Source organism: Lactuca virosa, chromosome 6 (assembly GCF_052849685.1).
Source record: "Lactuca virosa cultivar CGN04683 chromosome 6, Lactuca_virosa_CGN04683_v6, whole genome shotgun sequence".
Lineage (NCBI taxonomy): Eukaryota > Viridiplantae > Streptophyta > Magnoliopsida > Asterales > Asteraceae > Lactuca > Lactuca virosa.
In genome coordinates, this window is record NC_136431.1 from 76,603,050 (window position 1) to 76,675,138 (window position 72,089).

At 34.9% G+C, this 72,089-nt stretch overlaps 3 protein-coding genes and 1 long non-coding RNA gene across 10 annotated transcripts; 3 read left to right on the forward strand and 1 right to left on the reverse strand.

The window, feature by feature from the left end:
• The first annotated feature begins 1,295 nt into the window (after window positions 1-1,295).
• LOC145120072 (uncharacterized) lies at window positions 1,296-5,543 on the forward strand. 7 transcript variants are annotated; one of them, XR_013714112.1, is made up of 7 exons: window positions 1,296-1,621; window positions 1,726-2,100; window positions 2,747-2,786; window positions 3,045-3,105; window positions 3,191-3,250; window positions 3,385-3,521; window positions 3,808-5,543. It is a non-coding gene; the product is annotated as an uncharacterized LOC145120072 (long non-coding RNA). The 7 variants fall into 7 exon arrangements; XR_013714111.1 differs by having other exon boundaries at window positions 1,296-1,617; XR_013714115.1 differs by lacking the exon at window positions 1,296-1,621 and adding an exon at window positions 3,616-3,665 and having other exon boundaries at window positions 1,644-2,100.
• Window positions 5,544-15,464: 9,921 nt separating this feature from the next.
• Window positions 15,465-17,783, forward strand: LOC145121665 (uncharacterized). The gene has a single exon (XM_079057380.1). The coding sequence runs from the start codon at window positions 15,465-15,467 to the stop codon at window positions 17,781-17,783; it is 2,319 nt and encodes a 772-aa protein (XP_078913506.1).
• A 13,383-nt stretch (window positions 17,784-31,166) lies between these two features.
• On the forward strand, window positions 31,167-33,744 carry LOC145120660 (uncharacterized). The gene has a single exon (XM_079056461.1). It carries the CDS (start codon window positions 31,242-31,244, stop codon window positions 33,537-33,539), a length of 2,298 nt encoding a protein of 765 aa, XP_078912587.1. The 5' UTR covers window positions 31,167-31,241; the 3' UTR covers window positions 33,540-33,744.
• Window positions 33,745-38,227: 4,483 nt separating this feature from the next.
• On the reverse strand, window positions 38,228-50,592 carry LOC145119395 (DNA polymerase epsilon catalytic subunit A-like). The gene is made up of 47 exons (XM_079055049.1): window positions 50,286-50,592; window positions 50,131-50,196; window positions 49,993-50,052; window positions 49,776-49,871; window positions 49,452-49,612; window positions 49,266-49,354; window positions 48,948-49,165; window positions 48,784-48,870; window positions 48,562-48,696; window positions 48,333-48,455; window positions 48,160-48,243; window positions 47,890-48,054; window positions 47,436-47,612; window positions 47,228-47,341; window positions 47,045-47,149; window positions 46,803-46,921; window positions 46,583-46,721; window positions 46,395-46,489; window positions 46,202-46,307; window positions 46,029-46,108; window positions 45,765-45,941; window positions 45,583-45,670; window positions 45,399-45,479; window positions 45,176-45,319; window positions 44,978-45,073; window positions 44,588-44,788; window positions 43,848-43,902; window positions 43,613-43,755; window positions 42,898-43,476; window positions 42,612-42,809; window positions 42,345-42,419; window positions 42,045-42,235; window positions 41,776-41,959; window positions 41,638-41,702; window positions 41,323-41,557; window positions 41,139-41,222; window positions 40,829-40,903; window positions 40,667-40,726; window positions 40,316-40,578; window positions 40,184-40,232; window positions 39,929-40,089; window positions 39,758-39,824; window positions 39,552-39,671; window positions 39,291-39,461; window positions 39,012-39,194; window positions 38,824-38,930; window positions 38,228-38,737 (listed from the first exon to the last, which is right to left on the reverse strand). The coding sequence occupies exons 1-47, from the start codon at window positions 50,445-50,447 to the stop codon at window positions 38,371-38,373; spliced, it is 6,600 nt and encodes a 2,199-aa protein (XP_078911175.1). The 5' UTR covers window positions 50,448-50,592; the 3' UTR covers window positions 38,228-38,370.
• Between the last annotated feature and the right edge of the window lie 21,497 nt (window positions 50,593-72,089).

A 72,089-nucleotide genomic window follows, 5' to 3' on the forward strand; every position in this document is an offset into this window, starting at 1 on the left:
TATACAACAACGGATCAAAACAGTTTTTCATCTTTCAAGAATGACAAATTAGACCTTTTACTTGTATTATAACTATAACATTATTCTTGAAACACTTGTTAAGTCCATTACACTAAAGTATATTTGGTGATAAAATCACCAACAATAGATACCAAAGGAAACGTGCTTCCTAATTACTGACAACTAAGACCTTAACTATGACCAGGTCTTTCTCCTGGTATTATGCAAATACAAAGACCTATACTTCATTCCTTGTAACGGGCTGGAATCTTCTTTTCCCTCCTGGGCCGATCCATAAGTGCGTTAGATGAAAGGGGAAAGGCCTACAGGTATCATCGATCCATACACCAAACTCATCGAACCCAAACTAGACCCAACAACGACTCCACTAAAAGATACATAATTCATAGCAGCCTAAGAACTCTCATCCAATAAATACTCGAGTACGCCAAAATGGGATCAGAGAAATCAAAGCTAAGTCATAAATTTACCGGAGATTGGGAGTTCCCAAAACGCAATCGTTTGACGAGATTTCCGAACATACTCTTCCAACAATGCCCCAACCCGCTTGCGATCAACAACCCTCTAGTGGTTTCCTCCCGATTTGAAACCTAATCATAGTTGCCTGTGGTTCCCAAATATGGAAAAGGAGGGAGCGAGAGGTCTGATAAACAGAAACATAGTCAATGACTAAATTACAAAATTGGCCTATGCAAATAAATCATTTATTGATTTTGCTTGTTTATAGCGTTTTTTCTCTTTCTTTTCATATAAAATGAATATTTTCTATTACAAGTTCTATTTATTTAATAACAAGGAATAGGCAATCATTGATGATGCTTACCCAAAGTGAAGTTGGCTATGTTGGAGATGTAGAAATTCTGAGGTTAGGTCAGATTGACCGTTTGTGAAATGTCAACCTGTACAGCCGCACAAACTAACGCATACATACATACCAAAACTAAATTCATGCATATCCTTACCCAGGCGTAGCAGAAGTGATATTACATACGTTGCCCATTTTTGTAAAGTGAAGTAGAGCACATGGACTCAACTTGGTCATGATTCCTTTTTTTAATGATCAGGCATATCAGGTCATTGACATTACCAACCCCGTAGTCAACAACAGCCAGGACTATTAGCTAGACGAGATATTAATCCCATAGATAAAGGAATGTTTGTTTGTCATATAAAATATAAAATATTATATATTCAATGTATATCCATAAATAGTGAGGGTCAGGTCTTGTGTATATATTTGGTGATTATCATAATAAAATACAAGAGAGATTGCATACCATTAACATGGCATCACAGCTACCAAATCTCTGATTTCCGATTAAGCGCCGCTTTTTTCAACCTTATATTCGATACCTCACCTTCTATATTCCGATGGATCCTAAAACCCATCCCGTCATCACAGTCACCAACATCAGAAATTTCATACCATTTACCCTCAAGATGGAGAGTGGCCAATACACCTCCTGGGCAGAATTGTTCTGTATTCACTGTCGGGCCTTTCAGGTCGGAAACCACATTGACCCCACTACTGGAAAATTGGTAATACAATACACTGTAATCTAATACGGTTGTAGTAAAATCCGTATTAAAAAAGATGTAGGTACACAATTCATATATACCAATAAACATATTTTATTAGGTTTTTTTTAAATATTTTAATTTCGTTGTCCGTTTTTTTTTGGTGTAATCAAACGGGCGCAAAAGGAAAAAGCCCTGGTCTTTTCGTCTCAACTTCATATATCTCTGCAAAGCAACCACTCCTCTCCTCCTCCCGACGACCCCCACACCACCATCTCACCCCCTCCCGACGTTCACCGGAGCACCGCCTCTTTCCTAATATCGAGGCTTTCATTTTTCGGATATCAGATCTGATCTGATATATGATAGATTATTGTAATACGATCGAATATATAAGGGCAAAAGGATCATATGTACAACATAAGGACCGAGGCTACTCTCACTCAATGTTGATCGACACAGGTGCGGTTGTTACGTGATCACTAAACTGTCAATCACTTTTGATTCCTCTTATCTTTTGCACCGGTGTATCGCCATTGCTGAACCACTAGCTTCTTGAAGGTATTTTGTTCATATGCTCTTAATCGATTCTCAGTTTTTATTATCAATTTATACTTTATAGTCATGTTTGCTCTTATCGATTCTCAATTTTATGCTTTTAATTGATTCTCAACTAGTATGCTATCTGATTATTTTATTTTGTGTATTTTGTCTGCTTCTGATTTCTTAGAAATCGACTCTTAGTTTTCTAATACCACTAGTTTAACACTCTATCTATACAAACATGTTCTAGTTTAGAAATCACTGTCTTTTCTTTGTGAAAGTTGTCGTTTATATGTAGCAATAGATTCTTGAGACATGTATCTCACAGTACAGCAATTCCAGTTTTTTGATGCTCTGTCATCCTCGTTCTTTTAATCAGTAGAACTTAGTATATCAGAGTACATTGATTCTCAGTTTTTTGTATGTTGTAGCAGTAGTACTTGTATTTTTTATGCTTTATCATTCTTAACTTCTAATTTGTATTATCTATTCTTAGCTTTTGATTTAAATTATTTAATTAGTAAAAGAGTAGAACTTATATTTCTTAGTATATCCAAGTACATTGATTCTAATTTTTTTTATCTGTAACAGTAGTAATTGTTTTTTTATGCTTTATTAATTATTAGTCTTAGCTTCTAATTTGTATTATCTACTCCACTAGCAGTTCACGGATCTTCCTCCCTAGCTTCACAGACTTTATTAAGGTAAAAAAATACAGTTACTTTTATGTGGTTAAAATATATTGTTTCCTTATATGTTTCATCGTTGATGGTTTTTAGTGTGAGTTTCTGTGAAATAAACGATGGACAATATGTGTTTGACATACCAAGTGTAGCATCAAACACTGGAGTTCAAGTTTATACCATTTCTAATAAGTTGCAGACTTTGAAGGTTTTTTTTGTTCATTTTTTCACCGATTTATGAACTTTTAGATTTATGTTTAGTCAATGCGTTTCTTTTAGGCGAAAGGAGAAATTACATATTCCAAGTGGTGGATTCTGCAGAACTTTCACATCCTGACAGGTTTTTTCCTTTTCATTAACCTGATTACATGTTGGATTCATTGTTTTTTCTCTTTGTTCTTGATGATATTTGAGTTATAATGCAGGGATTTAGTTGATGAGGCATTGAAGGCCTCAATAAGGGTTAACGGATATCTACATGTGAGGTGACAAGTTACATAATTGGTTTTGCTCTATTTACAAGATCATAACTTTCTTTCAATTCTGTTTGATGTCATATCTTTCAAATTATTGACCACTTGCAATGATGATTATGGTGTTCCTGATCATTGGCATGCAGTATCTAAATACAAATCTTACTCTGTACAATGCGGTACTGAAAGCTGATCAAGATCAGACTCTAACAAGCAATGAAGCTAAAAGTTGCACGAGATCTTCGCATTGATTTTGAAAAGGGTGGAATTCATCTATCTGCAGGTTATTTTCTTCACTATGATCTATAAGTACTACTGTTCTTAGCAAGTGTATTCACTAACTACATATTGTTATATGACTTGACTTCACAAAAAAGAAAGATCAAGTGAGTCAACTTAATATTGAAATCGCCAAATGCTTTGCACAGTAAGTAAATGTGATTTATATGATGATATACTTTTATATTCTAATGAACCACATATAATTTTTTGTCAGGTTTAATGAAAATATAGCCAAGGATCCATGCTATATATTGTGTTTTTTTATAATGGAAGTTTGCAATTTTCAGGGGTCCTCGTGGAGGTGGCTAGTCATATAATAGAGGTGGAATGTAATCATAAATGGGCTGGAATGGAATGCAATATGGAATGGCTGGAAAGGGAATAGGAATGGAGATAATCAAGTACGGTTGTATGAGTAATCTAGTACAGATGTATGGTGTATTAGATGGGTGTATGCGATAGTTGTATGCTTGATAGGATTCATATAGAGTACGGTTAAATAGCCGTACTCTATTAGGAAATGGAATCTAATACACCCCTCTATTAATACGGTTCAATATATGTATTGTATTTATACTTTCAACCGTACTAGATTAGCATTTTTCTAGTAGTGCCCTAACACAAAACCTCCTTCCTCACGTGCTTCCACAGCAACTGAACCCGATAAGACCAAGGCTGCCTCTGAATAGGAATCCTGGTCTCGTCTTGATGCTATTTGTCTTCAATGGATATATTATCGCACCAGGACCTTCTTCATACTATTCTTAAAATGTTGGCGGACCAACTTGCCAATGTGGGTAATCCGGTTTCAAACCAGCACCTTGTTTTACAACAGATTGCTGGTCTCAATGAAAGCTATGAAGGTGTGGCCATGCTCATCCAACAAACCACGCCCCTACTTGATTTCTATGATGTTCGTTCAAAATTAATCATGGAAGAAGCCCGGAAAGCACATCAAGCAGCTACCTCTCCCTCTTCGGGTGCCTCAGCTAACGCCCTAACAGTATCAACACCGAACACAGCCAAAAACCAGTGACAACAGTCGCTACAACCAACAACAATCAGAATACTCCAACTCTAGAGGGCGACGTGTCCATGGTCGTGGACGATCCTTGAACAGACGAGAACGTGGATCAAACAGCAGCCATCATCAGTCGTCATACGGGTCAGGTTCTCATCCCTATCAACCTTGGTCCACGCCGCCTCCATGGGCTTTGATCGCGAGCTTACCCGTACCCGACTCAACTTTATGCATCCTCTAAGCCTCCTCCTAATGTCCCCGGTATCCTTGGCAGTCGACCTCAATCTCAATTCTCAACAACCTCAACAGGCCTACACCCCCTCGGAGGCAAGCTACACACCTACCATCTTGAGCAAGCATTCCATACGATGACCCTCCACCCACCTGATCAAACTAGGTATGCTGACACTTGGGCAACATCTCCTATGACTCATACTCAGGTAACTTTACGTATTATATCGATAATGGTCTTTATCATAACCTGATTGTAGGTAATTGCTCAACTATTCGAATCCAAGGTACAGGCCATCAAACCCTCCCATATCCATTCCCTTCTTTACTTCTTAAAAATGTTCTTCACACACTTAATGTAATCAAAAAACCGTTTATCTATTTGTTGGTTTACTGTTGACAATAATATTTCAGTTGAATTTGACCCGTTAGGTTTTGATGTGAAGGACTTCCGGACGCACAACTCCCGTCATCTGTTGCAATAGTATCGGCGATCTTTACCCATTCACATTCAGATCATCTTCCCAAGTTACGCCTCCTTCAACCTTTGCTGCAATTACTAGAGACCTGTGGCACCATCGGCTTGGTCATCCTGGCATGAATACTTTATTTTCTTTAAATCGTGTTTGCATTTTGATTCCAGTTCTAAACATTTATCTACAATTTTCTCTTCATGTGTGTTTGGAAAACAATCAAAGTTTCCTTTCTCTATTTCTAATTCTAGTACACATTTGCCTTTCGATATAATCTATACATAAATTTTTGGCAGCACCTGTGTGAGCTCTAATAGTTATCGTTATTATTTATTATTCTTAGATGATAAAACTAATTTTTTGTGGACATATCCTCTTGCCAAAAAATCTAAGGTCTTTCCAACCTTCATACAGTTCTTTTCTTTAATCAAAACTCAATTTCATTACACCATTAAAAGTGTACATTGCGATAATGCCCGCGAATACGATAATCAACATTTTCATGATTTTTGCTCCAAAAAAGGTATTCAATTCCATTGTTTATGTCCACATACCTCTCCCCAAAACGGCAAAGCCGAACGAAAAATACGTCCCATCAATAACATTATTCGAACCTTACTAGCTCATTCCTTCATGCCATTGAATTTTTGGCATCATGCTTTACAACACACCATCTACATTCTAAATATTCTTCCTAGTAAACTTCTAAATAACTTCACTTCCACTTATCTTCTCTACAACCTCTAACCGACATCTTCCCATCTTAGGACCTTTGGATGCTTATGTTATCCCCTAACTCCCTCTACCACCATCCATAAGTTAAATAAACGATCTACACCTTGTACTTTTTTGGGGCATCCAACAAACCATCGGGGGTACAAATGCTCCAATCCACAAACCCGAACCATCACACTTTCCCGTCCCATTGTATTCGATGAAACTATTTTCCCCTTCTAAAAAATCTCCCCAGCTACACCTTCCACGACCGTAGCAAACAACAACTCTTCGGATCCCCATCCTCTCATATGGTTTGATCCTAACCCCTCCACAAACAACTATGTACTGTCACCAACTCACATCCCCCTCCTCTACAAACTTACTCATGCAGGCCTAGGACCGCAACCCCCACCCTATTCCAACCATCATGATCAACCCAGGTCCGGTCAGAACCAATCATAGTCCCTACCTCCACTGCCTCCCAGCCAGCTCATCCACCTCATGTTCATACGATTCACACGCGAAGCATGTCATGCATTTCTAAGACCAAACAACATTTCAACCTTCACATCACAATATCTATCTCTCCTTTACCCTGTACCCTTCAAAATGCTCTTCAAAACCCGGATTGGAATAAGGCCATGTCAGACAAGTTCTGGGCCCTTATTGACAATAACATGTGGGAGTTAGTCCAGCAAAACAATAACATGAATGTTGTGTGTGGTATGCAGATTTATCGTCATAAAACTTAATCTGACGGTTCTTTAGAGCGATATAAAGCTCGTTTGGTACGTATGTGATGGCAGGTCCCAAAAAAAGGCATCGATTGTGGTGAAACTTCCAGTCCCATGGTGAAACTGGCAACAATATGTACGGTTCTTTCCATAGCTTTATCGCATGCATGGAAAATTCATCAACTCGACGTAAAGAATGCATTTTTACACGAACGTCTTGATGAAACAGTATACATGCATCAACCACCCGGTTTTCGTGATATTTGCTATCCTAACGTTGTTTGCTTGCTAAAAAAATCGTTATATAGCCTCAAAGAAGCGCCATGGGCTTGGTATCAACGATTTGCTAGCTATGTGTCTGCATTGGGTTTTAAACATAGCAAATGCGACCACTCTCTTTTTTTGTACAAACAAGGTACTCAAACCGCTTTTATACTACTTTATATGGACGGCATTTTGCTTGTTACCTCGTCGGATCATCTACGCCTCGGAGTTATGAAGTTGTTGGCTCAAGAATTTGCAATGAAGATCTTGGCCCCCTTAGCTATTTTCTTGGGATTTCGGTGACGCGCTACAAAGATTCATTTTCCTATAACAACAACAGTACGCTACCGAAATTTTAGAAAAGGCTAGGATGAGCTTGTGCCACCCATCTTCCACACCGGTCGATACCAAGTCCAAATTAAGTTCCACGGATGACACTTTACTACCCGATGGGGGTACACAATATCGTCAACTTGCGGGTGCTCTCTGTAACTTCAAGTCCCATGACATGGGGAAGAAGCAGCCATGTCGTGGTAACTAGAAAACATGGGATTTAATTAAATTAATACTTAGGTTTTCGGTAGAGGACCATGGTGGGGTAAAGAAGCGACCTTGGCGTGGCGACGACGACAGTCGCGATCCATGTAGATACCACAATGTGGTAGAGGACCAGCCACATCGTGGCGGAGAGGCAGATCGACCAAAAAGGTCGTTTTTCGTAGAAAACATATTCAATTTGTAACATTCCATTTGAAATTAAATAAATAAAATAAGTAAATAAATAATTAACCCTAAACCTCGAGATGTATATTATATTTTATTGTCACCCTAAATCCGTAATATCTTAGCAGGGTGTTGGTCTTCGGGGAGTTAAATGTCATAATTGAGATTTTGGGGGTTAAAATGTAATTTCCGGATTGGTTTTGCAAAGAATTCTGAAGGTTGAGCGTTGTTTGGTAAATTATGGATCTAAGTTGAAAAGAATTGAGGGGGAGGGGCTGTAAGAGTAATTATGAGTTAAAATTGAATATCGGCGGGCGTAACCCGTCACCCTCATCTTAGCCCCCACATATAAGGCAACAAGTAACCCTAACCCCAACCCTGTGCATCAGTCGGCACCACCTATATACCCTAACCTCCGGTCGTCGCCTCCTTGCCTGTTGAAGCCAGAAACCACCAAAGCCAAGCCGTCGGTGAAGCTGCCAACAGCGATGAAGTGCAGCACGTTGACGCCAGCAGTGGGCCGCCACTGTCATTCTCCGGTGAAGGCGCGACCTTCGTTCCCCGCTGCGACCACCCCCTTCGCCTTCCGTTTTCACTCCGTTGCACAGTCGGTTGCATGTTACTGGCCGTTGTACGCCACCAGTTTGGTGGTTGTGTTCATATTTCGAACAAGGGCGTGTGTGTGCATGTCGTGTGTGTATTTGTTTGCCAGAACATCGCAAGAAATCCACCACCAAAAGATGGTGGCTGTCATCTCGGACCACCGCCTGCCGCCACAAGGGAGGTTATGTCGTGTATGTTTTGAATGTGGGTGTGTGTACGTGTGCGTGTTGCAGTATATGTCATCGTGCGGGTGTTGCTTGGCCGGAAAACCGAAGAAACCCACCACCACCACCGTAAGGTGGTGGCTGCCGCCACCAGCCGCCGTGTTGGGTGGTTGTGTGCTAAATTAATGTGTGTATGTGTTTTCTACATAATAATGTATTGGGTGTTTGTTGCCGGATTTTTGACTCGCAAACCACCACCACCGCCGCGAGGTGGTGGCTGCCGCCGTCAACCACCACCGCCCGAGCTGGCAGTGGGTGGTGTCCGGCCTAGTGAAACCCTAATCAGCCTAAAACTTAACCATTGGACTAATTGGCATGTGTTTGGGTTGGAAACTCTAATTAGGGTTTAGAAAACCCTAATTTTGGAGATGTTAGTTTTGGATTTGTCGGGACCCGCGTTTGAACCGTTGGATTGAAATTATGAATTATGCCTGGCTATATTGTAGGATTGACCTAGTGGAGTGATGGACTTAGTAGATTAAGTCCTTAATGGGATAAGTGTTTTTACTTAACCCTAATTGTCATTTTATGTGAAAACCCTAATTATGTTGGACTCGAGTTGGGCCTTTTCTTTTGGGCTTAGGTGTTTAGGTTCTTAATGGACCATTTAAAGAACAAGTGTATGGACAAGGATATATGGATGGGCTTTAGGTTAACGTCCATGTAAGGGGTTTGGGCCCAATTTGGAAAATTAGGCCATAGTTGGGCCATGGTTGATTATTTGACTTTTGGGCCTTCAGAGTGTGAATTTGGGCCTTGGTCTTGGACTAATCTAGGTTAGGGGTAAAATGGTCTTTTTACCCCAAGTGTGGATTTATGGTTATGCATCGAAACCCAAATTGTTAATTGGGTTTTGTTTTAATGTTGACAGTTCGGGGATCTATCAGCCAGCAGTCGAGGATTTGTTCGCCGGACTTTAGCAGTGTGAGGTGAGTCTCCTCACTGTATTTAGCGAGTCGAAGGCACCAATGTCGGCCCATAGTATGTTATGCTTAGTATGCTTGTTGTCTACGTGACTCTTGCATGTGTTATGTATTTTATGTTTACCGAGTAGGGCTCGATGCCAGGCGTGGCCTGATGAGTATCTTGTATGCTAGTTATCGGTATGTGTTTTTATGATTACCGGGTACGACTCGATGTCGGGCGACACTCGATGACCGGTATGTATGCTATTTATCTTTGTGATTTTTAGCATGTGTTGTGTGTTATACGTTTGTGTGTTTACATGTTTACATGATTATTTATTTATATGTATACCGGGCAGGGCCTGATGACTTACAGATCTATATACCGAGTGGGGATGCCGGACGAGGTCCGAAGCCGGGCGGGGGCCACTATATGTAATTATATGTTTGGTATGTGGTATGTTGGGGAAACTCACTAAGCTTTGTGTTTACGGTTTTTAGTTTATGTTTTAGGTACTTCGGTTTTCAAATGGAAGAGCACGAGGTGATTGCAAGGTACACGCCACATGTTTTCGCATTTCGTGAATTACTCTGATTTAATGATGTTTTGATAAATCTTGATTAACTTGGTCTATATGAATGATATGTATTAACGATTTATTAATTTAAAAACGAAAATTTTACGTCATTATTTTTGGGACGTTACACAATTTCAAACAAGTAAAATTTCTAGACTTTTTATAACAATTTAAAACGAAAACCCTACACATACAAACCCTAACATACTCAAATGACAAAGTCTAATTGCAATAGACTTGAGTTCGTCACGCTCTAACACCACTGTTGTTGGGTTTCGAGTCTCAGTAGATAAAACAAATGGCAGCGGAACAGAAACAAATTTGATCTAAACTTGAAACATACAAATCTGAACTCAAACAATCTACGCAACTTGTACAACTCAATAGATAGGAAACATACATTAGATTTCTTTGTGGTTTTCTTTGGACGAGTCAGTTGATTAGACTATAGAACCCAAAGGATATTTCCTCTTCTGTAATCGGACCCAAGATGCAAACAAGAAACAAATCCAAGCAATCCTCGAATAATAAACTCCAAACATAAACGAGATCTCGATTTTGTTCTTCGGCCACGACATGGGAATCAAAAGGCCACAACGTGGGAATGTCAGATCTGCTAAGGTCAATGTCCGGAAGTTTGTTACGAAGAGAAGCTAAGGCACAAACATAATCAGAATCCATACCATAAATCCTTAGTAGAAAATTTGTTGAACTAAAAGAGTTTTTAAAATTCTCATTTTTCTTGGAAAATAAAAACGTCTCATTTTCCGTAACTAAAATTGCACCTAAGCTCCATTAGTCTTGTCTTTTCTCCTCGTATTGTAAGCTGCTTTTCTATAAAGTTTATGCGTGACTAAAAAAGTTGTGGCTAAAGTTACACCACCACAGTTTCGAGTGTCGTCTATGTGTTATTTTGCACTAGTGCGCTAATTAATTCACCACTAGTGTGCTAAATTCGCCGCTAATTGAAAAAAAGCAGTTATCTGAACATCGATGAAATATTTTGCAATGGAACAAATCCACTGTGAATTCGTCGCAAAAGTCAGTTTTCTAATAGTGAAGACAAGGATTTTATTCGCTAGACCGGGTCACATGCGTAGAAATGAAATTGCAAGTAGCATTTTTGGATTTTGTGTTCATAGTCATGGGTTATCCTCCTGTATCTTAGAAGTGTTTTCTCACATCCTTAGCTTCTTTGACCAGTTTCTGGGATGTATGATGGAAGTTCCTTGTGGGGACCAAGCTATATCTTTTCTATAAGTTTTAACAATCGTACTAATAAATTGTAGCTAAAATCCTTTGGAGTTTGTTTAAAATCTACATTTTAGCATATTTGATATTCGTTTATACTTCAATTATAGATAATGCATATTATTGATCCGGCCAGTCTGTATATTAAGATTATTTGTCGTTCCAAAAGTCAGTTAATTAATGTTCAAAATTTCATCTAGGAGTTTCAAATCGGAGTGTTTATCATGTACAATTAATCTAAATCCTATTTCGTTCGTAGCAAAATGGAAAAAATTCCAATCCAGCTAACGTACAAAAACAAAGATCTGAATTCACCGTGTAAGATTTTAGTTTATCAATTTGTAGATATAGAACCTATTTTGATTTATTTCCTCTGCAGACGACGTTAAAAGAGTGAGGGTGCTCGTGTGCCCAAGAATATACACCACATATATGTGACGATGGTGGAAAGGTATTATGAGGCTTGTTATGGGTCAATGAAAGAGTTTTAATGACATATATATGTAGTGTAAAAAACATTAAATGTTTAGGGACCTATTTCATAATTTCAACTTGTCCCTAATTAACTAGATTAATTTTTATGTTTTCGTTTGAGTCTGTTTTAAAAGTGGAATGTATAAGAATTTGATATTTTTTTCTATTAATCATTAAGGCTTCAATTAGTATAAACATAATTTTGAATTTCTAAAAGTTTTGTAGAATATGCCACAGATCACATGCTTCTCGTTATATATGCCTAGAGGAATTATTTTAAACAAATATATATAATAACTAGGTTAATACCCGTGGAAACCACGGTTTAAGAAAAAAAAACATTATTTATAATTGGAAAATACTAAGTTGTAATAGTTAAAAAAAGGAAGCACACTAAATTATTTAATTTCAAACAAAAAAAAAGGGAATACAAAAGCATAGATTACATTAAAGTTACTTGAAGATAAAGTATGTGAACATAACAGTCATACAAGTATAAAAATGGTAAAACAAATGTTAAAGAAAAGTTTATTTCATGATTTTGACATGACAAATATGTATATATCTATTATCTACATCATTTTAATAAACATTTAAAATTAAAAGTTACTTTGTGGTTTCATTAGAACAATAACCATATTTTAAAGTTCTAATGAAAATCTGTCAAAATTAAGTTGCCAAGGAAGAGCTACTTGTGCTCATTTTAGAGAAAAGTATGGTTACAGAATTCTGGCATTATGTATGTACTTTTCATGTATTGAACATTCTTCATATTTATCTTTGTGATATTTTCTCATTATTTTTATATGTTACAGGTCATTGTATAGTAGGCTAAAAGAAGAGATATACAAATATAGAAAGGTAATAGTTATAATTACGTGGTTTTAATTATGAGTCTCTTGATATAATTTATAACCGCACATAGATGGTCCCTGTGAAAAAAGTTAAAAGAAAATGTCTTTGAAATATGAAAACATAAATGTTCCATGTTTAAAATAATCAACATAAATATTATAAATAATAGACAATAAGAACACAACACATAGAAGTTGGTTTCTATTAAATGTAATTATTCAAATCTTGTATCTAGCTTACATAAATGGTCACTACATTTTAAAATTTGAAGGAATGCTCAATACAAATATTCAAACTTTAGTGAATTACACAAAGTATTTGATAATATATTTTCAAAATTGGTCCATATAAAGATAAATACTCATAAATAGACCCTATTAAAATAAATTTACACCATGATTCTGTGTGATATCTCTTATAAAGAGGAATGTTCCTTTTCAAAAAATATCATATTTATGATATTTAGAGGTTATATAGAAACCAATGAAAGTACATTGTCATTAAAGGAATGTTCCATTAATAAAAAAATTAACCAGAATAATTAAATTTATGTAAGGACATTGGTATTAAGAATAAAACCAATAAACTATATGTTAAAAGTTCTGATCCATGTTTAAAAAAATTAACAAAAATGGCCCCTATGTGAAAAAAAACACATAAATATACTGTGTATAAAAATTAACAGAAATAGTCAAAAAAAATTTGATAAAATAGCAATGAATGGTCTGTGTTTAAAAATATTAACTTTTAAAAGTAATTCTTAAAGAAAGTTTACTGATGTATTAGTTGGTACTTGTTTGAAGCAACTAATTCACATGTTGTAGAAAAGTCCCTAGAAAAAAAAATACACGAATAGTCAATATATAAAAAATATATTTAATTAGCATAATAGAAATGTAATTACATTTCGTTGTGTATAATAAAGATGCATTAATAAATTAATATAAAAAATGTTTGAAAAGATAAACCGAAGTAGTCTCAAAATTTAAAAATAAAAATTAATTGTCTTTGTTTAGAAAAATGATTTAATGGTCGTTGTATGCACAAAATCAACATAAATGGTCCATGTATACAAAAATTAACAAAAAATGGTCCCTTTATAAAAAAAATTGTTGAGAAATAGTTTCATTCATACAAGGAAATTGACTGAATGGTCTTTGTGTAATCTATTAAACAAAAAAACATTTTAAAGTACAATGGTATAATCATAGATTTAAATGGTTTAAAATGAAAGAAAGTAGGATTCATCAATATGATGAAAAAATTATCAAGTAAACAGAAAAAAAGTTTTAAAGTATATTGCCATTAAAGGGAATGTTCCCTTCTAAAAAATAACATAATGATGATATTTACTGGTTACAGGGAAACCAATGAAAGTAAAATGTTGTAATATTAAGTAGTTTTTTTTAGTTTAAGAGGAATACGAACAAAGTTTTCATTTTTTTAATACGAATTAGATAAAGCACAAATATGAACCGATTTAAAGACTATAGAGTAAATAATAACTAACCTTCAATAACTTTGATGTTTTTTTATTTGGAGTACAGGATGATATAGTGGAGGGGAACTTTTTCTCGAGATGTAAACGGTGTATACAAAGAGAACGACAATTATATTTATAAGAGATAGAGTATGTAAAAGGTAATGATTAAGGATTTCAAAATTTAAATCCCTAATTCCATGATATAAAAATCCCTAAAATTGTGTTATAATAAGTTGAAATAATTGACAAATTTCCGAAAATACTGTTATCAACTGCCGAATGTATAGAGATTTTAAATTAATAATGGTTGGGGGTTTCAATGACTCATCGATCGATTTTTAATATTGAACAGGTATAGAATGGTAAATACCATTTGACAGGATATATGAAGGTAAATATTCTGGTAAAGTTGAAATAATTAGTCTTCACGTCTTTGTAAGCGATTTTTAATTTTAAACCATTTAAATCATTATATTGTGTTAAATTTAGTAATAAGTTGAATTATTTTTTTTTCCATAATTATAGCAGGAGGTATAGATCAATAGATTTAGTTTATGATTACGTACTATTTTTATTTAGATAAAGATCTTAAATTTTAAAAACACAACATGATAATGGTAATAATTTAAATGTTTGTTGCATTAAGTCAGGAAGTAGGAAATGTATGGAATGGCATATGGACGTTTTATGTATCAAAGGGCATTTATGGAAATCTAAGATTGGGCGGGAAAAAAGCTTGAGGGAGCCAGCATAAGAAGCCATGTGGCAAAAGGAGTACTCTTTTATTAGAGTAGGGATTTTCTTTTCAATGCATGTATTCCTATAAGAAGAGGCAGCATGCATTCGTTCTATGTTAATTTGTTTTACTAAAAAGAACGTGCTCACTCACACTTGTATCAAGGTTGAGTTGTGTACGGCGGATCCAGAACACAAAAACTTAGACGGTTCCATTATACATACAAAGTATTTAAAAATATAAAATTCAGAAATTCAGAGTATTGTAAAAGTGGATGGGATCCACTTCCAAGTGGAGTTCATGCGCCCCACTTCTAAATTTTAAACTTTGTGTTCAGAGTAATCAGAGTCATAGGATTAAGAAGTGATCCTTCAGTCCACTGAGCAGTGAAGGAAGCGATATGTGGCTTACATGCTTTAAGGAAAGTCATTGGCAGTTTCTTCCCTATCTTCCATCACATCCTTAACTTCTTTGACCCGTTGATTGTATGTATGATGAAAATTTCATGGGTGTGATCAAGCGATAGATCATCAAAAACATGAAAGTTTCATTCTTATTTAAAGACATTCATAGAATTGGAAGAAACATACCTACATTCTAATTCATTCTCAAGACAAACCTTCTGCATTTCCTTAATTACACCCCCTTCATTTCCCTTGGAGGAACATGATCATGAATCCCAACGTCCTAAATGATTATTATCAATTCGACCTGCTTAAGAGATTTTGCAACAGTATTGACCCAGAATACCTCTCTCGATTGTGGAAATTAGTATACAACTCAAATCAACAAAATCTGTACAGCAAACCTATGCCGTGGATTGGGATCTATGTCGCCTTAGCATCTCTGTTTTGCATCCTTCCAATGGTGGCTGATTTATTCCATGGTTTGAGGAACAGAAAGCTCTGGTTTCCGTGTAAATATTTCACTCTGAATGCTGCTTCTCTCACTGTGATAGCTGTTGCAATGAAGCTGCCCATGGATCTAAGTAATCTAATGCCAGGTGATGTGGACAAGGTTGCAAAGATTGGAAGCACGTGCTTTATGTGCACCATGCTGGCTAATCTATTGCCTTCTCTAGCAACCATGGACAGCAAGGAACTTGTCTCAAACATCATAGCTTTAGCTGTTCTTGTAATCACCTTGGCTGTGAATGTTTGCATTCAAATATACACCGGAATTTTCTTCTACAGTTCATATGATGCTGAGTACCATGATCCTGAGTACTTTTATCCTGAAGTAGGGTTCTTTGAGAGAGTTATTGTTGTGGCCATCTGTGTGGTTCCGATGCTCATGTTGCTGATAATATATGCATGTTCATCTTTAGCAATTCTCAAGTCCAAAGAGATTCTAGAATCCAAATACCAATCGGCTCATCAGACAACATTAATGGATCAAGAGCTTCAACAACCAGGAAAATTATTAACTGTTGAGAAGCTAAAGCAACATGTGAGCAACTACTGGATCATGGCAGGAACTGGAAGCCCCCAATTCATGTCAGCTTGCTCTGCTACCACCTCTGCTTCAGGGGTAATATGCGCTGCAAGCACTGGCTTCTTTACTTTTCTTGTGATTTTCAATATCCGATATCTAGGGAACCCTCAGTCGGATTATAAGTGGTCAATGTTAGTGATTTTCATAATACAGTTTATCGGAGTCATATTGGGTACAATTGCCCCACTTGCCAGATGTTTTGCAGCCTTAAGCTTTAAGTTGTCACTAAAATGGATTTGGAAGCACGTCAAGGTCTCTAAAGTAGAGAGCTTTTGGGCTCAGAAGTTGTATGATTGGAAAAAGAGTAGCATACCATTCCCTTCCAGTAGCCGCAAATGCAAGATCGTCATCCAGCTTTTGAAAATCCTAAGTCTTAGCATTTGTATTGGATTTCAGAAGACAGTCGTGGTGGCATGCAAGATGATAGCAGTGATTCCAATTTTGATAGCAGTGATTCCAATTTTCTTTGTGATATGTTTCTTGTATTGTCTCCGTTGTTGGAAGTGGTTAAAGGCCATGTTTAGTGCCTCAAGCATTGTTTTGGGACAAAATCCTGCCCAGATAGGAAAAAACAAGGATCTAAGAGGGTATGTTTTGCAACTTGAAGACGACATAGAGTTTGCTGATAGAACATTGAAAGGCATGTTAAAATCGGTAAACCGTTTGATCCAAAAGGCTGAAAAACAACAACCTAACAATCTTATGAAGCTTCTTGCGGAATCTAGAGGCTTTGAAGGGGTTGAAAAGTTTGAAAGCCATCGTGTCCCTCCTTTAGTTTCAGAAGAATATATCAATTGTTGGAGTTTGCCATTGGTTACTCTAACATCCATCGCCATGTCTCTTCCAAACACCCAAAAGAACTTAGTCGATTGCTTGGTGAGTGGTGTGAGTGAAGGTCTTGTATATGTCAAACTTGTGGAAGAAAGCCTCAATGCTACTGATAATCATGTAAGAATTCAAAAGGCAGCTAAAACTTTGTGGGTAGAAGTTGAAGTATACCACAAATGGTTAGGAAACAAGCTTCCAAAATCTAAGCCTAGAATGAATACACCAGGACATATTCTTCAATGGTTAAGGAATACAGCTAAGAACATGGTCATCAAGGTGGAAAGTATGGATATCCGAGGCCTAAACGATAATTCCAAATACAGTTCTATTTGTGCCAATTCAATGTATCGTATCACTGAAACAATATTGCTCTCCTACTCCGAGAACATTGACGAGGTTAGCCAAGAGGAACTATTTGCACAGTTATCTTCAATGATCGGAGATATATTAGCTGCTTGTCTCACCAACTTACCCCAAGTCATTACAATGAAATGCCACACAAGTGCCATAGAGAAAAGGGAGGCGAGTGTCCGAGCTGCTGCCCAACTTCTTGGTGAGACTACACAGATAATCAACAGCCTTCGAGATCGTGAACTTCCAAGCTTGAATCCAGAGGACTTGGCTTTTATTGACAAGTGGCATGCTTACTTAAAGCACCCTTTTCCTTGACAAGCATTTATGCTCTGCAAATAACCAGCTGGCAAGTTCATAAAGATTTGTCATAATATTTAGTCGTTAAATAAGTAGATTTTGTCGATGTTTGTTTGCTTTCCTATGTTTGTTAGTTTAATTATGAGCCTCCTTTCATACTTGTTTTGAGACTGTGTTTATCATGGGGTTTCAAATGGAACCCTTGCTAAAACAAATTTTAAAGCCGGTGTTATAAAATGTTAATAACTTATTTCACATTAAATTAAATTCATATAAGTTTTTCTAATGGTCTTTTTTAAATCAACATATATATTCTCCATTTCTCCTAAATATTAAGTGGATGTATTTTTTTGTTAACGTTGGTTTGATGAAAAAGTTATTAAAGCATCTCTATATGGAGTGTTTTTGAGACGGTAATTATTTAAAATCAATCTCATAAAATGTTTCTCAGAGGATTAGGTATGAGTCATGTGATAACACCCGATTTATATGTCACTTTAACCATAACAACAAGAGGGAAATGGTGTTCCCCTTGTTAAAACATGTTACGAGGTAGAAAGAGAAAGAAAAAGATGGAAAAAAAGGATTTGATTGGCTTACTCCCCGTTGCAAGATGTCATAACGCAAACGAGATATGTCATAACACCAAAGGGGAAATGGTGTTCATGGTGTTATGATCGTGTTATGGAGGTGCCACATTGGCTTGTCCACGCCGTTATTGGCCCATACTGTATGTTCTCATTGTTAGATGGTAGCTGTGGGGGTCAATATTACGAACCATTTTATTCCATTAAATTTATTTTCCTTTTTTGAGTTTTATGTTGTGTATTAATTTGTAATATTCAATAATGTTTAATTTAATTCTTTAACTATATTTTAGAGCTTTATTATTTTTTACTAAAAGTGTTTTATTTTAATATCCAAGATTTAATATTAAATTCGTAATGATAACATGATTTTAATTTGAAAGTGTGTCATCAAATATTAGCGGCTTCACTAACTTCTCCCTTTCTCTTTTTCGTCTTCTCTAATTTGTAATGTGTGCATAAAGCTTGTACCAAAATGTGTTTGGGTTGGAAAGGACATGAAAGATGAATTTTTATGTGTTGTGGGTTGAGAAAGAAAGATGTGAGAGAAAAGAGAAAATTTGATGTGGTCGTGACATGAGAAGTGGGGTGGAAAGATGGTTGTTTGTTTGAAATTTTTTGCTTGGTGTTAGTGGTGGAGGTAACGGAAGGGCTGTCGGATGACTAGCCACCCCCCCCCCCCACCCCAAAAAAAAATACAAATACAAATACTATTGTTATAGATATTTAGCTTTTCATTCTTAATTTCATAATATGTTATCTTTTCTAGTAATTTATAATTGATAATATCTCCCATTCGTAAGTAGGTACAATAATTATGGTTTGATAATTTTGTTTATAATATTCGTATATTTATAGGGTAAATTATGAGCAAGAAAAGAACTATCGATTCTTTTTTCAAACGAATAGAAGATATGCATGACCCATAGTTGCATCCGGTTAGTGATAAATACTAGAAGATGTTCATAATACACACCCTGATATGAATAGTAACATTGAAGAGCCCAATAATACTGAACCTTAAAAAATGATGTCAGATTTATGAGAGGTGAAATTAGATTATTTAATTCGTGATCCAGGAGAACGACCTTCAATCTTAAGCTATCCAAGTAACCAACGTGTAACACCCATAAAAATCATGTCAAATTAAAACTTTTTAAAACATTTCAAAACACATGATTATTACAAAACTTGTTTTCAAAATGATATATTGTCAGAGTATCCGAGAATCAGATCATAAAATCATAAAATGTGAGGAGCGGTACGATCACGCTTTCGCCTTCCCGCGATCATCAGAAGTACCTGAAACAATAATCGATAAATGTAAGCTCGAAAGCTTAGTGGGTTACCCCCAAAATACCAACGCCATACAGATACAACCATATCATATGAACATTTAAGCAAACAACATGCATAATGAGCCATCAGTCTGACTGGACCGAATCCCGGTCCTCAGTCTATCTGGACATCTCCCCGAGCCCTCGGCACGTCTGGACCGCCCTCCTCAGATCCTTCAGCCTATCCGGACCGCTCGTTGGGCCTTCGGCCTGACTAGATTTGCCCGGCCTGGGCCTGCAGTCTACCCGGTCCGCCCAGGGTGTCTTAGCCTACTGCACACAGCAGGACCTGCCTCAACCCTTTCCCCAAACCAACAAACATGTGCACATGCATATAAATAAGTAAACATGCAGATCTAACAGATCACTAACATGGCAACCATCCTATAACCAGGATACCGATCTAACCGATCTCTAGCATAGCAACCATCCTAAACCAGGATGAAATCTAACATAGAAACCATCTTAAACCAGGATGAAATCTAGCATATCAATAACATAGCAACCATCCTAAACCAGGATGTAAATCATAAAGGGTCGGCCTTGGTGCCGTAGACCCTGCTGATATAGTGAGGAGAACTCACCTCACAAATGTCGCACTGAAGTGATAGGCTCAAACTCTCGAATCACCTACACGACCTCCACCACCTATAGTTACCATAAAACCCTTTTTCATAAATTTCCAAATTACCAAAATACCCCCATAGGTCAACTGGTCGACCCTTGGTCAAAGCCAAAGCCAACAGCCAAGGTCAACAGTCCATGTTGACCCGACTCGCCGATTACAGTTTACCGACTCGTCGAGTCCTTCCTGAACTCGAGAAGTCGTGAAATCCTTGATTGACTCGTCGAGTTTTCCTGCAACTCGCCGAGTTCATGCGTGTCCAAAGGTTGGGGAAAACCCTAGCCGACTCGCCGAGTCATTCGACCGACTCGCCGAGCCCAAGGCAATCTTCATCGGACTCGCCGAGTTGTTCATCCAACTCGTCGAGTTCAATGACCATCTTCATATGACTCGCCGAGTCGACCTTGCGACTCGTCGAGTCCCTTCAATCCTTCAACCATACAGATGCTTTTTAGGCCATGCTAAGGCTCCATATTGTAGATCCAGCTTCCCAAGGCATGTTTATCACGTAAAGTTGCAAACTTTACGTGCATGCAAGATGATAATGGCCCAAAACAAGCTAAAGAAGAGGTTCTAGGAAAAAGAGCTTCACCAACATGCTAAAGACTGAGACTTTATGAAGATAAGAGTCAAGATGAGCCTAGATCTGAAGTTGCAACTTCAGATCTTGGTTCATCACTCGAAATGCAACACCAAAAGCCCAAAATGGTCCCAAAACTCAAATATAGAAGGGGTCTAATTAGAAGAAGCTCAAGGTGATGACTTGGTACCTCTAAATTGTGATAAACTGAGGTAGAATTCAGATCCCCAGCTGTTCCTTGCTCCAAGCTTCTTGATCTTCAAACCTTTCCTCACCAAAATCCCTCTTCCAAACTAAGAAGCACACCAATATAGAGAACAAGCACAAATTAGAGTTTCTGAATTCGAGTGGAGCAGTAAGAGAGGCTAAGGGGAATAAGTGATCCTTAAATAGGGTGCAAAACCCCGAAAATTATGGTTTCATTCCCCAGCTCCTACTCGTCGAGTCCCTTCTTGAACTCGGCGAGTAGGTCACTAAAACACGTGGACCAACCCGCTGCTACTCGACGAGTAGGGCAACCAACTCGTCGAGTAGCCCTTGAAATCAAGAAAATTCTTATATTAAATCAATACCTGATAATCGGGGCGTTACACAACGTGATGAAATTAGACAGTTATATATTAAATTCGGACTATACCAACTTCAAAAATCAAAGCATCCATTCAGTCCTAGTGGTCGTAGTAGATCTATGTGCAGTTTTCAACAAGTTTAGTTCAAGAATTTTTGGTGGTTGAAATATTCTGAAAAAAATGATGTTAGCATTTTGTTTTCCTTGCTTTCTTTTCAATAAAAACTTATTGGCAAAGTCGGGTCTGATACATTTACCGTATCAGAGTTTAATAGATGGAAAAAGGTAAATTGTGGCAAAGAGTGTGCTTTCATCGTACATGAAGGTAAGACTCTAGCCTCAACACATAATTTTTCTATTAGATGTTATGAAGATTTAAAAAACCAGTTATGTCAAGTTTTTAATTCTTTGTGAAATTTTCTTTTAACAATTTAGACATATTACTTTATCCGGATATACATTTATATTTTAATTTGAGGTTGTCAGCCTCCCTTATTCTTAAATCATGGCTTTACCCCTGCTTGGTGTTTCCAATATCTGTAAGTAACTTCAGAAGATGATTGCGACTTTACACAAAAAGGAGAATGTGGGAACAAGTTTTGTTGTGTTGAAGTCTGAAGCCAAAATACCTACTAGTTGTCTTTACTCCGAAATAGTGAAGTGGTCCAAAGTCTTTTTGATACCGAAGTAGTTGGTAGAGCATATTATGTGTTGGATCTATTCACTCAAGAATCATTTTAGAAAGATATTTGTTGATAACATATGATCCAATAGGGTCACACCAATAAGACATAAATTGAATGTTTATATGAATTTGAATATTGATAAATATTTATAACTCTTGTAATTAATTGGAAACTATGTGTTTTAATTATGAAAATAATATTTTCCGTTATAAGTATCATGGTTTATATCATAAGGAATGATATATAAATTCATGTACATCTTTTGGTGGGAGTTGGGACTTCTACCTTATCCTAGCTGAGTTTTCGTACAACAGCAGCTATCATTCTAGCATTGCGGCACCACCGTACGATCTTTTATATAGAAATAAGTGTTGTACTCCAGTCTGTTGGGGAGAGGTTAGCCATAGGGTCATGGCGAGGACTGAGGTGATCCTCCAGACGACGGATATTATTCAACAGATCAGACAGAGGTTACAGACAGCTCAGAGCCAGCAAAAGAGTTATGCTGATAGGCGTCAGTCTGAGTTGGAGTTCTAGGTCGGGGACATGGTTTTGCTGAAGGTATCACCGTGGAAGGGTTGTTATATGCTTCAGGAAGAGGGGAAAGTTAGGCCCCTGATTTATTGGCCCTTTTCGAGTAATGGCCAGGGTAGGCAAGGTGGCATACTAATTAGATTTTCCTGAGGAGCTTAGTCATATTCATAGCACCTTACATGTTTCTCATCTTCGGAAGTATATGGTTGATGATTTGGTGGTGGTTGCGTTAGACGAAATTCAGGTCGATTAGTGCCTAAAATTATGTGGAGAGGCTCATGGCTATATTCGATAGGAAGACGAATGCCTTGCACAACAACGTGTTGCCCTTAATCAGGTTCAGTGGTAGCATCAAAAGGGTTTCAAGTGGACATGGGAGCCGAGGATTTCAAGGTCAAAATCTAGTTCAAACGGGGGAGAATTTTAACACCCCATCTTTGAAGGTATTATTATCATTTTATTTAAAGTTGGATTTCAAAGAAATTCAACCTACGATAGGCATAGGATAGTCCCCTACTCTGAGTGTAGGAGGGAGTTTGGACGCGGGGATTAAGTGACATATGATGGGTGTAGGTTCAGCTACGCAGGGCGTAGGAGAACAGAACCAAAACCCTAATTTTTGGGGGTTTGAGCCCTATTTAAAGGATGTAACCCCTTGAGGCCCTCTCCATTCTCATTCTCAACCTTCCCAAACGACCTCCTTGAAAACCCTAATTACCATTTGTGAGTTTTGAGCCCGTGGGGCATTTTGTGTTCACTTTTGAAGGAAGAAGAGTATTGTGGAACCAATTGAGAGCTTAAATCAGTGTAGATCTAGAATTTGCATCCACCCATCCATCTCCAAAAGGTATAAAGTTTCTACATTGATGATGCTTCATGTTAGATCAAGTTATTCTTGAGTATTCCATGCTTTTGTCCCCAAAACCTCGATTTATATGATTATGAGATACTCCAGACCATTTGAGTATCATTTCCATACGTTTTTAAGGTTGTTAAGTCATAACAATGAGAGCTTTGTCACTCTCATCCACCTATGCATGTGTTCTTGAGCAATAGATGACTTTAATGACCTAGGTTTGGGATTTGTGCTCCTTGTGACCATGCAAATGGATAAACTCAAAGACTTTATCCATTAAGACGTCCATATGGTATAGATTTGAAAATATGAAGATTTGATTGTTTGTTTTAAGGACTTAATAATTAAGTTGGTCATCAGGTGGCTACGTTGGGCGTAATCTGCCTTACGTTGGACGTAGCCCTGATTTCACCTGTTTTACCACCCTTAAGCTCTACATTGGACGTAGAGTTGCCTGCTGTGCTGAGTGTATTTCGGCTAAAGTTGACCGTTAACTTTTTGACAGTTGACTTTGACTAAGTTTGACTTTGGGTCAAACTGAGGACTTTGGATTTTAAACTAAGACTTGAACCTTGTTTGTTGTATAGGTAACCCGTAGAGCTAGTTGTTGGATCTGTGATCAGTTCGATTATCTTTTAGACTACGAGGTAGGTTTTCTCACTGTACTCGTGAGTCGAAGGCACCAATGTTGGCCTACCAAATTGTGTTATGTATCCTTGTGCATAGGATGGTGGTATGATGTAGTGATCTGTTGCATTGGTAGATCTGTTATGATTACCTGTGCTTGTTAGTTATTTATTCATGTGCATATGTCGACATAATGCGATTAGGTTGAGTCGGTCTTGCTAGATGTTGAAGGTCAAGACACATGTACGGTCCAGTTGATATTGTAGGCCTAAAGGGAGCAGTCCAACTTATGTTATATGCTTGGGAGCAGTCCATTTTAATGCTAAAGGCTCATCTAGCGGTCCAGCCCTGTGTTATTGGCCTTGTGTGCATTCATTGTATATGTGTTGAGTATGAGGTATATTGGGGAAACTCACTAAGATTTGGCTTATAGTTGTTGATTTTAATGTTTCAAGTACTCCTAATTATCGGGGCAAGGGGAAGACGTGATCATACACATCCTCCTATTGTCTTATGTTTTTGAGAGATTGACTAGATACTTTGTTTTTTAGGATATGATTTGGAAACAATGGTTGTTTATCGATGGTTTATTGTGGAAATATTTTTATAAAAATAAAATAATTTATCATGGTTTTTGGGATGTTACAGGATACCTTTAAGTTCACTAAATAAAACTTATATAATTAAGATATGATGCTTGAAGTGTTGGACACTCCATATCTCTCCACTCTTCTCTCTAGGACATGTTCAAAAGGTATGATATGTTTCTTGTCACCCTCCTTTTTACACACTCCATGCTTCTATGTCACATTGTCTTTGCATTAAATGAAAGCATTATGCTTAGACCATGCATGTCAATATATAAGTATATAAGAGAGCGTAATTCTTGCTTTTTGGCTATTTTTTTTCTCTTCCCTTCTTGTGGCCTAATTCACTTTCCCTCTCCGTCTACTTCTCTCTTTTGAAGTTAGTTAAGATTTTGGTGCTTTGGAACTGCTTCTCCTTTATTACTTATTTGTGATAAGTATTTAAAGGCTTAATAAGTTGAAGATAAAAGAAGAGAACTAACATTCTTGGGGACATACACTTGTTGATGGATACTGTCACAACTATCAATTTTTGTTTATGATTGTATGCATGCACCAACACTCTTTTTATGTAACATGATTTAAATAGATTATGTTAAGTCAAAGATGAACATATTTTGGATGCACATATAAGCAAAACATATGACACAATTTAGCAACACAAATTTAAATGCCAAGAGGGACTAAAAATGACCAAAACATAAACCTTCTTACCTTTTCATTTAAGAATTCGGCCATGGAGAAGCTATGACCGAACACACATTTCAAAAGGGTGTATTGGCCCTTATAAAACCGAATTTCCCTTTGTGTTGGGCCTTACAAGACTGATTTTCCCATAAGTGGTCCATATAGGACCGATTTCCTTATTTCCACACTTTTAAAACCGATTTCTCTATACAAGAGGCTTTAAGGACCGAATTTCTAATATATATATATATATATATATATATATATATATATATATATATATATTAGGACTGAATTCTCCATAATAAGCCCAAACAAGAAACCGATTTCTCTATATAGGGAACTTTAGGACCGATTTCCCCATTTTTAAATCATATAGGACCTATTTCCCTATTAAATAGGGTAAAATCGGCCATATCTTGAATAAATTAATATGTGTTCGGCCAAATTCAAGGACTTTCCGGTGGGATAACAATTGTTTAATAGATTTCATGTACGTAAAAGGTGCATTGGAAACAAAATTCGACTTTACCTCTTATTATCCACCGAGTTTCCACACAATCCCCTCAAATATCCATCAAATATCCATGCCACTTCTGTACCTCATAACCCACGACTGGAACCTTGTTTCATTTCATTTGTATCCCATTTCTTTACTCCATTCTCTCTGATACTCCAACATTAAACAGTTTACAAACTCTCTCAAGAACAAGAGTGTAGTTCTTCAAATAACTTCAACATCTAAGATTTTGCTTCTTGGAAAGTACCTCTACAAACTCCTAGTGTTCTTACACTTATTTATGATCATTTCATTCCATTTATACAGAAAAATTTCGTGTGTGACTCTTCATAAGGTGTTAGAGACTTCAAGTGTTCTTCAAGAAAAATCTTAGTGTTTGGCTCAACAAACTCTACTCCACACTTCAAACCTTCTCACAAAAACACCCAAGGTGAGCTTCATACCCCTTATTTTCGTGTTTTTATACCTTTAGGGGGGGATACAAGCTTAGTTTTGTGTTGATCTTAGTATTTATGCTTGCATGTGTATATTTTTCATGCTATTGTGTGTAAAATGCTATGAACTCTTGATAAACCTCCATGAACTCGAGATTTCATCATGTTTTTGAAGTGATTTCAAAATAAGTTACATTATGTAACTTCAGAAAATAGTTAGACATGATAAACATGTTTACAAATTTATCAAGAAACTAAAAGAAATTACAAGAAAGGACCTTATTTGTCAAATAAGTGAAAAATGGGCTAAAATGATCATTTTTGAACAAAATGGGTCTTTTATGTCACTTTCAGTTTTAAAGAGATTAAAATGGTTATTTTCATAAAAATGGACCTTTTATGTCATCTCCGGTATTTTAGGACTAAAATGGTCATTTTTGATAAAATGGACCAAGTATGACAAATTTCATTTAAAATGGGCCAATAATGTCATTTTTACTAAAAATGGGCCTAAAATGTCATTTTAGCACTAATTGGACTAAAACGTTCATTTATGTTTACAAATGGGCTTCTTACAACATTTTACCCTAATTGGGTCGGTTACACTCATTACATGTTTATTGGGCCTTACAACACACATTACGTTAACCGGGCCTACAACAAATAAATACTTGACATTTCGATAAAAACAAATTGTATTTTATCACTAATGTTTCGTAATCGATTACATACTCGAAGCAATTTTTTTAAATATTAAATAATGTGATACACTGTTCGAGTAAGTTTAGTTAAGGCTCTTGTGAGACATTTCCTTCATTTGTACATATCTAGTGTACACCGTAAGTCCTGTAGTTATAACCAGAGTCTCCTAGATGGAGAGCGAGAGTTTGTGTATAGATCTACACGGGGTTGACACCCCACACCTGAGCTGTTCGCTACAGCTAGACTAGGTCAGTCTAGGGTGACAAATATCTTATATTAAACAAGCGACGCTTGAAGAACGTCAAGACATGCATAACAGTCACATCAAGCATGGTTATAACGACTCACATAGAGATTAACAACACAATAAACTTACGGAATACACATACTATACTCTTGATACATTGTACGAACTATACATTTACTACATTACTTGGGTCTTATGGGTTTTAAGACTACAATGCTTTTACCAACAGAAAATATCGGGTTTTCTGGAAACTACATACTACACATTACAGTTTACAAACAGCAGAAAATATAGGATTTCTTATACATTGTCAAAAACAAAACACACATGCTATAGTACAAGATTTGAGACAAAACTTACAAACCGTTTTTACAGAAAATATCGGATTTTATGGTGTTTACAAAGTTTTCATAAAAACATGCTTATGAACTCACCAACATTTTATATGTTGACGTTTTTCAAAATTGCTTGTATTCTCAGGAACTCAGTAGGCATGTATAAGAGCCTTGGATACTGGATATTTTGCTGCATTTTGGGAATCATTTACTAATGTCACTTTTGTTGTAACATGCGAACAAATACACTATGTAAAACATTATAAGTTTGATATCTCAATGTATGATGTGTGGATTGATGTGTTTCATTTATATACAATTGTTACGATACTATACAATGACGTCACCCGCCTCCAGACGTTTCCGTCGTCCTGGTCCGGGGGTGTGACAGACACTTGTAGAGAAGATCAAGCTTCTTGTCTTTGCCATCTTAATCAACTCCCCAAATCTGAGTGGGATCAAAGGCTACAAAGGTTGTCAATCTAAAACATTATATGGTTGTTTTAATATCTTTCTAACCTATGTAATTAGATCCTCTATGGTTTTCTTTTAAAATGGACTTAAAATAATTGTTATTTTAATAATGCTTTAGGTTTTGTTCTTAAGAAAAATTATCGTTTTAATTAGATATCAAAAACCATCACCCTCATTTTTAGTATTAGATTGTGTGATATAATGTAATTATGCGTTATATCTCTAGTTTTGTTAGGATGCATTGTACGTGTATGGAGTTGTATCATACCCTAACGACTTCTTAGGATGCCAAAACCATATTACATGTCCTCTCTTCTTGATTTGTATGCCACCTTGAACAATTTTTTCATAGCCATATATGGAAGTGACTTCACAAAAGCAACACAAGTTTGGTATATCTCATCCGCAAGATAGTACCCATGCTTGTATTCTTCTCCGTTCAAATTAAATGAGCCTTTGGTGGTTTTCCAAGAAATTTTACGTGGAATAGCGGTGATTGGTAGAGTACATTTAGGTCATTATTAAAACTAGTGACACCAGAGTATGCATGCCAAAACCATAAATCTTGCGACGCTACCTCTTCAAGTACTATTAGGACTCGTGATGACCTCTCATGTACTAGCCTCTTAATGCCATTGGAAAATTACATTGATTCCTATGTGTCGAGTTAATGCTACAAAACATTCAAAGATATCCATATTTGGATTCATGTACAACGTATAAAAGTTGAATGTTATTGACTATTGGTTGGTGTATATATTTGTCTCCATACAACTTTAATAATACCATAGCAAACGTGTTGAATACTTTCATGTAAAGTTCTTTCTGATGTATTCAGGTACTTATCCAACATGCCTTATGTGTTCCCGTATGTTAGTTTCCATATTTCAGATGTGCATTTTTGTAATGAACTGAAACTTCTTTGAAACCTTGTTTCCCACATTGTTTCAAAATATGGATATGTTTTTTCCATATCTTCAACGATATGCATGAGTAAGTGTCTGCTCATCCGAAATCTTCTTTGAAAATTTTCTTCACCAAAGAGTGCATTATCAGCAAAGTAATCTCGGGTCATACGCATTTCGACAGCTTCATAATCTCTCCCCACAATAGTTGTCGAATTGGTGCACACGTTTGAACTTGCAGTACCCTAAAGTAGCGTTTGTGCAGTTCAAGCAAGTGCTGGCAAAAGTTGAATGTTATTATTTTCATATTTGGATGAAGATGATAAAAGATGATTTTGGTTCCATGGCATATTTGATGGGTACATGATCATCAAAACTAGGTAGAGGACGAATCTATTGAATTTGAGAGAGTTTGAATGGAATTGGTGAGGGTTAAAATGGAATTGGAAAGAATTGGAATGAAATTTGAAAGAATGTATGGTTTTTTGGAGTGGCAGAAAGTTGTTATATAGATAATAAAAAATAAATAAATAGATAATTTGAATTTGTAGTTGTTGTACAGTTAAAGAGAGGAGAAGTGGGAAATATTGAACGACTTACCAAACCCTTGCATTCCTCATTTTTACGGTACTAACGGCTGGTGGAATGTTGTAGCCGGCACTACCGCAAATGACCCAAGCTCCACCCTTAGATTGGGAGGAGTGACATCGCTAAAACAACTCGCCATCATCGCTGCAAGTTGATGAAAACCACCCCCTAGCTCTCGCTAGGGGGGTTGCTAAGGAAAAGTCGTTGCCATTGTAGCGAGGGGAGAGAGAGAGTCCAAAGGCCTGCTATGATTGGTGGATTTGGTGGATTGCATTGACCAAATTCAAACTTTGGTGGAAGACGTCAATTCCAACTACTTTATTTCATATATTTTCTATTTATTTGCAAATTACTTTCTCATTATTTTCACCGGCTTAATTTATTTAATATACTTTTATAAAGAATTCAATTTCAACCAACTTTCTCATTTACTTTTTCATTTAACTTTCAACAACTCCCTCATTTATATACATTTTCATTATAAAAATTCAAAATTTTGAATTTCAATTCCAATACTATAATTGTTTGTGGTTTAAAAAAATAAAATATATTTAATATTTGTGCATAAAAATGTTTGTGTATTAAAATAAAGTAATTTAATTAAACTAGGAAAAAAAAGTATTAGGAATGTTAGCACTTCCTACCAAATGCTAATTAAATTAGATGTTAAATGGAAAAAAATGATATGGCAATCAAAAAGCTGACCTCACAAGATACTAAGAGTCTTACCATTCCCTTTAGCCTTAGGGACAAGATACTAAGAGTGTTACCACTCCCTTTAGCCTTAGGGTCATGTTTTTAGCTTGTCCCTAATTACCTAGATTTTTATGTTTTCATTGGAGCCTCTTTAAAAAGTTGATCGCATGAGAATCTAAGATCTTCTACATATAAACATTATTTCATGTTTCAAATTTAATATAGAATAGACAGAATTTTGAATTTTGAATATTTTGTAGAATATGCCACATATAATTAACATCCTTCTCGTTATATGCATACAGGAATTATTAAAATATATAATTTATATTGTTCTTTTCAGAGATGTGTGTCTCTAAAATTGCGTAGCATGCTTTCATTCTATGTCAATTTGTTTGTTTTCATAACCCAAAAAAAATATGCTCACACTCATATCAACGTTGAGTCGCAATACAACAACTTGGATCAAGCCAGTAGGTCTAGAAATAGAAATAAAAGTGTATGTAGTATTCTAAATTTTGTGTTCAAAGTCATAGGAAGTAACTCGACTCCGGTACTCTCAAAGTCCACTTAACATTAAAGGGATATGTGGCCGACATGCTTTAACGAAAGTCATTAGTAGTTTCTTCGTATCTTTCAAGTGATCCATCACATCCTTGACTTTCATTGTATGTATGATGGAAGTTTGATGGGTGGGATGATCAAATATAGATCAAAGAAACATGAAATTTTTATTGTTATTTAAATTCATTCATAAACCTAGACGCAACATACCTTCATTTTTCTCCAGACAAACTGCATCTCCAATTAATTACACCCCCTTCGCATACCAGATTAATTAGTGCATGCTATAGAGAAAACCTGGTACAGACAGTTCCTTTCCCTTAGAAGGAACATAATCATGGATCCCAACTTACTAAATAATTATCACCAATTCCAGCTACTTAAGGCGTCTTGCCCAAATATAACAGCTGGTTACTTATCATCCTTGTGGGATCTAATATACCAGTCACATCAGCAGAACCAGTACAGCAAACCTATGCCATGGATTGGGATGTATATCGCATTAGCATCTCTGTTTTGTATCCTTGCAATGGTGGCTGATCTATTACATGGACTGAGGAACAGAAAACTATGGTTTCCATGTAAATATTTCACTCTGAATGCTGCTTCTCTCACTGTGATAGCTGTTGCAATAAAGCTACCCATGGATCTAACTAATCTAACGCCAGGATATATCGACCAGGGTGCAAAGCTTGGAAGCACGAGCTTTATGTGCACCATGATGGCTAATTTATTGCCATCTCTAGCAACCATGGACAGCAAGGAACTTTTCTCAAACATGATAGCTTTAGGTATTCTGGTAATCACCTTGGTTGTCAATGTTTGCATTCAAATATACACGGGAGTTCTCTTCTATTCTGTAGATGATGCCAAGCTCCTTGACAGTGAAATACCGTTTATTTTAAGAGTTATTGTTGTGGCCATCTTTGTGGTTCCGATGCTCATGTTGCTGATAATATACGCATGTTCATCTTTAGCAATTCTCAAGTCCAAAGAGATTCTAGAATCCAAATACCAATCGGCTCATCAGACAACATTAATGGATCAAGAGCTTCAACAACCAGGAAAATTATTAACTGTTGAGAAGCTAAAGCAACATGTGAGCAACTACTGGATCATGGCAGGAACTGGAAGCCCCCAGTTCATGATCGCTTGCTCAACTACAACCTCTGCTTCAGGGGTAATATGTGTTTTAAGCACTAGCATAATTATATATCTCTTGAGTTCCCTAAACCTAGGAGACCACAATTCAGATTATAAGTGGTCAATGTTGGTGATTTTTACAATACAATCTATCGGAACCATATTGGGTACAATTGCCCCACTTGTCAGGTGTTTTGCAGCCTTAAGCTTTAAGTTCTCAGTAAAATGGATATGGAAGCAAGTTAAAGTCTGTAAAGTAGAGAGCTACTGGACTCTGAAGTTACATGATTGGAAACATAGTAGTGTACCATTCCCATCCAGTGGCCGCAATTGCAAGGTTGTCATCCAGTTTTTGAAAATCCTAAGTCTCAGCATTTGTATAGGATTCCAGAAGACAGTCGTGGTAGCATGCAAGATCATAGCAGTGATTCCAATTCTGATAGCCGTGATTCCAATTTTCTTTGTGATATGTTTCGTGTATTGTCTCAGTTGTTGGAAGTGGTTAAAGGCCATGTTTAGTGCCTCAAGCATTGTGGTTGGACAAAATCCCGTGCATCTAGGGAAAGATAAAGATCTAAGACGGTATGTTTTGCAACTTCAAGACGACATAGAGTATGCTGAGACAACACTGAAAGGCATGTTAAAATCTGTGAATCGCTTGATCCAAAAGGCTGAACAACAACCACCCAAGAACCTTATGAAGCTTCTAGTGGAATCTAGAGGTTTTGAAGGAGTTGAAAAGATTGACAGCCATCTTGTCTCGCCTTTACTTTCAGAAGAATATCTCAACTGTTGGAGTTTGCCATTGGTAACTCTGACATCCATCGTCATGTCTCTTCCGAACATCCAAAAGAACAAAGTTGATTGCTTGGTGAGTGGTGTGAATGAAGGTCTTGTATATGTCAAATTTGTGGAAGAATGCCTGAATGCTACTGATAATCATGTAAGAATTCAAAAGGCAGCTAAAACCTTGTGGGTAGAAGTTGAAGTCTACCACAAATGGTTAGGACACAAGCTGCCAAAACCTAAGCCTAGAGTAAATACACCTGGGCATATTCTTCAATGGTTAAGGAATACAGCCAAGAACATGGTCATCAAGGTAGAAAGTATGGATATCCAAGGCCGAAAGGATAATTCAAAATACAGTTCTATTTGTGCCAATTCAATGTATCGTATCACTGAAACAATCTTGCTCTCCTACCCTGAGAACATTGACGAGGTTAGCCAAGAGGAACTATTTGCACAGTTATCATCAATGATTGCTGACATATTGGCTGCATGTCTCACCAACTTACCCCAAGTCATTACAATGAAATGCCACACAAGTGCCATAGAGAAAAGGGAGGCGAGTGTCCAAGCTGCTGCTCAACTTCTTGGTGAGACTACAAAGATAATCAACAGCCTTCAAGATCGTGAACTTCCAAGTTTGAATCCAAAGGACTTGGCTTTTATTGATAAGTGGCATTCTTACTTAAAGCACCCTTTTCCTTGACAAGCATTTATGTTCTGCAAGTAACCAGACGTCCAGACAAGTTCATAAAGATTTGTCATAATATTTAGAACTTAATATGTAGATTTTGTCCATGTTTATTTGCTTTCCTATGTTAGTTTATGAGCCTCCTTTCATACTTGTTTTGAGACTGTGTTTGTCATGGGGTTTCAATGTCGTTGGGACCCTTGCTCAAACAAATTTTAAATCTGGTGTTATAAAATGTTAATAACTTATTGCACATAAAATTAAATTCATATAAGTTTTTCTAATGGTCCTTTTTCACTCAACATATATACTCTCCATTTCTCCTAAGCATTAAGTGGATGTATTTGTTTGTTGACGATGGTTTGATGAAAAATTATTAAAGCATCTAATATGGAGGTTTTTTGAGATGGTAATTATTTAGAATCAATCTCATAAAATGTTTCTTACTATTAGATGGTAGCTTTTGGGGTCAATATATATTATGAACAATTTTATTCCATTAAATGTTTTTTCCTTTTTTTTGAGTTTTGTGTTGTGTATTAATCTCTAATATTCGATAATGATCCATTTTAATTCATTAACTATATTTTTAGAGCTTTATTATTTTTGACTAATTAGTATGTTTTATTTTAACGAGGCATCGGTCTATCAAACTCTTTCGGCTAACGACAATCCACCACACAAAGAAGCGGTGAGTGAAAAAGACACTTATTTAATAGTCACTTTATAGGTCGTTTCCTTATACTTCTCTTATAATATGGTTTCATGAATGAGACATATTCTTAATTCGACTAATGATCATTAATTAAACATGAGGACACATGTTGTATTATTTTCTTTTAAATATAGTAATCATATTACATATATAAATTCATATTCCTTTATAAAATTTTATAGTTATATGTGAGGTGAGTTTTAAATAATATAAAATTATATGATTTAAATGAATTATCTTTAATTAATTTTAAATGATTATTTATAATTAATAAGATTCTTTAGGCATATTTATCTTTCAGTTTAATTATCCAATTTTAAAATATTAAAATAATATTTAAAACTAAAGATAAACCCTAAAATCAAAATTATAGCAAAAAATCCTGAAACGTGAAAATTGGCGACAGGCGCACGGTGTCTAAATCTAGGTGTCCACCGATACTTCCACCTCCCGCCTCCATCAGTGTCGTGAGTTCCTCCATTACCACCGATGAAATCGATTTTCTTTTTTCTCAAAATTTTATTTTTTTAGATTCTATCAGTTGTTGAAATCGATTTCTTTCTTCACAAAAATTGATTTGTTGAAATCGATTTTATTGCTTCTTTTCTCATCTGTGAAATCCATTGATTATTTGAAATCGACGTTCAAGGATTCAGAATCGGAAGTCACAGGTTAATCAGATCGTTAAGAGTTTCAGTCTCAATATTTGAAATCCATTGATTATTTGAAATCGACGTTGAAGGATTCAGAATCGGAAGTCACAGGTTAATCAAATCGTTAAGAGTTTCAGTCTCAATATTGAAATCGATTTGGAAGTTCTGGAATCGGAATTTGAAAACAGTAATCATTCAGAAGCAAAAACGAAACTGAAATTGGAATCGGAGCTTGCAAGCATTCGGTGATGTAGGCTCGTATGTTACAACCGATTCACATTCAGAGTTTTGGAATCAGAACTTAAAATCCTTCGAATCAAAATCGGAGATATGCGTTTGGTGTTCAAGGCTCGGGTTTTTCGTCTCACAATCAATTTTTGAATCTCAAAATTGAAATCGCTTTGAAATTCATAAACGATTCGAAATCAGAACAATCTCATCGAATCGTTCAGAATTTGGATGTCATCGGAACGCTAGGCAGTGTTGATTCGATGGCAAACTTGATTTTGACTTTTACAAGTCAACTACGTGTTATCAGATTAAATGAAGAAGATGACTCCATTTACAATTTCAGCCCTCGGAAGTTACAAAGATTGACAGAATTATCCCTGTTTCTAAATCCTTTACTAATCCATGGTTTTAACTATTCAGGGCATCTCATGTTTACAATCAACGCCAACAACCAGATTTTGATCAGAACCGACAGTTCCGAACGCAAGGATAGCTACCACAATATTATGGACAATTTTGGCGACTTATGGTTCTAATATAGGACTATCGTAAATGAGAGTAAGCAAAACCAGGACCTCCAGCTGGATGCGGTAATGAATGTTTTTGTAAAATTCTTCTACTTTCTTTTAGTTGTCATTGACATATTGGGAACGTTTGTGCTTGAAATTGGAATGATTTAGTGCTAACATTCTACTGTTACTTTTTTTGGAATGATTTTAGTGCTAACTTGCTAGTGTTAATTTTACATTCCAATATTCTATCTTTGACTTCAATTTCACCATTCTACTCATAAACTTTTTTTGCTATTAATTTTATTTTTCTTTTTCATTGTCGACTATTTATTTTTTAGTTGTAATCTAAGTTTTGTATTATCTATGAAAAATGAATAGTATGAATATTTGTTTTTGAATCTCGAAATTGTAGCTAGTTGGTTTGTTTATCAACCATAGTAAATTTAGTTTATTCAACATGATATAGGTTTTAATTGCTACCTTACCTCTTTGTTTATACAATTTAATTTTATTCTTTGAATTGCCTTTTACTTTGTTGTGGCAATTTATGAACTAACAACATCACATGGTTGAAGTTATTTGCTAATATATGTATTTCTTGAGATTTTACATAATTTTTTTGTCCTCTAAATGTTCGATGAAATGTCTATAAAATCTCATATCTTTCATTGTAGTTTTAGGATTACATTCTATTCTGTCAGAATATATTCTGCCAGAATAAAATCTATGTATTCTGTCATATTCTATGTATTCTACCAGAATATATAAAGTGATAGTTAATTGCAAGTAACATGTTTTTAACCATTATTAGTTGTTGTTGTATTTGTGATAGGAATGGCTGGAAGAATGCGTTGAAGACCTAATAGGAATAACTTGAAGAATGAATAACGTTTGATCATACTCACAATTTTAGAATGTTGTTATTTTTTTAGAATTTTATTCATTTTTGTTGATATTCTTTTAGAATATGTATACTTATATTAAAATGTATAAGGCTTTTAATCTGTAAGAATATGTATGAATTTGTATTTAAGTTCGGATGTATAAGAATATATTAGAATGTTGTTATTTTTTAACCTCGGATTCAAGAATGTTGTTATTCTTCAATAATATTCTAATAGATTAAATTTTGAAAGAACATCATTCTAACAAAAAAATATTCTGGCAGAATAAAATCGGTTATGTATACAAATTACGTTAGAATTAAAATTGAATTAATTAAAAAAATTCAGAATTTTAAAATTAGGAGAATTAATTATCCATAAATATCCAAAAATTTCCTTTTATAAATGTAGTTAATTGTCCAAAATACCCTTTTGCTAAAATTTGTGTGATTATATGGTACATGGTATCCCATTGTAATATCATACACCCTCAAATCATATACATTGATTAATTTCATCCGTTGGTCCAGATCTGTGCATTCTGGCACACAATAGTTACTAAAAACAAAATAACCTAAGCCTATATATATATATATATATATATATATATATATATATATATATATATATAACTACGTTTAACTATTCTAACTGATTATTGTGTGGATAGCGTATGATATGAGAATTACTAAAAGAATAAGTTGTTTAGTAATGCGAATACGTTCAACCTTACAAAAATATCGTTATTTTCATGCATTCTAGCTAATTTTTATTTATTTTTGTTCTCACACATCGTTTTTCACTCATTTTCATTCTGACAGAATACGACTCAATAAACATTCTGACAGAAATGAAAATAATAATAATAAGTGTATAATAACCTTATAGACGATTTAATTAGTGAGAATGTGTGTTAATAACAATAGTTATGTAAGATTGAACGTATTCGCATTGCTAAACAACTTATTCTCTTAGTAATTCTCATAGCATACGATATCTGCACAATAATTAGTTAGAATATATAATACTTAAGCCTCTATCTATATATATATATATATATATATATATATATATATTAGGATGTACGTGTATGTGTATGTTTGCCGTTTAAAAATAATAATAATTAATAAATTGTTTGCTGTTTATTTGTTTAAAACCTATCAGTCTTATCCAATTATTTAGTTATATTATTTCAATTATTTAGTTATATTATTTGACGACCGTATGTTATAATTTGCTTCCTTTGCATGCCGGTGGAAGATATTCATAAAAAATTGATTTTACAATGAGAAATTAAATATCCTCTACATTTTATTTCTATTTATCTTGCTACCATATCAAATGTTGACATGTATCACATTTAATGAAATTGATAATATTTTAGTCTACTTGTCACCATTTAATATGGATAGAACACAGAAGAATAGTAGGAATAATATCAATATACCATTCATCATAATTAGACTAGATAGTGTAATGTTTTGGTTTCTTTTTAAACTTATAACTCATGTTTCTAACTTAATGACTAGTCCATATAGTTGGAGACTTTTTTTGAGTTACATGTTTGTACTCACTAATGTTAGAAACTTGGACTCATAATGTTTAGAAGTTTAAATCTTTTACAAAAGTGTTTGTATTACCAGCCTACAAACGAACTTCTCAATCTTGACAACTTCAGTTTTTAATGCTACATTTTCATGAATAGATAAACATCCAAAATCATAACTATGATATACATATACACAAACATAAATACATCAGAAACTTCATCAACTCTATAACCAAATTCCCAAACATCTTTCTCAACCATTTATGCGTATCTATCTAAAAATAATAATCAATTCAGTTCAACTAAACCTGTTTTAGCTCCAAAATCCATGACACACATTCGACAAGCAGCTCAAACTTTTGGTGTATGCCAATGTTGAAGAAGACTTCCATCTTCTTCATGAAAACAGTGACTTCCTCTTTGAGACAAAAGGAGCCCGCACACCCACAATATTCTGCCAGGTGTGCAGCTTTGATTTGCTTGCATTTTAAACAGACCAAATCTTGAAGATGATAAAGTCGTTCTCTCTGTCGAACTATCTGAAGAAGAGCATTTTCCATGACTTCACGGTTGTAGGGTTGACCACACTGTGGGACCCCACATCTCCATTCTTGAGTTAGCAAGCCTCTGTCACGACATAAATCTAGATCTCTACAGTCGTTGCAGTAGCTGTAAATATTATATTTGTGGGCCCATGTCAGAAATATGATTAGAGTTTAGAAATTTTGTATTTTTATTTTTATTATTATTTTTACCTGCAAATGACATTTGGTAAAGTGAAGGAAAAGGAACAGTCTTGAAACTGTGCCTCTGGAGCAAACTCCCTTACACGTACATATTTCAACAGGTTCTTCCTCATTATCTGCATTTTATTTCAAAAACAAAAAAATCAAAATCAAAAAACATAAAGTAAATAAATAAAGACAAAAGAATTAGTTATTACCAGAATATCATGCTGCACATTCTGGTCAAGAACAAGAACAGCACAGACATGCTTAATAAACTCAAGTGCAGGATCCCCTTTATAAACATTGTCTTCATCTTGCTTAGATTTCCCTTTCCCTTTCGTGTGAAGAACAAGATCACGAACTATTTTCAATAGTTTATCCGTGAAGTAAGAATTAACCTGTAACAAAAAAATGACTTCACAATTAAACCAAAACAAAATATCCGGATTTTGCAAGAATATATAAAAAAATTAATAATAATTTGTAATTCGAACCTGTTCCCTAAGATGTTCAGTGATGCATGACTCGAATGATTCAGCAGCAGCAGCTGTGATTGATGGAGTGCAGGAGTCACTGTTTCTTATAGCTGCTCTTTTCATGGTTTCATCTTGTGTAAACTTCCATGGGAGGTGCATGAACTCAGTGACTATAAAAACGAAATGATCCTGTAAAATAAAAAAAAAGAATCTAACTGGTATCAGATGACAGTTATGTATAATAATACATGGAAGGGGTAAAATTGTAAATTATATGACCTGAGTCTCCTTGGGGAGGTTTTCTGCTATATTCCAACTGGAGACTAATTCCACTTGAGGCTCATCATATGTGTTATCGTCTGTTTGATCTAATTTAGCCTGAAGTCCACCATAGTTGTACTATCATAAAATAGCAAAAACAAGCATCAGAGACAAAAGCTTTGTTAGAATAAAAACAATATAAAAATAACTATGAAGTAACTAACCTGATCCATGAATAGAAGTGAGTGCCAGAATTGCATGGGTTCAAGCTCAATCCACTCAAATAAGTCTCTAGAAAACCATTAAATTTGGAGATCAGAGAATACAAAGAAAAAATAAAAGGAAATGTTTGTAGAGTTTAAGTAGGTTTGGTATTTCTTGGATAAGAGAACAACCTTTCTTGTAAAGCTTTGAGTAGACTATCACAGTAAGCTTGGGCTGCAAATAAGTCTGACTTTCCAGTATCAAGTATGACTTTTGAGAAGTTAGCAAATATAATGGTGGCACCCAACTTTCTAAATTCAGACAGCAGTAGTGCAAACACCTTTTGCATAACCTGTATGTTCATAATCAATAATCATACCCTTGTCAAATACACTATCTTTCACATTTTTCTTCAACTTAACTTTTTTTTTCAGATTAAATAATACCTTGTGAAGCATTCGATGAAGAGCTGGATCATGAAGAGCTGACCTTGGGCTATTTACACAAGTCAAAAAGTGTCAAAACTTGAATAGATATACAAAACATGAATTTTTAGAAAGATTAAATAAAAAAAGTACCTGCAGAGCCATCTGTATAAATGTTGCAACATTGCATCAGCAAATATATTTCCTGATGAAACAGCATCAGCAAGACATCTTTGAATCAATTGTTTGAGGACACGAAATGCAGATGAACATGATGTGGCCTCATCTAACCCTAATTGTTCATTGGGAAGATGTGATCCAGAGGTCAAATCATGGTCAAACCCAAATAAGGTACCTCCCTCCATTTCATTTATTTGGTTGCTTTTTAACAGAGCATTGACAGCCAGATGATGAATCTGTATCAATTACAAATATAAATTACAAGATTTGAGTGTAGTAATTTAGCTTTAAGAGTGACATTTTGTAGAAAAGAAAATTGCATACCTTTAGCTCAACTGTGACTTTCCTATAAGCACCTGGGTAAGTAAGAACAGGTTGATTGACCTATTTTTCAAAAGAGATGTGAATTAGATCATTAAAGAACCACATAAAATGCTAGATATTTATTAAATTCACTTAAAAGTTAATGTAGTTCTTGATACTGACCTCATCAGAGTAACAAGTTTCTTCTTCAGTATCCCCTCCAAGATCTGGAAATCCATTATCTGATACCCAAAGTATCTGCATATGTTATAAAAAACTTGAGGTAAATTAATGGATCTAATAGTATTATCATTTGTGGTTAAGGATTTGTAAGCATGTTGCTATTATGTGTACAGAAGATTGCAAGTACATTGCTATTATTGCTATTATCAATAAAAGAAATTGAAGCACGTTGCTTTTCGGTGTAAGGGAATGAAAGTAGATTGCTATTATGCATAAAAAGGGCAATGTATAATAGTAAACCAAAGACAACCTGTTGGTGATCACGTAAAGCTCTTGCAAAGAAGATATCTGCAGTGTGTATAAGCCAATCCAGTTCAAAGTTGCCTAATGGAATCTGTCGAAATTGAACAATTATAAACTTATAAATGAGAAAGAAGGAAATGAAAATTATATCTAGAAATGAATCAGATATATTAATATATAAATAATCTTACATGGGAGTATCTGGAAAGAGAGATTCTTTCATTCAACCAGCGAGGTGATGCAGCACAACGTTGCATCCCAATTTTTGCAGCAAAAGCTTGCCAAGAAAGAGTTGGATAGTGACAATCACGAGCATTTGAAGGAATAGAAACACATGGAAAATCATCCAAAGCTCTTATATTCAACTTCATTAACTTAACATCTGGGCATTCGATTACACCAATTGCAGGTCCATGAAGCTCATCTCTGTAAAAAAAAAGTTAAAAGTTTATGTTACTCTTTCTTTATTTATGTTTAGTATAATTTTTATAATCTCAATGTAATACCTAAATTCACTTATGGTTCTTTGAAAGATCCTTTCAGCATCTTTAGGGGTTCCAACATACTCCACCTGATAGTTTCCACTTAAAAAATTAAGATTTACTTCAAAATGAAATTTTGAGTTTAAAAAAGTTAAACCTCACCTTAAAATTGGAGGAACCTCTGGACATGGAAGATTCAACTGATAAAGCTTGGCAAGCATCACGAAACTGTTTATCTAAAATATTGGGAGTTAATTCTTTATTCTGGAAGGGGTTGACAATTACTGCATGGATGACTGAAGATGAAGGAAAGTATACAACATAGATTCCCCTTACTTCAGATATGCTGAAATGATAAATATATACAAAAGAAAATTAATTTTCACCCTTTTTTTAAAGTACCCGATGTATAACAGAAAACTGAAAGTTACCTATGATATAAGTAGAAGAAAGGAATTGGAGATTCAAGATAAGAGCACTCTGTAGTGGTTTTCATATGCAATTCACTCAGATTCCAACCCTCTTTTGCATTTCGTTTTTTAGCTGATTTATCCACTTTGCAAACACATCCAATTTGGAGAATTGAACTGAAATCCAACCCGACTTTTGTTTCATATATCCCCTGAAAAAGTATATACGATAAAGTAAGCTTAACAAGTAATTGAATAATCAGATAACCTAAATAAGTTATAACTGAATGATTATAAAAACAAATATGAAAATAAACTCACCTCCACTTCAGGATCTGCTAGGTGAGCAGCAAGTTTCCTGCTTTCTGTCTTAAACTGATCTTCATCAACTATGACCTATATAAAGTGTACTTATTATTAACCTCATTACGATTTTTGTTATTTCAAATGTAAGGGTAAAAAGGTCATTTTGTTTCATTCAGACCGTTTGTTCAGTCTATACTTTATCTAGAAAGACATGATTACCCATACAGGACTTAATGGTGAGAAAAAAAAATTTGTTTCTAAATGTAATATCAATAGACCTACCTCAATGAGGTTATGAGAATGGTGTCCATGAGGAAGAATCTTGTTGACACGTCTTCCAGGAAAGTCTTCAGTTACAGGAGCTTTAGAATTAAGGTAAAATACTCTTGGAACTTTTATAGCAATCTTATGCATCCTTCCATCCGCAACAACCCAACCAAAAAACTGTCCAAGTTCAGAACTTGGAACAAGTTGAATTATCTGCCCAAAACGACAATTACAAAAGAGTCAGGGGCATAATGGGTATAAATATAATGGATACAATTCCAAATGGATAAGAATATATTACCTGCCAATGGCTGCGTGTAAGGGCAAGTTCATGTCTTTCAAAGTACGAATTTACCCCAGTTCTACCCTGAGCTTGTTTTTTATTTGACACGCCACTACGGATCTCAGTAACTCCATTCCTTTGGGTATTTTTGTCCAAACTGTCCAACTTTTGTTTCTTCTTTTTTTCACGAACTTGTTTCCATTTTCTTTTTCTTTGATTAAGCCATCCTTGGTAATCCACATGTCTGTCTATATTATCCTCCACAGGGATATCAACCACTGGATTCGTCCTTTGACCATGGTCAACTTTTTCCTTGGAAGAACTTGTTTTACCATTAGTTTCATAAGAACGAACAACAGGTCTAGGGGTAGAATTGGAAGATTTTCCTTTGCTCCCAAAATCCTCCAAGTCCACAGCTTCCTGTTCTTGAATTACATGTTCTTTTCCATTTGTGTCCTTTCTCACCTCCTCTTCATTGGCCTTTTTCATTGAACTAAACATGACATTTAATTTTCTTTGCCTCATTTTGTCATCCTTTTCACGAACCTTCTTGTGTAACCATGGAGGATGAACTACTCTTGGAACAGGATTTGAAACCTGACATAAATGATTATATTCCACTGTGAATACAGTTTTAATATATAAAGTATAACCGATATTGGTCTCTATATGTAGAGAATAAAAAAATTATGAATATTATTACTCCATAAAGGGATTATTAAAAATGCTATACCTTCTGCATTGCTGCAGGAATAGTAATGGTTTTTTGAATAGCAGAGCTAAGACGTTGTTTGTAATATTCCCAGTCAATAATAGACCGAATGCCAATATCTGATGAGATTTTACACCACTTTTTCACATAGAACTTCATAATTTCTGCAAAAAAGAAATAAATAAGCATGTATATAAGTTTTTGTACGTTTAAATTATTTAAACAATGTAAACATAAAGGCGTAGAGTTTTTTTACCTGGGTCAGTTTCAAATATTGCAACAGGAACTGCACGTTCACTCACCGGGGTCCCCTGTTGACATACAGATTAAAATTTATGTCAATAGTAGAAAATTTAAAACAAAATAATAAGAGTAGAAAATCAACTTTACACATGCTTAAAGCTCTAAACATTAATTATAATCTCAACTTTACACATGCTAAAAACCATAAACATTATTGAGTGCCATACTTATTACGCGTTTAAACATAGGCAAATTGCTGTAAATAGCAACGCACTTTAACTTTTTTTATCAATAAAGATATTGTACTTTACTTTTTACCCATAATAGCAACTTACTTTTGTTTTTTACCCATTATAGCAACATACTTCAATTTTTTAACAATGATAACAGTATGACCCATAATAGAAACTTCAAAAAAATGCTACTAATAAGGGTCAAAATAGTAAGTATGTTGCTATTATGGATTAAATATTGTTAGTAATGTTAAAAAAAGGTATATACCTTGCTATTATATGTTAAGCACTGTAATTATGTTGCCATTATTAGAAAAAGTTAAAGTGCATTGCCTATATTGGTATAATAAGTAAAATATGTTGTCACTTCTCGCAATTTGCCCTTTACACATTATTTATAAAATCAAATTTACAAATCTAATAGCTGTAAACGTTATTTCGGTTGCATGATTATGGATGTAGAATGCATAAATCAAATATCTGTAAGTAAGCTTTTTTAAAAGATAAATTACACAATTACCTTTGGTTCACATGCAACAACATATTGGCAACGAAGTCCTTTGTCTTTAACCATGGTATCACCAAGAAAATCAGCCAAACGTTTTGCTGTGGTTACAGCACATGATTTCTGCACTCCATAATCTACTAAAGACTTGCTCATTGTGCTCGATTCTGATATGTAATCAAGCAATTCACTATCTGCAATATCATTCCCTTGATTCTGAAAATATATACTAATTAGTAACAAGACCAAAATAATATACAGAAAATTGCAAAAACTCAGCAACTTACTTTGCTCGTGCTACCAATATGGGAAAGATAACAAAAACATGGTAGAAAACTTTCAACAAAGGAGATTAAGTAAACGCTAAAAATGGAAAAAATGAAGTTTGGTTTACAAATTACATACATCAAGAAGATCAAGCCAGCGGTTTGCAACAGAAGCAACTGCAGAATAGCATTCCTCTAAAGTTGACCCGTGAAGAAATTTGTCAAAGAGCTCAGCCTGAAAAGAAAAGTATATCAAGAATTATGAATAAAATACATGAAAGTCAATGTATTAAAAAACCATAAAGTCAAACAAGTTTGTTAGAGAAAGAGAGTGTACTTGGAAAACTTTAATGAGCTTTAGTTCACCCCTTCTCTTTATCTCAAAACCTTTAAGCTCAGCAAGGGTACCATCGTCATTAAAAACAGCATACCTTTTTTTAATCAATTTATTCTCTTCTTTAGAAGCAGGAAGAATCATTGCCTACATTCACAATAAATATCATGATTAATAATTAATAATTGTCAAAATATGAGGTCACTTTTAGGATTTAACTAATTACCTTATATGGTCCATCCACTTCAAATTCAATTGAACATTCACTGTGTGTTGTGTATGTTCTGTTGATAGGATCTTTGAGAGTCTGATGAAAAAAAAAATAAGATGTTTGTAGTTTGTAGAATATATATTTCTAACTTCTAATAAGCTATATAAAATATAAAAAGAGGATTTATATTTTATCTAACCTGGTATTGGTCATTTGTGTTGTTTCTTGCCACATCAACATTGAGCATAACACATGGATATGAGATTGTAAACTTCTTCTTTGAGTCTCTGTGATCAAATTTTCATAAAAGGGCATAACTGTCAACATCAAATCATGATGATCATTTTCCAAATAATTAACTAGGTATGAAAAAGAGGATACCTAAATTTAAAGGTAAAGTTTTCCGGAAATGACCCTGGCAAAACACACCAGATACCATCTGTGTCTAATTCTAGAGGTTTTCCAATTTTTTTAACAAGTTCATGGGCATTCTGGATTATTTTTGCTCCAGTATATGTAACAACTCCAGCCATTTCCATTGAATACCATCTTGCACCTCTGTAACAATATCATTTTATTTTTATATTAAATAATAAAATATAAAATCCCTATGTACAAGTTGAAACTTAGTGTAAAAAAACATACTTGCGCATGACATATCCATAGAAGGAATTCAAAATACATTTATGAGCAAGCTGAAGAGAATCATAGAGAACCACCATATCCTGCAATATTAATAAAAAACTATAAAAACCCTAAACACTAACAATTATTATTACTTATTACAGTATAAGATGTTTTAGTGAAGATAAAATTACTTGTGCTTCCTGGATCTTAATAGGATTTCCACTAGCTTTTGCTTCTGACAACTTCCCTTTCCATAATTTATTAAGTCCTTTATATTCATATCTTCTATCACGAAAACTATAAAGCACAAAAATAACATGTTATAAAAACAAATACAGACAATTATATTATCAGTCTAATTTGCAAAATTAGTTAAATGCTTGCCTTCTGACAGTATCAACATAAAATGCATTTTCACGCATGCAAATCCCTGCTTCTCTAGTTTCAGTATGTGGCTTCTCAAGCACTCGTTTATACGCCTGTAACACGCATCATAAAATGTTATAATAAAGAATGCTGACATGTCATGTCACATAAAATTTAAAGTTTATAATATGGAAAATTATATATACCTTTTGGCAGTATTTCTTTAAACGATCTTTCAGCTTCAGTTGTTGGTCCACTTTAGGCAGCTCAAGGAACGACTTTGATTTGAAGCCATCAACAGCAACAACTTCGGATTCAATTTGCCTCTTCAAATGATAGTAATCACTAATACCCAAATTTTAAAATCAATAAATAGCTGTTAGTAAATTAAGTTACAATGGAGGGGTAAATCCGTAAATAAGGTACCTTCTCTTTGCTGTGTATGTCTCTCCACGCCACTTCCATTCAAGTTTCCTAAGACAAGTTTTCCCAGGGCGATTGAAATCACATGCAGTGCACACCTCATCTGTAACTATTGATGGTGGCTGACATGGCACATAAGTATTTGTTAGGTAAAATACCAGCTTTTTTTAATGGTAAATTGTGAGTAATAGGCTAGCAACCTATCCTTTATCTTAATTTTTAAAAAAACTGATTGATGTGCATACCTGAAGTCTGTTTGTTAATATAATATTGGGATACATAGCAGCAACATCAAGATGATAAATAAGGGGACATTCTTCTCGTGTAGGTTCATCTCGTAATGATGCAAGCTGCAGAAATAAATGTTTCATAAAGACTTTAATTCACCAATAAAATACAAAAAATTGTCAATTAATTATTAACATTACCTTTTCTGTAATAGCATCCTTTACTTCATCGTAATTTGAGACTGTTTCAATGTCCATTTTACCCTCCACTTTAATAGCATATTGAAGATCCCGATCAAGGTTGTCGATAAGTTGCTGTGAAAAAAGATATAATTTAAATCTTTTAGTTATCAGCCCAAGTGATTAATAACTGTAAAAATTAAAATACAATAAATAAGTTCTAAATTACAGTGAAAGCAGATGAATCAAGTTTGAAAGAAGTTGGAAGGTCGGATCTGAAAACACCAGTTTCCAAACACTCCACATGGCCACCAATGTATGTCTCACTCTCCAAAAGGCGCCCATTATGAAACTTTTCTGCTTCAGATTGGTGCTTGTTTGGACATACAACATTTGCCACGTATGCCTGCATGTACATTAACACCAAAATTATGTATAAAAAGAAAGTGTTCTTTGATGTATAGAGCTCACATAAGGTGATATTATAAAATAGAGCAAATTATGAATAATAGCAGCATACTTTACTCTCCTTACCAATATGGACAATGTACTATTATAAGAAAATAGAAGTACATTGCTATTATGGACAAAAAAATACAGTATGTTGCATATATTGTAAAAAGAAAAAAGCAAATTAATATTTCCTGCAATTTACATGTATATAATATGTCCAAACCACATACCTCAACCATGAGAAGCATTTCACAGAGGGTCCCACTTCCTTTACGCAAGACTTCATCAGGAGGCATTGGTATTATAGTTGCAAGGGAGAAAATGAAGGGATGAACATATGTCATATACAAGTAGTATGTTGACACAGCATCAGATACTGAATATGAAGCCATCGTCTGAAATAAACCAAGTTTTTATTTTTCCGAAAATGGAACATATAAGAATTGTTCTAGAAAACTTAAAATGCACCATAGAAATATGTTATTTCTACAAATGTATACCTGTGGTTTTTCCATTGCAAAACGAACCATATCTTCAGGATTTACCTCCAATGGATCATAGCCCAATTTGGCTTTAGTGACAGCCTGATATCATAGTAGAGGGTAAATTCAGTTGTAAATTTGAACAATATTTGAATACTGAAATATATTATAATAATGATAATAATAATTACCTTCAAACCATGGCTTCCTTGAGGTAGATAACTATCACGTTTGACCCATGCAAAACAATCCAGATGACATGCAAATTTAGCACGACATTCACCTTGCACTGTGTCACATTGAAACCCTAGCTCCTGCACCCAAAAAAAATTGAGCAATAAATAATAATAACAATCATTATTCTAGTATATTTTAAATTGGCCTTCAAATAGATAACTTGAGAATTTAACATTGACATACATCCTTCATTATCAGGCCATGATGAGCTGCCCTTCTTTCCATGAATGGCCAATCAAAAAAGTCACCATTGTATGTGACATAAATACCAGGTTTCACCTCTGCCATATGAGCAAACCATGATTTGATAAGTTCTTCCTGCAAAGAGAGATTAAATTCTTGAATCAAAGGATGCATATCAGGTACCAGATAAATAAAATCTGAAGGAATATTCAGAAATCACACCTCATTCTTCACATTTGTCACTTTAAAGTATCCTTCAAATTCAGCCTTCGGTGTATATTCCAAATCCTCTATATCTTCACCAACACACTGTAACAAAACATTATAGTGAATAACATACATCAGAAAAAAAAAATCAAAAATAGTGATGTGTTTATTGTACCTACCTCTCTATTAATAATCAAATATCCTTTTCCATCAACCATGTATGAAATCATCATAACTAAATCATATTCAGCATCTGGAAATTTTAAAGGAAGCTTTGTTGTCTCTATGTCAAATGCACAGACATGAACTTCAGCACGCTGCAGGAGATCATGCCTCCTTTCTAACTTAACTCCATCACTTGACACACTAACATCATACCACAATCCGGATCTTACATCTGAAAAGTATCATCAAGAGTAAGATAAAGTGAGATGTGTTACATTTTATAAAACAATGATATGATATAGAAGAAGTTTATTATAAGATAAAGTTTTCACCATTATCAATGGCAAAACGAACATGATAAGGCACATCATACTCCCGTAGATCAGAGATGCAATCTATAAAATCTTGAATTCGTTCTTTGCTGTAAAGTCAACCAATCAGGTCAGCAACTTATTTAATTTGAAAGATTAATGATTTTGCAATTGCTACAGTCTGACTTTCCATCATGAAATGCATACCTTTTTCCTGACATTATGGACTCATATGCCTCTGAAGCATTAAACTTTTCTTGATTTCTTTCAACCACGTGCATCAGGTCACGCTTTACCTCCATCAATTGTTGTACAGTGTCAAATGATATCTTTAAGTAAGTTTTCCTCAATCCAGAAAGATGGTTTTTCTGCCATTAGCATCGAATAAATTATTTGTATAGTTTTTGCAACATGGGTTGATTAAGGGAATCAATAATTACTCAAACAAAAACAAGATACATAAGTATCATCAGCTAGCATAGGAAAAAAGACAATAGACAGACAAATATAGAGCATAATACAATGACTTACAAGATCAAGGTCCTCTTTCTCTACTATTTGAATATCAGCAACTTTCCCTTCATATCTTCTTCTTAAATATGCATCAACATCCATTTCCATCTTATCCTATAAGTTTAAACAGCACGAAATTTAGAACAATTAAATGAAATGGCATGGCTCAATGATTGATTTAGCATATGTCTCAAGTTATAGCCTCGGAGCAAAGACCATTTCCATATAGGCATACCTTCGTAGCAGCATAAAAATAAGGTCTGAACTTGTACTTGGCTTTAAAAGTCGAACCATCCTATTATCACCATCAATTAGAGATTAAATATCACTTCCATTACATTAGGGCAAAAAATCAATTATATAAAAAATTCACCTGGCAAACGAAATATAGATCGACACAGCTATATTCTCTCTGCGTATCTTGGTCCTCCCACGATGACTATATAGAAAAATGAAATCGAGTCAATGAGGTCCAACCATGCTTCAATTCAGAAATGATTTCAGGAAAACAGAACTGTATGAGCTTACAGTAGAAAATGTGAGTAGCCAGCCGAGGCGCTTTTCTCCTTCGGTGAATAGATCAAAGCCGAGCTTGGTCTCGAGCTTTTCTTCGGTCGATAGAATGAGTTTCTGCTTCTTTGAAATCCTTGTGTCTTTGCGGTCTGCTCTTCTTCGATTATCGCCGTTCATTTTTGGAGAAGTGTTACAGTTAATCGCGTAAAGAGATCTGGATATTACACCGTAGATAGATGTAAAGAACCCTCGATGAAGGCGGATTTGGGGCGGGGATGAAAATGAGAGGGAGAAATGGCTGCTAAAGTTTTCCCGCTCTTTTGTCAATGTGATATGTAGACTGTGGAGTGTTCCAAATGACGTTTTTGTCCCTCCGATTATAAAATAGATATATCTGTCGTGAATCGTTGAACTTGTTTAATTATCAAGTTCTATAGACTGTGGAGTGTTTCAAATGATGTTTTTGTCCCTCGGATTAAAAAATAGATAAAAATCCAGAGATTTTGGCAAATGCATCTTAAAAGCTATTTTTAGATTTGGATACAAGTAAAAATGAACTTTTTGGAAAAGTCAGAAAACCTGACTTTTTGTAACTTTTCCAAAAATGACTTTTACACCCTAAAAAGCTAAGCCAAACACCCCCTTACTCAACTCATTTAATTACTTTTGTCCAAATCTTTCTCACATGTTTAAAGTTTTAATCTCTCAACTAGTAAATACCGGAAAAACTAGTAGTTGGGATGCAAAATAGTTAAATTCATAGTAAGTTTAAAGTAGGGATGTCAAAAAGTATCGTAGGACCCGTTTTCGTGGGGATGCACTCCACGTCCCGTTTGCTCTCATTTACATCCCTAGTTTAAAGGGAAAAAAAAAGGAGTTAGGGAGCGGGGGAGGGATCATGAGAAGAAAGTAGTAGTTGAGGGCGTTTTATAGTTTAAGGAAGAGCCGAAAAACTGAAAATAAAGTCAATTAGTTTCCACATTGACTAAGGTCTTGTTTGATAGTTTATGTCCGGGAAAGTGTTGTCTGGGAAATTGTTGTATCGGAAAGTATTTTGACTGGGAAAGAAGTCATGTTGTTTGATTGTACATCTAATTGACTGTGCTAAATGATGAAAAATGATAATATTACCATGTTAGTATATACTATGATGGATGAAGTTGCTGAATAATTATAAAAATATACAAATTGTCATACAAAATCAAAATTACACAATAATCATTTAAAAATCCAAATAGAATGTCGATTAAATTGTTTTTTTTTCAAGTTGATGTTACGTTGTTATTTTTTCTAACAATTTTAATTTATTTTATAACTCAACATGTGATTCTTGACCCGGTTTGTCTAATAGTGGTGGGATTGATGAATTTTTAAAAAATATATTAGGATGATGGTGGTGTTGTCCAAAAAAATAAGAATTAATCCAATAAAAATGAATTAAAAAATTACCTAAAAAAACTAATAATCCAATAAAGTAATATTTATTAATATATAAATATTATATATTTATAAATAATATTTTTTAATATATAATAATCCAATAAAAAGAATTAATCCATTAAAAAGAAATTTAAAAAAATTATTTAAAATAAATTAATAATCCAATAAAATAATATTAATTAATAGATAAATATTATATATTAAAAGTAATATTTATCAATATATAATAATCAAATAAAAAAGAAATTAAAAAAATCATTTAAAAGAAATTAATATTCCAAGAAAGAAAGAAACAGAGTTTGGGGCATAATTGTCTTTTCAACCTATTATGCCAAAAAAGATATGGTTTTAGAGCTTTCTGGAAAAGATATATCTTACCGGAAAATACCTATTTTTTGTGCATATCAAACAGTCTTTCCGGTCCATTCAGCCAGAAAGATCTATTTGGACCTGAAAATATGTCTATCAAACGGGGGCTAAGCCAAAGTTTTTCTTTTACATATTATTTGGTTTTGGATCTTTCTAGTTTATGTATATTATTCACAAAACTTCTGTGTAAACGAACTTATCCGTTTCGATCCATATTCAAGTTGAAATTCATAAGTTTAATTTTACTCATTTAATTTTTATGTCGTTTCGCTTTTTAATTAAACGAATTGAAAAATCTTACCCCAAACTCTTCTATTTTGTGTAAACGCTACCTTTAAAATAGATTATTAATAAATAAATAAATAAATAAATAAAACAAGAGATAGGAAAAAATAAAGTCATTAATATTGGATCGGTCCATTACTTATGAAGCCCAAAAAACAAAGAATGGAAATGATATACATGTAGAAGCCCAAAATACAAACAATAGAATCGATAATATATTCATTCATACCTAATAAAGGAATCATTATTAATATATTATGATTATGACATGTGGGATCTTTCCAACCCATAATTTTATCGATTTTACCCTTCTATTCTTTTAAATTCACAGAGCATAAAATCCGGATGATTCGTCTTTCTTAATATATCGTCTTTCCTTTTGGTGTTAATAAAAAAATAAGCTATAACCACCATATATAAGTATATTAACCTATAATATTTTCAATGCAATCCATCATCAACATATTTCCATATATTTATAATTACTTTAAGCTTTAACTTTTAAAAATAATGATTTTTATATTATTTAATATGGAATACTTCTAATATTAATTAAACAAATTTTGAAGCACGTAAGAAAATCTAAATTAATTTGATTACGATTAGATAATATCATGCATTATAGTACATGCATTCTCCTATAAAATAACAAAATCTGAGCAACTTTTTACAACCAACATATATTCATGAAACGATATGGGTCTCCGATCTATTCGGCTCTTAAAGAATTCGATCAACTTTTAGAGCCCGAAATGTTGATCGGTCCTGTGATTCAAGCAATTAATCGCATGTTGGCATGTTTTATGGTATACTTGAAGCCATTTACTGTAAGTTGTGATAAATAATGATAGGTGGCTCCCCCGTACCGTCAAGACGAAAGGAGTAAGACTTAAGATGGTAAGAGGACTAGAATATAAAAAGACTTGTGATTGTTAAAGATGAACTCATTATGACTAATGTTGTTATGAACTTATTTTCTTTAATTTGCTTTATTTAAGAGTTTCGACACATATGTATCTCACTAGGCTTTTTAGCCTAACATAGTATTTTTGTAACGCCCGTGTTTCAGGGCTAAGCAGTAGTAGATGATGTAATAGTCTATGTCAACTATTGTAACCTTTTTTGAAGTAATAAAGATGAATTATTTGAGTATTATGTGAATTATGTGCATTTATGTGCTTATTACTTATTTATAAATGTATAATAAATAAAGGATAAAAATAAGCGTCAAAATTAAAGTGTGAGATAAATCCGATATCTTTACATAAAGTTGTAGTGGTCGAAACAAGGATTCCTGAGATATAAAGAACGCCGAAATCCGAGTTATAACGAAGAAGTTATGACCCGTCGAAATTTCGCGACGGAACCGACACGGCACCGGGAAGACGTAAATAGTGAATTTATGATAGATGACTTTTTAGCCTTAGTGATCTAAACAAAAGTACACTTATACGTTAAACCGAGAACATGCAAAAAAAGAACGCCCAAATCTGACTTCGTATGAGAAAGTTATGAATTTTCTAAGATTTGGCACAGAAGTGCACGACCCGAAACTCGAATTTTAGATCGAGCGGTTTTTGGCCTATGCGACCTAAATGAGAGTTGAAGATCTCATTAATAGGAACTCAACGGTAAAAAGACAAACGAAAATGGAGTCTGTATGTAGAAGTTATGAATTTTACGGAGCTCGTATGCGAAAGTTATGAATTTTTGAAAATCGGTTGATTTCCACCCTGTGTGCGATGCCACGTGTCAGCACCAGGCGAAGCCTTGGAGCCTACGCATGTTCACGACGTGAATTGAAGTTTCACGACATGAATTCTACCCATATAGCCTATAAATAAAGGGTCGGGGAAGCTCATTCCTCACACCTTTTACCCTCTCTTTCTCTCTCTAAACTCTCTCTCTAACCCCCCAAAAGGCCAAAACCCCCTAAAAGCCTAGGTAAACCCCCTAGCACCCGAAGGAAGCCCCGAGGCTCCCGAAGTCCCGAGAAAAGGAGCCTTTCGGCTCGGAAACGCTGCTCCAAGCGAAACCCGATTTTCGAGAAAACCCGCTGTAAGTGAGCTACGCCTACGCTATTTTTAATATAGCTTTTAATTAATTATAGTAACGTTATTAGGACCTTATAATAATTATTTGGGCTATTATTATGAGTTATATAAGTGTCGTTATAATATCTTTTTTTAACCACTCGCGGTACAGGGAATATGGTTTAAAGGGCCGCATAGGGTTGTTGGAATTCAGAAGTGCTATATGCCAAAATGGTCTTGCCCTCCGGTGTTTTATGTTTGGACCCTGTCTGTACATAGTGGGTGAAGAGTATTGTTTAACGCTTATATAATAGTAATAATAGTTAGACTATTAATTAGTCTCGGCGAATATTAGACTAAACTCTAGTGGTAATGATATTAGGTTCTGTCAAAGGAGTTGTATAAAGTAAACAAAGTGTTGTCCGAGTACCGAGTCACGACCTTATCAGGTGAGTGCATAGTTACTTTCATCTTACACATATATATGAAGTATTTTATATAAATTACGTGCAGGGCCGGTCCATAGGTTTTTGATACCCTGGGCAAAGAAGCTTAACAATGCCCCTATATCTAAACCGAAACCGTAAACTTATCCAAATGTCACTAATGATATTTTCATTTAGAAACTCATATCCATACATTTTTTATTTAACTCATACCATACAAACTAAAAATTATACTATTAAAACTAGAAATTGAATGTTAACCGTTTTATATAGTTTTATTACTAATATTCTTTCCACAATCTTCAATGTGTATTGGTCAAGGCTGGAAATATAAAAAGATGTTATAACGCCTCGTGGTTGAATCAAAATGCCACCATAAAACAATTAAGAATAAATGAATAATTGGATATATTTTGGGTCCGTAAACTCTAAAAGTTAAAAATTATAACTAAAATTGTATTTGCATTCGTTCTTCAAGCAAAAACACAGTCTTGACTCTTAGTCCATTAAATAACTAAATGAACTAACAATTAAAAAAATACCATTATTTCCCGCACAAAAATGGCAAACCAAACAAACACGCCTATTTTAGAAACAAAAATGATATTAGAATCAATTAGTCATTATTTAATTAAATTAACAAAATTACAAAATCACAAAATTGAATAAAGAAAAACTAAGTTACTAGTTTACTACAATAAAAATAAGAATTTACGATTTATGAGTTATGTTTTACCAAGTCTTCAAGCCAAAGGGAAACTAGGAAAATTCTTCATCTGCTTGGCAAATTAGTCTGTCAAGAATCAAAGTCAAAGAGAAAAAAAAACAACAATATATGTGTTTTCTATAATTAAAACAAAGGGCAACAAAAACAAAAGTGATTAGAAAACAAAAAAGTGAAAGACCTAAACGAGAGAACCAAAGTTTATGTTTTTATTTTTATTTTCAAGATGTCAACTGATCTGGAAAATGAGAAAAAGAATAGTTAATCAGAAATATGAATCATTTATGAAAAAATTATGTAAAATAGCAACAATGGAAAATTTATACCTACTTCTTCCTTCTAATGAGAAATCAGAATAATCATAAAACAAAAATTCAGAAGTTCAATTGATTATTATAGGATACGCCTCAAAACAGAATCACAGAGATTTAGGAATTACCAAATAAGAAGTCTTCAAACTGTATCATGGAACTCTTTCAAATACAGAAATCTAAACCGAAGGCTTCGACCTAGTCTCCAACAGTACAACTTCGAACTACAAATGTCGTAACCATACAAATCGAAAATGGGATTCACTAAATCAGAATAGTGATCAGATAAGGAGAATATGAGAAAAGAATCAACAAAACAGAAAATGGTATACCTCAAACGTCAATGAATCACCAAATCAGAGAAGGGAAATTGGAATCGCCAAATCCTTAAAAGCCACAAATTGATGATGACGCTCCCCGATCTTCTACGCTTCCAGATTTCTAGGTGTCGATTGGCAATCAACCAATCACACATACAGATTACAGCTTTCCCCCAGCCAATTATTTTGATTTTCCCACCCCAGCTCCCACGCCTTGCGCTGGAAAAGAGTACCGGACTATTTTTTTTGGGCCAAAACATATGTACTGTTAATTATTTGACTAAGATGATGCCCCATATTTTTTGCTGCCCTGGGCCTTAGCCCATCTCGCCCATGTATGGGGTCGGGCCTGATTACGTGCTATGTGTGCATATTATCTGTATACTTGCTATCTATGTTGGATGAATGATTTTATACATGTTTTAAATGATTTAAATTGTATATGTATTTTATATCTACAAAATGTGTTGGGTAAAACATGAGTAGATGTAATAGTTGTTGTGTGATAAAATATAATAATGAGAGGCCTCGATGATGTTGTTGTTGATTCTGTCATCTAGCGGAGTATGGATGACGACCACGGACTATTCTAGACAGTCCAGTGGAACGCTAGCAGGCTCGCAACCTGTAGGTGTTTGTGAACGATGTGTTCACCGGTGTACTCCATCCCCCTCATGGTTGCCTTAAGGACATTTATTGCTAAGGAATACCCTTAGCAGTAGTGTCCATCCCGATGATGATCCTTAGGCTAGGTCCCTTATGATAGGTGTTTAGGGACATAAAGTGAGGATAACGGGAACGGGTAATCGGGTTATTGTTGGTTGATGAAATTAAATAACTTATTTGTTGTGGGTTGAAAACCCTATGTGCTCACCAGGCTCCCAAGCTTGACCCACTCAGTTTCATGTATTACAGGTAGTGGCGCTCGAGCATAGATGTGATGTTTTGGATGAGGGATTACGGATATAGGCATGTAGATATGAAATAATGTAGTAAGGCTTATATTGTACTGTTTATGCTTTTGATATGTATCGAACATGACATCCCGAGTCTTTTTAATGAAATACATTTCTACGAAAATTCTTTCATAAATCTTTATCATATTTTTGTTTTGGGAACAAATTCCGCAACACTTTTATGTAAAATGTTACTCTGGTTTTCAAACAAGCATAAACAAAATCGGTCTTTTCTGGCCGTGAAAATGGGGATGTCACAATTTTGATGTGTGTCTTTGGTGTATGTCAGTAGGAATGCTCTAGATTTGCCCTATAGTTTTTAGCATTTATCTATTATGTGTGATTGGCTTAGTCGGGTAAGCTTTTACTTATGAGTTGGTATACATGAGTTGACATCCCTAGAGTTTTTAATTATAAACATTTAAAAAAACATATGCTTTAAAATTTGGGAATTGTCGATTTTAAATAAGCGATTTGTTTAAATTTGATTTTAAATGATTTTGAAAATAACTAAAAAAATGATGAATGTCATAATATAAGGGAGTGTCCATTTGAGTTTTTTTTTTAAATAGAGATCTTGAGATTTTTTTATTCATATATGATCACTCGACAACCATATATGGATAATCTAAAGGAAATAGACATATTTGAATAATAATATATAATTTAATCAAAACATGATAGAGATATAAATATATATAAATCATATATGATTACTCTTTTTCTTTTGTGATTATCGAGTAATTGACTATAGATGGCCTTTTGTATCTCTTTTTTTTTTCTTCAGAAAACCCCATTACTGAAGACCCCAATTTGATTGTTATTTATATGCGACTAAAAATCTAGAGTTAATTGCTATTTTAGGTGGCGGTGTATTTAGGTTTGGAGCCCGTCATGGCATTCATCTGGGCCTGATTTTGTCTCATCTCGTCCTGATTTCCAAATTCAGCTAGTAGGCTACAATTTGAAGAGGTTGTGGTCCATGGTTTTGTCATACTTCCAACACCTCCTCATATAAAGCTCCTTTTACCAAGGTGTAACACCTCAGATTTTAAACCAAATTTTTCATTTTTAAATTACCAAAATAATGTTCATAAACCAAGTCATCAGAAACATAAGTGTCATATACAAATCATCATCACAAAATATCAGAGTATCACATACTGCCCTGGTAACAAATCTTCCAGCGAGTGTGTACAATCAGACCTTCGCCTTCTCGTGATCCTCACAAGTACCTAAAACATATATATCAACAACCGTAAGCACGAAGCTTAGTGAGTTCCCCAATATACCACATACAGCACAACATAAATAAACAACTATGGGTTATCAGCAACCCTGGGGACTATCGGCAGTCCCAGTGGGGAACAACACACCCTATGGGTTATCATCAACCCTGGAGACTACCTGCAGTCTCAGTCACACATAAACAACATAATACATAATAACAATTAGACCCAGTTGGTCATCACAAATACAATTATTCTATCACACATGTAAGAATAAATGAGGAGACTCACCTGATACTGATGACGAATAAATCTCACACCCGAACTGCCGGAACTAGACTCTGCCTAATAACACAATAATTAACCCTAATTAATAATTAACATCCATAACTCAACTCGCAAGTCCAAATCACACAATTAAGACCCATAAGGGAAAAAAGACCATTTTGCCCCTCCCATTGTCCAAAACCCTAGATCTTGAAGTCAGCAAGATTCAACTGCTCAGCACATACGTTGGACGTACTCTCCTCCTACGCGGAGCGTACTCGAAAATCAGGCGGGATCGGGGTCACACCTGGCTACGTTGGGCGTAGCCATTAATACGCAGGGCGTACACCGTCTGACCCCAAATATCACGCCAAAATGGTATTAATCGTTAAGACATGCATCCATACTCATATTTGACCTTCTTAGAACGTCTTAACCCATAAAGACACCAATTTTAAGCCTTTGCATGGCTAGAAAGGACCCAATACACAAAACTCTAACTTCCATCACACTCTAAGTCACTTAACTAATGCATGGGCCAAAGGAAATGATCAAGCAACCATTTTTATGAATCTACAATACCTATTATGCATGAAAGGACAACTAATATGCTTTAGAGTGCTCCATACTCACAAAGGTCCAAGCTTCGGGACAAAAAGCTCATAAAAACTCATTTATGGAGATCTAAAAGGAAACATATCAAGGTATAAACTTTAAACCTTCAAAAGATGCACAAGGTGAACTAGTTTCTGGATCTACCAGCTTACAAGCAACACCTCCTTCTTCAATAGCCTTATTCTTCAACAAGTGAGCACCAAAATCACTAATAAGCTCAAAACTCTCACACACAAAGCTTAGACTCAAGATTAGGGTTTTGAGGGAAGGGTGGCTGAAACGTCCCAAAATTAAGACAAAAAATTCCCGTTCTTAAATTAATAAAACTATTATCCAAAACATCATCGTAAAACCAAGGTGGAACAAAGTGTATCAAATACATCATTGTTTGGTGGTCAAACCAACAAATAATGGGATAAAATAATAACAATAAAATGCAAATCACTGCTACTACTTACACTAAAGATAGTATAGAGTAAGCAGGGTCGGTCCACAAGAATACGAGACTTTTTATTTAGCCATATTTTCACACATCATACAATTAATGTTTAAGTGGGGGATTATGTTTCAATTTAAATTAAACTTCATAAACAAACGAGATTAATGATAAAATTCAATAAAATAAATACATTTCCGATTCTGATTCCTATACATGTGTTGTGTTGTAAAATGTAAAATGATTGTGATTCATGTTCAATCTAGGTTGGTAATTTAGATATTAATAAACTCTAATATCCAAGTTGACAAAAGTGTTTTATTCAAAACATGTTCTTCAAATAAAACTTCATTTACTTGATCCAATTCAAATAAGCCATTGCATTAAATCATTAAATGACATTAAGTTCTTGCAACAATTACCAACAATGTCCAATATTCCTCATAAGTTCGGGAATATGAACATCTAATATTTGATTACACTAATTTTGATCTATTTACAACCAACCAAGTGCATGTTACTAATATCAAATCATAAAACATATACGAATTTGACAATTTGATTAACTAGACTGATAAGAACCCTAATTTATTGATCAAGTGAAAAAGAGAACCAATCAAACACATAATTAAGATCAAATCAAAGATTACTAGATGATAAATATAAAGTTCGGTGCAAATTACAACCTAACAACAAACACTTAAGAATCCAAAATCAGAAATGATAAAGAAATCAGCCACACATGTCTAAGTTAAACTACAAATTCAACAAGTTTGATCTTCAAATTAACTTACAAAATGCAAATTAAAGTGTTTCTAAATGATCTTATTCAAGCTACCAACTAAAATCTTCTTCTAAGAGTCGTCCTTGATGTTTTGGAATGAATATGAGCCTGTCTGATGGTTTAAAGTCTCGAAATTCGATCATAAAATAAAACTGTCCTGGAAGTTATACGACAAACACGGCCCCGTGTCAAATTGTGAAGAAATGACACGACCCTGTGTCATTCAAAAAGTTGGGAGTTTTCTCATTCGCAGCCACTTGTCGTTGATAAACCAATTGACACGACCCGTGTCAACTCTTTTGTGACAAATTCTTGTTTTCTTCAATTTTGCTCCGAAAAATCCGCATCTTTGCTTCCGGTCCTTTTTCACCATCCCGATTCATCTCCAACCTCCAGAACCACCTGAAATGGCATAAAAAGTGTGGAAATAAAGTGTGCCAAATTTTGTCCCAAAAACAAGTAAAATGCATGGATTATTACTAAATTGAAATGCAAAAGAGTGAATTAAACATGCTTCAATAGTGCATGAAATGCACTTGACAATCATAAAATATCAGAGTAATCATAAATGCGAGATGAGGAGGTGTGTGCATTGCAATCATCTTGGATCTTCCCATTCGAACCATAAGTACCTGAAAACATAAACTGAAAATAGTAAGCATAAAGCTTAGCGAGTTCCCCAAAACACCGCATACCATACATTATAAACACATAATGGGCCCCTCTCGGCATCGAGCCCCGCCCTATATATATATATATATATATATATATATATATATATATATATATATATATATATATATATATATATATATATATATAACAGATAAACACATAACACATGCAATAATCACAAATATAAATAACATACAGAATGGTCATCAGGCCCTGCGTGGTAAGAATACAAGCACATAACACATGTAAGAGTCACGCAGACATCTAGCATCCTAACATAACAAACCATGGGCCGACATTGGTGCATTTGACCCACTAGACACAGTGAGAAAACTCACATCTAGCTACTGAACCACTCAATGAATCTCTGTCTGTTGGTCCGGAAAATCCCCGCGCTATCAACATCAAATAGTATCCAATTATTAATTGGATTTCGACCGATAACCAAAAATCTAAACTACTTAGCCCATAACTAGGGTAAAGGACAATTTTACCCTTTATCTAACTTGACCCAAAGCTAAGGCCCAACTCAACTACTCACAAGACCCAAATCCAAAGTGGCAACCTAAGGCCCAATATATGGCCCAATCTTCCAAAGTGGGCGCAAAACCCATCATGGGCCTAAATCCAAGGAAGCCCAACATACTAGTCCAGAGTCCAAAACAAAAGTCTAATGGCCCAACAAGGCTCACACTTACAAACCCAAACTGTGGCCCAACATCGAGGATCACCAAGCCTAAAAGCCCACCTGTTGAGTACGCGGGGCGTACTCAGCTCGTGCGTTTAGCATACTCCACCCGGGGCCAGTACGCGCAGGGTACCAGCTGGGTACGCCCACTATACTCCCCAAATTTCCAACTTCCTCCATTAAGCACTTAATCAGCTGAGACATCAAGCCAAACTCCCAGATCTGGTCCTAAAAGGTGACTTATCACATAAAGTTGGCAACTTTACACTCATGCGTAGCTTAATGGGACTCAAAGCTCAAAAAGAGCTTAATAAAGATCTTAATACTTGCATGAACCAAAAACATCCATAAAGTTTGCATTTTTATGAACACAAGGTCTAAATGGAGCTAAGATCTAACATCCATTGCTTCTGGAGTAGATCAAAAGCTCATATTTACTTCAAAAGACTCAAAAATGCCCAAGAAACACCACAAAGCAGATCTAAAACAAATGATCATCAAGGTGAGAGCTTTTTACCTCAAAAAGCATGCAAATGAGAAGGTGATCCTATATCTACAAGCTCAAGATACTCATCCAAGTGTTCCTCTTCTTCTTTACCACAGAAAACCAACAAATCACTTTTCAAGCTCAAATTTCACCAAAAGCTCTCAGGGTTTTCGTTTTCAGAGTAAAGGGAGATGGAGACTGGTCAATAAAGGTCTAAGAAGGAGTTTAAGTTGTTTAAATAGGGTGCAAACCCTGAAAATTAGGGTTTGCCCATGCACTACGTATTCCATTTGTACTCCACGTACCATCTGCGTACGTGGGTGGAATTCGCGATCATGAAATGGGCTAGTACGTTAAGCGTACTCATAAAGTACTCCATGCGTACCAGCCAAGGACCAAAATTTTAACAAATTTCATAAAGCGCTAAAAGAGAAACTTACCAAAACTTGAATGTTACAATGGCTGATAAGGAATGTCCAAGAGGGACATACGGCGGATTAAATAGGGAGCAAACCCTTCGAATTAGGGTTTAAAGGTTGAGCTGGTACACTCGGCGTACCACATGTATGACCAGCGTACTAGCATGGCTTCCGTGATCCGGGTTCTCATAAGTACGCTGAGCGTACCTCACGTACGCCCAACGTCTGGGCTGAATTGCGATTCTTTAAACAGCGAGGTACCAAATGCAAACTTGGATTAGATCAAGGGCTAAAAATGAAAGTACATGATAATCGAATGTTACAATTCTACCTCGCTAGAATCAGACTTCGCCCTTGAATTCGTCCTCGGGAAACAGATCAGGATAGTGTGTCACACCCCCGAACCAAGGATGGCGGAAACATCCGGCGGTGGAGGACTTCATGTATAGTATCACAACAACGAGTATAATAGTGCTCATAGTAAATACAACCATCATAAATACAATTGAAAAAAGTTACACCATAGTATGAGTTTACATGTTTCAAAATCAATTACATTATGATGACAAAAATGTATAAATTGACGTCTTGCGTCCCATCCTCAAAAGCAGTTGGTTACGTGTTTCACTGGTTTCCTGAGAATACAAGTAGTTTTGAAAGAGTGTCAACAATTAAGTTGGTGAGTTCATAAGCTTTTGGATGAAATGTTAGAAAAACCTTTGTTTGTAAATGTAAATGAATACTCAAGAAAATCCAATATTTTCCTTATACAAAGTCGTGTAGTCTTAAATCCCAAGACTGAGAGTATGCAATTTTAGATAGATAAAACCCCTTTTAGTAAAGTAGCATTTTCCCGTAAACTTGAAATGTTGTTAACTCCCTATGTGAGTCGTTATAACCATACTATAACTAGAATGAACCTGCTACAACGTTTTTCAAACGTCAAGATCCTATGACTTTTGTCACCCGTAGACCTGCAGGTCCAGCTGTAGCTAGCAGCAAGGTGTGGGGTGTCAATCCCAATATAGATCTATACACAATTATCACGCTCTCCCTACAAGAGATTCTGGTTATAACTTACAGGAATTTTTAACCCGTACTCTAAGAGTACAATTGAAGAATTGTCTCACAACTTACGTTAACGAGTTTACGTGTAGTGTTCGAGTAAAAACCATTTTTCTGTGGTGGAAGTGAAATCTCCCTTAGTGTTCTAAATTAGTGATGTGAATTTCATAAACTATACTTATTATAGTTTATCATTTAGTAATTGAAAATCCGTTTGTATTATGGTAAGACCCTTCATGCGTAGTAATAGTTTAACCAATGCATAACTATACTTATTATATTTCATCTTGCATTATTCGTAATTACAAAGGACTCTTATACTTCATAAAGTATTTCCTGTTATATAAATATATCACAACAGAAAAACACATGCAAAATATGAAGTCATCAAAGATTACACTTTGCTCAACATGTTACAAAGTGTTACGAAAATTGTAAGTTGTTAACTTGTTTTTAACTTTTCTACACTGTTTTAGAAAAATCATAGAAAAATCATACGAAGTCAAAAACCGAATCCGTAAACTCTAAGAGTTTAGAAAACTTGTCTAGTTTGTTCATAAATTTTATTATGATTTTTAGAAGTCTCTAACTTGTGTGAAAATGTTCATATTCACAGACTGGTCCGAATTCATTTCTAAAATGATAGACAGTTTTGTAAAAATCACCATAAATTGTAGAAAATTTGTATGGAGATGTGAAAGTAGTCATTTTAAAGGTATGAACCTGAACTATTTGCATATTACACATTTTTGAAATATATTAAGTTTAAGATGGTAAAAACAGTCCGTGAATGGAACTAAACTTTCCTGTTGAAAGCTGATGTTTGAGTTTAGTTAAGTTTTTGGTATTTTAACTTGTATTCTCCCCCTAAAACTTGAAGAAAAACATGAAAGTGTGGGGTTATGAACTCACCTTGAGTGATCTCTTTGGATGGATGATGAAGAGAAGAAGTTTCCAAGTCAAGAACACTTGGGAGTTGCTTGAAGATTTGAAGATTCTATGAACAAATATGATGATATTTGTGTAAAGATTCCATGATTTGGGTGAAAGAGTGTAAGATAATCAAGTGAAAGATGAAATTACTTACCCAAAAGTGAAGGATAATGCTCAAGAACAACCTTGAATTTCGAGTTTAGTGTGAGTGAGTGAGAGAGAGAAATGGGTTTGCTCTTTGGTGAAGGAGTGAATAATGTGGGAGTAGAGATGAAGATCTTCAGCCCTTGAATCAAGATCCTTTGCTGGAGAAAGAGAGTGAAAGGACAAATAGTTAACTATGTAGGGAGGAATAGTGACTGAGGATGGTCATAAAGTGGTATGGGAGGTAGCTTGTGTCATAGACTTATAGAAAAGTCAACACTCCACCTCAAAATCTAATCCACTAGATATTATTTTTAGACAAAGATTTCCCTTAATATGTGTTTAAATTATGAATATATAGGGTCACTTATGCCAAAATACGATTTTGGGTGAAAATCCCGCGTTAAAATAACCAAAAACGGGCTTAAAACGTGAAAATAGTCGAAAACCGGGAAAAAGGAGCGAATCTGCGAAGATTCGGGGTCAGGAGGCGAAGTTCGGTGCTTGGAGCTTAGAACCAAAGGTAGGTTCGGTCTATGGACTAGAACCGAAGGTAGGTTCGGTCCTAAAGACTTGCACACGAACTTGGTCAAGGAGGGAACCGAAAGCAGGATGGAACCGAGAGTTGAGGGTTCGGTCCAATAAGGCTAGTTTCGGTCCTTTAAGCAACTTCGGTCCCCTGCAGCTTCGGTCCTAGAGGCAGGTTTGGTTCTAATGCAGGTTTCGGTCCTTATAGCAGGTTTCGGTTCTAAGAGTGGTTTCGGGTCTAGGAGGCTTCGGTTCTTTAAGGGAGGTTCGACTCTATTAGGGTTTCGGTCCTTAAAGCTAGTTTCGGTTCTTTATGGCTGACTTTTGAGAAATCTTCCTGTTTCGAGTGGTTTTTGACTAATTTATGGGTCGGGATGCCCCGAACGATCATAAAAAGTTGAAAGAGGTTTAGAGTGAGATTAGGGTGAGATTTGGGAGAGATTTGAGGGAGAGAGAGATTGATAAAGGGAGATTGAGAGAGACTTCGTTTATGACCTTTTTGGATGATCAGCTTCGCAACGTAAGGTTTGTAAACCCCGTTAAGCCTTGTTATGAATGTTATACGCCCCCAAGGGGTACGGAATAATGTTTTACCAAGTAGTTTCATCACTTACCCTGATTAGGGTTCAAGAATTCTGAACCTAGGAATTTTCTACGTGATAACTTCTTATTAAAATAGCGAGTTGAACAGTAGTAACATAATGTAAACCCTAATATACAAGGTTAATTGAGTTGACCGGTTTGACTTGTTGACTTTATTTGACTTCGACTTGACCAGAAATTGACGGTTGTCACATAGTGCTCGTGCATCTCAGACTCAGGCTCCCACATCCACTGCGAGCCTTTTCGGTGTAGCCACTGAACTTTGACCAAGTTCACTCGTAACACTCCAAAAATCACAATAAATTAAATTTTTCAAAAAAATCAACCATTCATCAACATTGTTTACAAAATAGTCATTGTTTCAAAAGTGTTATTTCAAATCAGAGTTTTCCCCAAGACCCAAATACATAAAACAGGAAGCTGTGTACGATCACGCTTTCGCCTTCCTGCGATCCTCGGAAGTACCTGAAACTATAAACTAAAATTGTAAGCCAAAGCTTATTGAGTTCCCTCGAAGTACAACCACACAAACATATAATCAAACATATAACGGGTTCACAACCTCCTGGTTGGATTACCCCTGACCCACAACCTTTCGATTGGAATGCCCCAGTCTGTTGACTTACAACACAAAGTAGTACAGTCTCAACCCCACCATACCATATCGACATATACATAACAAATAACATATATCCACCAATAGATAACCATATAACAAGTTAACAGACTAGCAGATAAATTTACATATCACTACTGTATAGCAACATCCTATATACCAGGATACATAACTAAATGGACCGACAAGAACAGTGAGGAACTCACCTCATAGTCTGAACGATAACTGATAAGGTCTCGGTTCTGAATCTCAGCTCTACCCGTCACCTATCCATCAAAAGTGACCAATTCTCAAACACAACCCAAAATACCCTTAGGTCAAACTTAGTCAAAATACTGGTCAAAGTCAAGAACCCTTAATGTCAAATATCCCACCTCATGTCGTAACCAGACCTTGGTCACGTCATGATAATCCATTAGGTCTGATTCCAACTCGACTCGACCCAACCTAGCAAACTCAATTAAAGAAATCACCTGAGCTGACATCACGACGTGAGCACCCACTCTCACGTCGTCAGCTCCAAGGATCTTAATAGAAAACGGGGGTTATTCAAATCTCATGTCGTGAGATCTTGTGCCTCACATCGTGAGCATTGTGTGAAGCTAAAGTCACCATTTTAAGTCCTTATTGTTGGATTAATGTCTAAGTCCATAACTATATTTGGTATGTACTTGACCCGACCCGGCATGGTCCATTTGGGTTGCACTTCACCGGCACAATTTATATGGATAGTCTTTTGAGAATAGTATATTTATGATTTATATTAATATATTATAAGTTCTAATATATTAATATGGAATCATATTATTTAATTAGTATTGATCAAGAATTAATTTAGAATTAATTAAGTGATCAAAAAGGAACTAATTAAATATGGACTCTTAGATATATATATGTGTAGTGGACCAAGTTCATTTAGGTTGGGCTAAGTCTTCATGGATAGTCCATGGAGCTTTAACCCATGGATCCTATGTAAATGAAAGGTCATGGGTATTAGGGTTTAACCCTAATCCTCCACACCATATAAAGGGTCTTATGGTTCATGAAATTATGCTAGTGGCTAGTGTGGATACACTAAAGAGGGCAATAACCGATTTCATAGTGTGAGCCAAGTATCCATATTCTCTAAAGGTTTTCCAAGGTGTTTTGGTGATTTGTGATTCCACTTGAGGCTTCCACACTATTGGGGCTAAGCTCTTAAAGCTTGAAGACATCAAGCTACATCAAAAGGTATGTCATCTAACTAGAACTTTGTAGTATAGGTGCTTCATAATATGCTAATTAGGATGAAACCTTGGACTATTTAATATTTGCATGTATAATAGAAAAAACATAGATCCAAGGTTTATAGGGTTGCATGTACACCATAGGAGTGTTAGAATGCTCAAAAACCCAACAGTGGTATCAGAGCCATGGGTTGTTTTCTGTTATATTGATGCAAATGTTTTATTTTCAAGTTGGAAAAAAAAGGAAAAAAAAAACATGACGTTTGTCAAATTTTAAGATAATTACTTGTTTTTGTGAAAAACTAATTATTTGTAAAATTTGAATCATTTGCTATATGAGTTGAATTATGTCAAATTTAGTAAAAGATAAAATTATATGATTATTTTATTAGTTTTAAAAGTTTGATCTAAAGAGTTTTTTGAAACCTCCATTAGTTATGGATATGAAAAGGTTTTTAAAAAAAATTTGATTCAAAGTTTTTTATGGAGTTACAAAACTTGGTCTTAATGTTTTAAAGAATTCCATAACTTGTTCTTAAGTTATGGACCATGAAAAGTTTCATCATAAAACAAATATATAACTCCATAAGTTATGGAATCCAAAAGTTTTCAAGAGTTACAAAACTTGCCCTCAAGTTTTGGAATTTGGAAAAAGTTTTTTTATGATAAAAAAAAAAGAATTGAATTCTAAAACTATTGGGTTCATAACTTAAACAATTAATTAAATGGTTTTAATTTTGAATTTAATAATTGGAATTATGATGTTTTTATTGAATAATTCAATTAACTCTTATGGACTTTATTAATAGATAATTAAAATGTTTAATTAAAAGAGAATTAATAATTCCATAATGACATGGTTTAAATTTAATTAAATTAAGAGTATAGTTTAACTAATAGATTAAACTACCAAGTATTCTAAATGTCTAAAATACACCCTTATACTATTATAATATTAAAAGTTTAATATATTATATGTATAAGAGCAAGTCGTCTTACCATTAGTAGGCCTCATTCACGAAGCCGGTCTATAAGGGGGGTATAAGGTTACTGCCTATAAAATGGCAGTTTAATGGGTGTCCACTCTCACCCACCGCTTCCTTGACTGGTGGAGGGTCGTTAGCCGAACAGGTAGGACAAGGACTATAATTCTCCCTTCATTAAAAGTATTAATGATAAATACTAAGTAACTAAACCTTTTATTAATTCCCAATCTTAGTTACTTAGGAAAATGTGAATAAGGTGCTAATCCATGAAATTACACTTTGCACTTTGTTTAAACCGTTAGTGGAGCGTATGTGGTTAACCGGCACACTAACCTGGATTTAACAAAGTAGGCAAAGGGTAACTTAATATTTATCATAGTATCGGTGGAGCTCATGTGGTTAACCGACACATCGATTGAGGGGTAAATAGTAAGGGTACCAAGTATATTTGCATGGTTACTTCACACCTTGTTTTGTGATTCTCGGCATCCGAGTCACAAAACCTGAAGGGCACACTCGAGATTGAAACATACCATTGAAAAGTTCAATGAATCTCAAAAGAATCTAGGAGTTTCAAAACCAATTAAAACCTAATAATACATTTCGTTTATCTTGGTGGAAATTGGTGAATCGTCATTCACCTACCTTCAAATATTTTATAGCTTGGATTACGGCATCCCTCTTCCAAGTTATAAAATAGTTTGTTGGGTCCTAGCCTTAATATATCATATTGGGTGTTATATTAAGGACTTAAATCAACTTTACGTGAATTTCTCCCATTGTTGATGTCTGGTTTAGACAACAATGATCTTCCCAAACCAAGCTTTCCTAATGAATATGACTTCCCGAGTTTGGCTCATGGAAGTCATACTTCTCTTCCTCCACCTCCTCCAATTATTCTCCCTAACCCACAAGTTCAAGGTCACTCAAGCCCTAATGGCAAGCAAGGTCTATGTGTGATCACATCTTAGAGATGAAGTCATATATTGACAAGCCGGGAGAGTTGGGTGTCAAAGTCTTGAGAAAGTTGGATGTTCAATCACTTTCTAAGTCACATAGTGAGTTCCTTTGGGACTACTATGAAACAGACTATGACATGAACCTTAATGATCATATCTATTTGCTTGGTGCTGCTGAATCAGCAATGATTTGGAACGATAGTAAAGCAAATTTGATTAGAAGATCAACTTCCCAAAAACTTTATGGACAGTAACAATGGTGACACTGGAAATCCAAAAAAAAAACATTCTCTTCCCAATGGAAAGGGATTGACCATAGTCAACCCGGTTGACCAAATGGTAAAGAGAAAGGCTAAGTCTGAGATAGTCCCATTACCAAAGGGTCCATATGTTTATTTTGCCAAAGGAAGGGACGTTGATTGCAAAGCTGCCAAATTTACCTAAGGATGTTAAAGTCAATAAGTTTGACTCTACATCAGGTAGAGCCCATTATCTAACTCTGTTAAGTTCTATTCTGAGATCCTCATTACATGATGTGACTGGGTCACATGTTGATGTTTTAAGAATCAAAGAATAGAGAGAAATCTTAAAGGAAGTATATGCTGATTCTGATCGCGAAGGTGGATTTCGATCGCATCAGAATTTTGAGCAGTTGCTTAAGAAGTTATGATATATTGCTAAGGAATAGATAACAACAATTTTCCATGTGGATTGTAAGGATAAGTTTTTCCGCAAAGTTTTAAAATAAAAGAAAATTGTTTAATTTTATTTATTTGAAGTATCCTTACAATGGCATTTGTGGAAAATTGTTGCTTATATGATTCCACTGACAGCAATATTGGAAAATGGATTTGATTCTTTCATTTGTGGTAGTGTCTAAATTTACCAAATCAGGAAAGTTCCTCATCACCCAAGTTTCAATTGGACCGAAACTTGGAATCATGCAAGTTGAATAGTATGATGAATGAGAACTTTCAAGCATTGGAAAATCAAGACTAATTACTTGTTCACATGGATGTGTGAGTCAAGTGAAGGACTACAGGAATCGAGTACACATTCTTGTGCACTGGTCATGTCCACCACAAAGCTCGTTAAGACTATTTGATTTACTAAAGTTTAGTAAATATGGTTATACTTAAAAGTTTAAGTATAATTCTGAAACATTGGAAAAGTCTCAATGTATGGCAGAAAGAATGGGAAGAATCAAATTAGGCAGAAAGATAAAAGTTTCTCAAATCTGAAAAGATGGGAGAGTACTTTAGTATCATGTTTGTGATCATCTTAATGATTTAGAAATCATATCACAATTAGTCCTCTAAAGGTCATCTTAGTGCATTATTATGACTAAGAAGAGGAGTCATGAATTGTTGAAATGGTTAGATCAGGAAGATGAGTCATACTTCGTTCCAAAACAATTCTTAGAGTCATACTCCAAGATTGTAACGTGAGTGACATATCTTAAAGAAAGGTTTAAAACACTTGTCAAATGTAAGAGTAAAAGTGTCCTACTCTTGTACATTTGAAATTGGTAAGTTGTGATGTTTTGGATAAAACAAAGACCAACTAAGGCCAATTGTGTGAAGTGTTCGTCTTGATAAAGAATCCGCACTATCTCTTGAATATTTGGCAAGATAGTCTTATACGTCAAGAGGATAGTGGGAGTCTTAAAGATCCTAAAAAGAATTTCAAGAACTAATCAAGAATAAAACCTGAGGTTCTTCACTAGCACACGACTTGAGGTTTATAACCTATCGTGTTGACATATTATATGCCCATTCCAGTTAAAGTTGGCTTTGCATAGGAGTTCTGAAAGTTCTCAATTGGTTGCATAACAACTTGGAAGCAATGGCAGGCCCTGTATTGCCAGGTGGCAAGAAGTTAAGATTGCATAAGTTCAGTCCATATGTGTTTGGATTTGTCATTATCCTTGTCTTGTGACTATGGTTTTGACGATTCACATGGATAAGAACACATACACCATAAAATCTAAGGGTCATAAGGTTTCTCTCCGATTCATGAAAATGATGGTGAGGAAACACTTTCACCAAGTAGATTTGAAGCAGATGGCAAAAGGTCTAAACAATTAAGACTATGATTACGACATCCCTTTTTATAGTTATGAAATTGTTTAGACACACATGCATGCTATCTAAGGAAAGGTGTATGATTTTGATAAAGTTTTATCAAAGCATCTCGTATCAGAAATCTGAACTTTGGTAAGAAAGTCAATAAAGTATAGATTTCTAGAAGTCCAGCTGATTTCTGAGTACATGTC

Coding starts and splice junctions, on each gene's coding strand:
- LOC145121665 (XM_079057380.1), top strand. CDS start 15,465: ATGAATCCCAACGTCCTAAATGATTATTATCAATTCGACCTGCTTAAG.
- LOC145120660 (XM_079056461.1), top strand. CDS start 31,242: ATGGATCCCAACTTACTAAATAATTATCACCAATTCCAGCTACTTAAG.
- LOC145119395 (XM_079055049.1), bottom strand. CDS start 50,447: ATGAACGGCGATAATCGAAGAAGAGCAGACCGCAAAGACACAAGGATT. Junction 47,150..47,227: donor AGGATGCTATTACAGAAAAG/GTAATGTTAATA, acceptor TTATTTCTGCAG/CTTGCATCATTACGAGATGA. Junction 41,223..41,322: donor CTCTTTCCAGATACTCCCAT/GTAAGATTATTT, acceptor CAATTTCGACAG/ATTCCATTAGGCAACTTTGA.